Genomic DNA, 71,797 nt, shown 5'->3' on the forward strand with positions numbered 1-71,797 from the left:
ATGCACTCACCCTCCAAGCCTCTTTCAAACCACAGGCCAGAAAAGCTGTAAACCTGGAATAAGACCAGGAAGGGCAATAATTCAGGCTGCTGAGGGACAGTGATGGAGAGGGTGGGAAGCAGGAAAGACAGAGTCTCCATGTGAAATCACTTGAAGCTCCATGCCATCATCTGAGGCCATGTGCCCCGGCCACCTGAGTGCTGGAATTAAAGGTGGAGACCTGGCTCTTCAAAACACCCTTTAAAATTTTATTATTACTGTCATTATCATTATTATTACAAGACAACTTCTCTTCGGTTACTTACAGGCTACCCTCAAACTCACCATGTAACCAAGAATGACCCTGAACTGATCCTCCTGCCTCTATCTCTCAGTTGCTAAAATTACGGGCATGTACCACCATGCCTTGTTTTATGTGGTGCTGGGCACCAAACCTAGAGCTTGTATATACTAGGCAAGTACTGTACCAACTGGGCCAGGAGTTTCCCACAAAGGACACACAGGGACCCAAAGTCCTGGCAGTGAGCAGGACATCTCATTAACTCGGCAACTTACCGGAAAGTTCCCAAGTCTGGTGGAGTCACCAGAATATGTAACCAGGATACTCTAGCTGGTGGTACCACTCTTCAATGAGCAAAGGCAGGAACTGAGTCTTCAGGTTTTGATTTATGCAGAGAACCAGCAATCTGTGAAGACATTGGGGTTAACACTCCCCTAAGACACCACAAAACAGCTTCCATCTAATTCATCTCCAGCCAACAGTGGGGACAGAAAGGAAACAGGCCATCCATCATTTCAGAGCCAGTCTTCCTTTGGTCAGGTGCTCAGCCACATTTCTGAGACCTGTGATATCCATGCATCTCTCTTTCTTATCACTTGCATTTTTTTCTTGAGACTGGGTTTCTCTGTGTAGCTTTTGGAGCCTAACCTGGAACTAGCTCTGTAGACCAGGCTGGCCTTGAACTCAGAGATCTACCTGCCTCTGCTGGGGTTAAAGGCGTGCACCAGCACAGCCCAGCTTTTTTTTTTTTTTTTTTTTTTTTAAAGTTCAGGTCTCCTTATGCAGCCTTGGCCTGGAGCTCTTCAGATCAGGCTGGTCCCAAACTTATGGAATCCACATGCTCCTCCTCCTGAGTATTGGGATTAAAAGTGTAGGCCACTATACCTGGCTCTTTAAAACATTAAAAAAATATTTATATTTATATTATTATTGTTTTAAGATAAGGTCACTTGGGTTCCATGCTGGCCTCAAACTCACCATGTAGCCAAGGACAACCCTGAACTTCTGATCCTCCTGCCTCTACCTCCCAATGGCTCAAATTATAGGCATGTGCCACCATGCCTGGTTTTATGTGGGACTGGGGACCAAACCTAGGGCTGTGTATGCTAGGCAAGTATGCCCACGCCGCCTCCCCTGCTCCCTTATTATTTTAGAGCACATTCCTTCTTTATACAAAGGTTGCCAGATGCAGCAGCCTACACCTGTAAATTCTAGCACTCCACAGTCTGAGGGAGCTCATGAGTTTGGGGCAAGTTTGGTTACACAGAGAGACCCTGCCTCAAAACAAAACAACAAAAACAGCTGGCTGTAAACCAGCTCCAGGGGCTCAGCCACCCTCTTCTGTCCCCTGCAAGCACCCACAGCGAGCACAGACAGACATACGTGCAGGCAAAACACTAACGTACATAAAATTAAAAAAATAAATAAATAAATAAAGCTTTAAAAAAGGTAAATGTAAAACGGACTGTGTGTTGTGCAAGCCTGGTGCAGACTGCATTGGTTGTGACAGGAAGTTATTCCAGCTGGGTGTGGCACAACTTTAACCCCAGCACTCTGGAGGCAGAGGCAGAAGGATTCCTATGAGTTTGAACTGAGCCTGGTCTACATATGAAGTTCCAAGACAGCCAGAGCTACAAAAAGACCATAAGGGAGGGAGGGAGGAAGGGAGAAAGGGAGGGAAGGGAGGAGGGAAAGGAGGGGAAAAGGCAAGCAGGCAGGCAGGCCAGGCATGGTGTCACACACCCTTAATCCTGGTACTCAGTAGGCAGGGCAAGTGGATTGCTATGAGTTCAAGGCCAGCCTGGTAGTTCCAGGACAGCCAGGGCTACACAATGAGACCTTGACTCAAAACCAAATAAACGAATAAAAATAAAAATAATTAGTTAATCTAATTAAATTAAAAACAACAACAAAACAAAAACAGAAGCCTGGAAGAGTTGGGCAAAGTGGCACACACCTTTAATCTCAACAGAGGCAGGAAGATCTCCGGCCTGCCAGAGATACAGAGAGACCCTGTCTCAAAAACAAAAAAAAAAAAAAAAAAAAAAAAAGAATTAACCAAACAAAAAAAGGAACCAGGTAGTTCGGCAGTGGTTGGCCTACACCAATTCTTTAGGTTTGTGTAAATGCCTTCTGTAAAGTTTGCTTGAGGTCTGTGACCCACGTCTCAGGATGCACACCCTATCCTTAAGCGACCCCAGACTATTCCGGGTCTGCCAGAAAGATAGGAACCCCTTACTCCTCTACTCTGGAGAGTCGTGCCTGCTTTTGAATGGTCATAAATACCTGCAATGAAGTCTCTGTGCTGAACTCCAGAGGCCAGGGTTCTTCTACAGAAACAAGCAAACCTCCATTGTACTGCACTTCCTGGACCAGGGGCGACTGAGCTGTCTCCGCCTCTTCCTCGCCTCCGTCCTAGCCCCTCCCCTTTCCCCACCTCCCCTCATTCCCTAAGAACAGGCCTGTGAAAGGCTGCGTGCTACTGTCTCGAGCCCGAGGGCTTTCCGGGCTTAGGGGTCAATTCAAAGACACAAATGTTCTAAAGTGTCCAATTGTAACCAATCCTCTGAAGAAAACTAAGGCCTTTTTCTGTGGAAAGGAACAGTCAGAGCCACTTCAGGTCCAGGTGTCCCATTACTGGGTTAGCGCAGGAGTCAACAGCTTTACTTTTTGAATTTTGTTGAGAAAGGGTCTCATAGAGCCCAGGCTGGCCTCAAACTCACTATGTAACCAGTAGCCTTAACTCCAGATTCTTCTGCTTTTCACCTCAATACTGGGATTACAAGTGTGCGTCACTGTGTCTGGTTTATAAAGTGCTGGGAATTGAATTCACATGGGGATAGGGTGGAGGGGAATGTCTCTGAAAACACCATGCCAGCAGAACGTGGATCCCAGATCCCTGAAAGGCAAGAAGGAAGTCCAGTTCAACAGGACTCAGTAGCTCAGTAGTCTGATTCAAACTTTGACACCCGGTAGTTTTTTTAAGACTATTTAAACAGCACAATTTGGAAAATGTTTCCTCGTGATAATTACCACACTACTGTGTGCACAATAAAGTTTAAGGCATGACTACATCAAAACTCTCTGTAAAGTACATGTGACATCATCCATAACATGTGACATCTGAAGGGTCTGGGGGAAGATCTGGGGTGGTCTTACCATACAGATAGGTTTCCAGCCTATTAACCACCCCCACCCCACCCCCACCCACTGCTCCAAGCCGTCTGGGCAGAAAACAGGTTATTCTTCTTTCACCTTGAAGAGACAACCCTGCCTGTTTAACATTCCTGGTTTCCCTAGTGCTTACCTGTGAGCATAAGAACTGTGCTTTCCACATCCACAGCCTTGTTAATGCTAGTCCAGCGCTCTATCACAGAGTTATATTGCTTCAGAGGGAACTTGACTTGCAACTTGAGTGCCCTGGGCAGCACTGGGGAGGCCTGGTGAGCAACTTGACTGATATTCTGCATAGATAGAGGAATAAAACCTTCTCCCCAGTGGGAGGATTCCTGGAGCGAGCAAAGGGTGAGAAGACCCCTCCTCCAGTGGAGGGGTAGACTTGGTGACTTGGGTTTCCATAGCACAAGCTGCCAAGTTTTGCCTGCGTGGAGACCCTGGAAGTCCCAGTCTTGTTGAAATCAATACCTAGCAGGCAGGTGGGACTAGGAGTCACTGGGGTCCGGGCTTCTACTCTATGTTTTAGGGACCTCTGAGATACCTCCTTTCCAAGATAAAACTGAGGTATAGCGGACATGACTGCAAGTCCGTGGCCTTGTGGGCTGACAAGGACTTGCCTCAATTTATGCGTGGATTTCCCCAGTAACAGTACATCTAAGTTCACCACCAGCCACACATACCATCCAAGAGCAAAACAATCACTGAGGTGGGGTGAGGCTGAGAGTTAGGTTGTGATTCTTTTTTCTTCCAATATTTAGTTAGTTTTTCTTTTGTTTGTTTTATTTGATATGGTCTCTTGTAACTCATGCTGGCCTCAAAATAGCAATGTAACCAAGGATGACCTTAGACTGAGTCCTGATCCTCTTGCCTCTTGGTCCTGAGTGTTCCACTAAGCTTGGTTTAGCTTTGAATTATTCACACCTGTTTTCTAGCATTAATAGAGGCAGAGAGAGATCGAGTCAAAAACCAGGCAGCTGGTAAACTGGTGTCTAGAGGGCCGCCAAGGGTGGGAGTGCAAGCGGACCCTAGGATTTTCCTCCCGCCTCCTACAGCCTGATTCCCAAGGACATTTCTAGTGCTGGGTTCTGTAGCCAAGATACCACTGAACCCTGGCAGAGGGAACTGTACCTGTGAAGGTTCCTCCATCTTGCCTCAGCTGAAACCATCTTTGGTTTCTACCCCTTGCCCTGAAAAGTCTCCTGGAAAAGTGGGGAGGAATCCAACCCTGTTCTAGAACTCAGGGCAGAGATGCCCCATCAAACATTGTCTTCTTGGATCTTGTTAAATTGCTTCCCCTGCAACTGCCAACCAGGATATAGTTTTTCTGTGTTCTTTGTCTTTAAGAACTCCCTGAAATATGCCTTGGGGCTGCTCTGTGAGAAGTATTTCTCTCCAGGCAGTCACAGGCCAGCTTAATACAGACTCTCAATTAGAATTTTGGTCTTGGTTTTTGGGTCTTTACCCCATAACAGGAGCAGCTGCTTGTGAGTGGATTCTGTCTTAGGCCTGGGTCATCTTTCATGCCCTGGCTGTTTTCTGTCCCCTAACCCTTAAAAAAAAAAAAAAAAAAAAAAAAACAGAAAAAAAAAAAAAAAAAAAAAAAACAGGCTCTAAGTAACTCTGGCTGACCTGAAATTTATGTAGATTAGGCTTGGCCATGAACTCTCTGAGATCCACCTGTCTCTCTCTGCCTGGGAATGCTAGGGCTAAAAGGTATATGCCACTCCCACCCAGGCTGTTTTCTCTTCCTTCCTTCCTTCCTTCCTTCTTCCTTCCTTCTTCTTCCTTCCTCCTTCCTTCCTTCCTTCCTTCCTTCCCCCTCCCCCTCTCTCTCTCTTTTTTTTATTTTTGTTTTTGTTTTGTTTTTTGAAACAGGGTTTCTCTGTGTAGCCCTGGAACTCACTATGTAGACCAGGCTGGGGTGAAATCTATCTACCAAGTTAAAGGTTTTCTTTCCTATGACTATAGTCTTTCCATATCAGACATTAGCAGCTACTACCCACAGGGATTAGCAGCGGCCAGCCTTGGGTTCTGTTTTAATTACATTGTGCCTTGCTGTGATAGAAACATCTAAAACAAAACTTTTGGGGTTTTGTTTTGTTTTGTTAAGACAGGGTTTTTCTGTGTATCTTTGGCTGTCCTGGAACTCACTCTGTAGACCAGGCTGGCCTCGAACTCAGAGATCCACCTGCCTCTGCCTCCCGAGAGCTGGGAAATAAAGGCGTGCACCACCACGCCTGACTCCAAAACAACTTTTTTGTTTGTTTGGTTTTTTTTTTTTTGTTTTTCGAGACAGGGTTTCTCTGTGTAGCTTTGCGCCTCTCCTGGAACTCACTTGGTAGCCCAGGCTGGCCTCGAACTCACAGAGATCCACCTGGCTCTGCCTCCCAAGTGCTGGGATTAAAGGCGTGCGCCACCACCGCCCGGCTCCAAAACAACTTTTAAAAAAAGGAAATTCAGTTAACCCAGTCTGGAGACTACACAGCCATGCTTACAACTGTGTCTCTAGGTGAATTAGATCCTGTCAAGCTGACAATTTGATATTAACCACCACAGGCTCAGTATTGTTATCTGAGTAAGAAATTACTGCATAACTATTTAATAAATGAAGACAAATTCAGCAGTAACATTGTAGAGTATGGTCTGTTACCGCTGGGGAAGCCTTCAAGGATATCTGGTTTAGTGATATACATATACGTGTGTGTGTGTGTGTGTGTGTGTGTGTGTGTGTGTATTTTTTTTTCCTGTGATTGGGTGTCATTGTGACAGAGCAAGACAATGCAAAGTTCCCTCCATCTTGTATTCTTACTGAGGCTGTTTCAAGTTTAACTAGAATTTGATCTTCTTGATGGAGAATTCCATGGAAAATTATCCAACTCTGTTCTAGGAACCAAAGGTCAGGTAGCTAACTTGTTTCAGCTTCTGTTAAACTGCCCATTTGTGTGGAATCCCCTCCAGCTAACTGATTATTTTAGCTCCCATGAAAACTGCTTGATTCCAACTGCTTACTTCTACAAAGCCCCCAGTGTAGCTGTGAAAGGACCCAGCAGACGCTGTAAAAGGCTGTCAGTCTTCTCTCAGAGATCAGGCCTCAATCTCAGTTTCCTGAGACTCGAGCAGGCAGTTTCTGGGAGGGCCATGACCTAGTCCTTGCAGTCGCTCCCTTTCTGCACGTACTCTGACTGCGCAAGGTTCAGCCAGTTGATTACTGTCTGGGACCTCTCACCAACTTAGAGCTACGTGCATGGGTCAAGGGGAACGTGCCAGGCCAGCCAGCCTCCATGGCAGCTTAAGGACAAAGCCTGGGACTTGTCCAGGCCTGCCCAAAAATGATAAGTGTAAGCCCCAATCAGTAAATTCAAAGGTTACACACCCTCACCCAGTCGTATGACAGAAAGGCTTGTACCACCCTACTTGCGTTTTTCCCTTTAAAAACCCCTCACCCTGAGAGCTCAGGGCCGTCCTCCTCCACCCACTTAGCTGGAGTATTGGACACTAGACTTGTTATCAATAAACCTCTGTGTGTTTTGTATTGGATATCGGCTCTGTGGTGGTCTTGTTTGGGGGGCCTCGAGACATGGGCACAACAGCTGCAGAGCAAGATATCAAGATGTGGTTTCTGCCTTTAAAAACTAGGCTCTAAACTATGTCTGAGTGGTCATCTCTGGTGGGCTACCAATAGCATCATGCAGCCCAGGCTGGCCTCAAACTCACGGTGCAGAGATGACCTGCTGTCTTAGCACCACTGGCTGGGTGCTAAGACTGCTGCTGTACACCATCCCGGTCGGTTTATGCTGCACTGGGGATGGGACCCAGAGTTCCACCTGTGTGCTCTACCAGCTGAACTCCATCTTCAGTCCTTGTTCTTTTCACTGCGGAATCCATTGTTGCAGAGACAGGAATTATTTATATAAACAGAAGAAAAACTGGCCTCTGGGAGTGATTCCAAACTGGAGCAGCAGTAGCAGCCTCGGGAAGATTTGTTAGGACAGCAGTGGCAGTGACTCACCTTTATCCTTCAGATCTGGATGGGCCAGGGACACACACACACACACACACACACACACACACACACACACACTGCCCAGGGCATTCTGATGATGGCCAAAGTAGAGCCTGGGAGTACAGGAGGAAGGGCCCCCTGAAGGAAGGTTAGATCCCACCCTGGTCAACCAGATCACAGACTGTTTGAGACAGAGTCTTACTACATAGCCCTGGCTGGCCAGGAACTTGCTATGTAGGTCTGACTGTACTCACAGAGAGCCTCCTGCCTCCAGCATGTGCCTTGCATCAAGTTATATTATCCCTGGCTTGTTTGACTTTCTTAAAATGTATTGTGTGCACATGTGTTGGCTAGTTTTATGTCAACTTGACACAGGCTGAAGCCATTGAAAGGAACTTCAAATAAGAAAATAACCTCCAGCCTGGCAGTAGTGGCACACGCCTTTAATCTCAGCACTCAGAGGCAGAGGCAGGTGAATCACTGCATTTGAAGCCAGCCTGGTCTACAGAGTTCCAGGACAGCCCAGGATATACAGAAGAAAACACCCTCTGAAGATCAGGTGGTGGGCAAACCTGTAGGGCATTTTCTTAATTAGTGATTGATGGTGGAGGACCCAGCCCATGGTGGGTAGTCCCATGCCTGGGCTCACGGTCCTGGGTTCTATAAAAAAGCAGGCTGAGCAAGCCACGAGGAGCAAGCCAGTGAGCAGTACTCCTCTCTGTCCACTGCATCAGTTTCTACCTGTTTTAGTTCTTGTCCTGACTCCCTTCAGTGACGAACAGCAATATGAAAGTGTACGACAAATAAACCCTTTCCTTCCCAAGTTGCTTCTGTTGTGTATTTCACAACAACAGAAACCCTAAGACACTGCACATGTATATGTTAGGCAGCCCTAGTCTCCAGGGGCTAAGGTCAGTTCTTCCTCGCCCAGAACCATCTCAGCCAGCTGGACAGGGCATGGTAGAATAGCCCAGAACAGATAGCAATGGGACTGTGAACTTGTGAACCATGGGTATAGGTGTCTCTGGCCAGGGGTGGTGTGTGGGACACACACACACACACACACACACACACACACACACACACACACACGCACACACGCACACACGCACACACGCACACACGCACACACGCACACACGCACACACGCACATACACACAAAGGGAAGAACTCATCCTGAAACCCCTCAGAAGAAATGTAGCCCTCTAGACCTCTTGTTTTCTAGAAGTGTTTCTCACCTCCATAACTGTAAGAACATAGGTACACATGCCTTTAAGGCCATGGGATGGTTGTGTTTTGTTACCACAGCAACAGCAAATCCATACGGTAGCGTCCTGAGCTTTCCACAGCTGTCAAGCAACCGCCCCTGGCAAGGTGTCCTTACGTGATCTTGCTGTGGCCTGAGCCACCCTCTCCCTTCTCCTCCTACCCATCTCCTCAGCTTTGCCACTTTGACCTAAACATCTTTTCCCCAGGAAAATCTTCCTTGGCCCTACCTGACAGGATGAGATCTCTCTCCATCACGGATGTCATGGCTCCCATTTACTCTGGCACACTGTCATATCTTCCCAAAGTTTCCAGTCCCACAGATCTGTTCTCCAAAGCCTCTGTGACCCGCAGGTATTTACAGATCTCTTCTCCTACTGGACTGAGATTCTGTGAAGCCAGCACCTGATCTGTTATAGCATAGTTTATAGACTGACAGGCTGGGTGTTAGCAAAGAGGAAGGCCAGCTCTGTCTCCTAGAGCTCTCCTGACCTAAGCCTCCCTCATCACCTAATTCCTCCTTCTGTCATCCCTCCATTCCTTTAGTCATTCAACAAACATTTACCAAGCCATTAGTATGTGTCAGTGTCTAACTTCTGGATACATGGAAAAATAAGGAAGGAGCCGGAGTAGGTACAGAGGTTACCCTGGAGCAGACGGCTGGAGGCCGGCAGGCATCCTATGAAAAGGATGTCACAAACTCAGGCTCTAGACTTTGAGTCGTATTATTTGCCTGCAGTGTAAAATCACACATCCAAACAGGCCTGTGAGCCAAGCACTGAGAGGACCCCGGACATCTTGTGGAGGGGCATAAGGAACAAGGGCTCAATGAGCACACTTGTGGCCACTGTCTGGGTTCAATGTCCTGTGCTGGGCTTCAACAACTCTGGAACCTTAGGCCATTCAATGAATTTCATCTGCCTATTCCCTCCTCACCTGTAAAGCAGAAATGGCTCCAGTGATTCTGAACCTTGGAATGTGGTGGTTAGTCAGCTAGAAAATCAGTCCCCCAGGCAGAGGTCATGCTGAATCCTCCACAAATTCTGAGCTCAAGTCTCTTCTCTGTCTGTTGCAAAAATTTAAGAATGGTTTTCTATTTGTTGTTTTTCTGCAAAACAAATAAATAATTGCTGTTTGTTTGGGTGGGAGGCCACATTAGATAATCTAGTGGAGCCTGTTGCACTGACATTGCTGGGATGGATGGATGGATGGATGGATGGACAGAGAGAGATATGGATGGATGGATATATGCATGGATATATGGTTGGAGAAATGTCTGTATTTATAAAGAGATAAGTGAATTGATGGGTGGATAAATGGAGAGAGATGTGTATGTATAAAAGAATGTGTGTATGGATAAATGGATGGAGAGATGTGTGTGTGTGTGGATGAAAAGAGATGGATAAATGAATGGATGGATGAATGGGAATGCTAAGGACAGAGCTACAGTGAGGTATAGTCAGTCCCCTCCTAGATCGGCAGAGGGAGTCCTAAGGAGGCACTTTGCTCTGATGCTATAGTGGGAGCATCTGAGCTCTGGGAAGAACAGGGGCTTCTAGGACTGGGTTAGCTAGTCCTTATGAATTCCACCAAAGGTCCAGCATGACAGAGACTCAAAGGACTAGAGTATTGGTCCAAGAGGAGCCCGCAAAGACAGCAGATTATTCACGCACACTCAGGAAAGCCTCCTCTGTATACAGGGTATTGTGCTCACAGTAGTGGGTGCCCACAACTGGAGTAGGGATAGGGGCACATAGCAAAGAAAGGCTTTTCAGAGAAAAACTGTGCTATGGATTTCGCTCTGTATGCTGTGAATGTGTTGCTCTGATTGGTTAATAAATAAAGTGCTGATTGGCCAGTAGCCAGGCGGGAAGTATAGACGGGACAAAGAGAAAGGAGAATTCTGGGAAGAGGAAGGCTGAGTCAGGAGTCACCAGCCAGACATAGTGGAAGCAAGATGTAAAGATACCGGTAAGCCACGAGCCACATGGCAAGGTATAGATTTATAGAAATGGGTTAAGATGTAAGAGCTAGTCAATAGTTAGCCTGAGCTAATGGCCGAGCAATTATAATTAATATGAGCTTCTGAGTGATTATTTTGTAAGTGGGCTGCAGAACTGTGGGGCTTGGAAGACCCAGAGAGAAACTATAAGACTGGGCTGTAACTATTCTGCCAAGCCTGATGACCTGAATTCAATCCCTGAAACCCACACGGTAGAAGGAGAAAACTGACTCCTATAAATTGTCCTCTGATCACATACACTGTGGTGCACACATGATCACCACCCCCAATAAAAATACAGTAAAAAGGTGCTAAATTAGAAGCATATTCTTAGCTTGTGACTGGTCCCCATGGCAGGTGGATCCCTGTTCTGGGTAAGAACAAAACTATATTATTTTCTCAAGAAACCCACTCTTTTTTTTGGGCGGGTAAGATTTATTTTTATGTGCATTGGTGTTTTGCCTACATGTATGTCTGTGCAAGGGTGCCAGATCCCCTGAAACTGGAGTTACAGACAGTTGTGAGCTGCCATGTGGGTGCTGGGAATTGAACCCAGGTTCTCTGGAAGAACAGCCAATACTATTAACCACTGAGCCATCTCTCCAACTGCAGGAAATCCACTCTTATTCCAACCTCCTTAAAGCCCTCTTCTGAGAACCCAGAGGCAGAGGACAATGTCCAGTGACATCCCCTTTGTACCCGCACACCTCTCCTATAACCTCAGCAACATCAGTGAGACTCCTTCCTTACCACCTGCTGTTCTGACACTGTCCTCAGGATGCTGTCTCTATTCTCTGCAGTTTCCTCCTGGGTCTCAGACCAAAGTCTGCTTTTCACCATTAGAACTGACATTCCTTGAAAATACATACCAATGTGCAAAAATCTGAGGGAGTCTAAGGCCTTTTTGTGCCTCAGTTTTTTCTTCTGTGGAACATGGGTGTAAGACAAATTGCTAAACGGTCTTATTAATTTAAAAACAAACAAACAAACCTGGAGCCAGATATTGGGGTGAAAGCCAAGAGATCAGAGGAATAGAACAAGCCACAGCCACAAGTTCTTACCCTGGGAAATCCTCAGCCCAAGAGAGAGCTACTTCCTGTAATATCCACGCCTTTCTGTCCCTGCCCTCTCACTTCCTCTCTCCGCCCAGTTACATCACTTCCTCTTTCTGTCCAGCTCTGTCACTTCCTGTCTGTCTGTACAGACCTCCAGACCTTTATGGTTAACTAGTGTTGGAATTTAAAGGCGTGTGATACCATGCTTGGCTCTGTTCCCAGTGTGGCCTTGAACTCACAGAGATCAGATGAATCTCTGCCTCCCGAATGCTAGGATTAAAGGCGTGTGCTGCCATTGCCTGACTTCTATGTTTAATATAGTGTCTGGCTTTTTCCTCTGATCCTCAAATAAGCTTTATTGGGGTGCACAAATAAAACATCACTACATATGGGAAATCAAACTTAGGGACTTGTGACTGGGACAGATGAGGTGGTTCAGTGGGTATGGGCACTTGCTGATTAAGCTTGACAATCTGAGTTCAAGTCCCAGGACCTATGTGGTAGAAGGAAAGAACCAACTCCCAAAAGTTGTCCTCTGATCTCCACATGCAGGCATGCACAAACATGAATAGGTAAAATTTTAAAGAGCAATGCAGTGGTGAATATTGGTTGTCAACTTGGCAAGCTCTAGACTCACCTAAGAGACAAGCCTTGGTCATGCCTGTGGGCGATGAGCTAAATTGAGTTCACTGTAGGTGGCGCCATTCCATGGACTGGGATTCTGAGACAAAAAGAGGTGAGCTATTGAACCCACCTGATTCTTGACTCCTGATTCTGGATGCAAGGGGACCAGCTTCCTCCAGCTTCTGTCACCTTGTCTTCCAAAGCACATGGGCTGGCTGTAGCCCTGGAACTGTGAGCCGGAACAGACCTTCCTCCCTTAAGGTATTGTCTGTCAGATGTTTGGTCACAGTGACCAGAAACAGTCAATGAGGTCAAGACTTTTGTTTTTCTCCTACAGTGTCTGTTTGGCCTCTGTACACACTTGGTTTTTGCAGTTTTGTAAAGGAGCTTTAATTATGGGGTGGAAACAAAAACAATTTATGAGTTTAGAGAGAAGGTACCACAAAATACAGATCATGATTCCAAGACACACACACACACACACACACACACACACACACACACACACACAGCAACGGTCCATAATTAATCCTTGGGCTACATCTGCCGATGCTTGCTGTCTGACAAGTCCAGTGAGGCCGTGGGTCTCCTGCTGGCTCTGGCCGGACTGCAAATGGAGTGGTTAGTTCTCAGAAGTGTGGGGTGGGGTGCAGTCGAGGGGGAGGGACCGGGATGGCATGCTCCCTCCTGGACATCGCACACGCCGGCAGCCTGGGGTAGGATGTAGTATAAATGCTTTCCCTCGGGCTGGTCTTGGACACAAGCCACTTCTGTTTCAGCTGCTCCAACAGTCCATAGTTTGTGGGGGGCGCTGCAAGAGAAAGCAGGTCTGGGTGAGGGTGACACAGGCCTTCCAGGACTCTTATACACAATGGCTATGAGAACGCGCATGGCACTCACATCACCCATCGGCAGGACAGCCATCTGGTTCTGGAATGGCCCAGAGTTGCCTACCATACCACTGCTGTGCTAATGGAGACAGCACCTCTAGGAGCTGCTGGGACGAGATGCAAGGGCCAGCAGACAGGAGACACAATTGTCTCACACTCCCGCCACGTTTTCCAGGCCGTTATATACAGAACCAAGGCTGACAGGGTGAGCGGGGGCTGGAGACACATGAAAAGTCCTCACAATCCTCAAAGCAGGGCAGCGGTGGGCCACGCCTTTAATCCCAGTGCTTGGGAGGCAGAGGCAGGTGGATCTCTGTGAGTTTGAGGCCAGTCTGGTCTGAAGAGCTAGTTCCAGGACAGGCAGGGCAAGACAAAGAAACCCTGTCTCAAAACACGAATAAATAAAAGAAGTTCTCAAATACTCTGCCCCTTACCTGGTTTTTGTTTTTGTTTGTTGTTTTTGGGTTGTTGTTTTATAGTACACACCCCTATCTGAATCTTTACTCAGTCTTCTTTATTAATAAGTCTGTCTCCTTCTTGGATTATCAATTCCCTGAGGACAGAAGCATTCTGTGCTTGTCAGCCACTATGTCCCCCAGGAACCCCAAGGAACATTCACTCACTGTGCCTAGAGGGAATGCCTGGCATGGGAGTAGAGAGTGTGTTGCTTTCAGCCATGTCTGGTCCTCGTTAGAGGTGAGGCCTTCATTACAGGATTATCCCTGATGTCAAGGGGAGAAGGCAGGTGTAGTCCTGAGCAACAAGCAGGGTTCATTTTCCTGTGACCTCACCCCACTGCTCCTGTAGGTCTTTGTAATGTGAGCACACCTCAGCCCTGTGCCTTTGTGGTCCCCCTTATAGACCAACACAGGGAAAATCTCCAATTATAAAAGTACCGAGAAGGGGAAAGTCAGACTTCTCTGGCAGCCACAGCAATTTCTGTCCGTTCCAGGTACGCAGGGCAGGCACCCCGGGGTTATAATTGTGTCGATTGTAGTGGTCATCATAGGTGCTGATCAGGTACCGATGAGAGGGCTCCTGGTGGTGGGTGATGAGGTGCTTGTATGGGAGACCCTGGAAGGACAAACAGTGGTCACATTACCCATCGGAGCAAGGAGTCCCTTCCAGCCCAGGATGCTGGCAGTAATCACCTCTCACGGAGCTGAGATGCCAGTGAAGAAGAGGAAGCCCCCACTGGTCACCAGAGACCCCCCAAGGGCCACAGAGCTGTCTGTCCCACTGGGACACATTGCTCTTTCAGTTATATACTCCAGCTAGCCACTTTCAGGTCTCTGGCCAAGTCCATTCGTCCCCAGGGTGAGCTACCATGGTAAATTAAAATTAAAGTCAAGATGTTCAACTGAATGGAAGCTGCCAGCGCCGCTCAGGGTGCAGCTTTGGGATCTGACATTGCACTCTTTGGTTAGGTCTTGCCTTGCTTCCCCAAACTGCCCATTTCCAAGGTAAGGGACATTTGGGCTTCATATTTCCTTCAGTTACGGTGGGGAGAGCTAGAGAAGTCTCTGTAAATCACCTTCCCCCAGGAAGGATTTATGGCCCCCTCAGCTGCAAAGCAAGGAGCTGTTTCTTTGATGAGGAGTTATTTACCAGGAAGGAGAAAGCTGTGTTTTTCTGTCTGGGATGCCTGTCTGAAATCGGGGTTTTCCTAAGGAAGAAGGGAATTCTAGAGAGCCGGACTAATTGAAAGGAGGTCGGTTCATCATGGACCGTAGACACCCTGCACCCCAGGCTTCTAAGAGTCGCTCCATAAATAAGTCAGAGCACAATGCCATAGAGACACGAAGGATTTGGGCTGGAATGCAATGCACAGTTCCCAAGATCGGCACCACCAGGGGCCAGGAGTCCCTTTCTAAACCAGCTAGTAAGCTGGTGCTTTTCCCTGGGCGGCAGACCTGCAGGAGAGGGCCCAACGGGGGTTTTATTGGCATTTCTTTGGGTTCTGCATATCTCAAAAAATGATACCGTGGTAAAGCACAGACTTAGAACTTCCCTGAGCTTTCATGAGGAAGGGGAATGCAATACCACATATGGCCACACGAGGGAGCAGAGCCCCAGCAAGGGACAGCTGTTACTTGAGACAGGGATGGGGTTTGGTGAATGAAGCCTTAGGAACAGAAAGAATCTTGAGGAAGAGATTTCTGTTTGTTTCAGTGTGTGTGGTGGTGGTGATGGTGGTGGTGGTGGTGGTGGTGGTGGTGTGTCAGGAAAACTTTTTTTTTTTTGAGACAGGGTTTCTCTGTGTAGTTTTGGGTCCTGTCCTGGATCTCGCTCTCTAGACCAGGCTAGCCTCGAACTCACAGAGATCCGCCTGGCTCTGCCTCCAGAGTGCTGGGATTAAAGGCATGCGCCACCACCGCCTGGCTTGTCAGGGAAACTTTTTTTTTTTTTTGGTTTTTTGAGACAGGGTTTCTCTGTGTAGCTTTGAGCCTTTCCTGGAACTCACTTGGTAGCCCAGGCTGGCCTCGAACTCACAGAGATCCGCCTGGCTCTGCCTCCCAAGTGCTGGGATTAAAGGCGTGCGCCACCACCGCCCGGCTGATACAGGGAAACTTTTAAGGGCAGATTTATTCTATTTTTATTTATATGTATATGTGTGTTGAGGGTTGGGAGGAGGATGCCCATGCTGGCCAGAAGAAGAAGTCAATATTTCTCACCCGCAGCTGGAGTGACAGAGGGCCGTGTGTCGACAGACATGGGTGCTAGGAATTAAACTCAAGTCCTCTGTAAGAGCAGCAAGGGCTCTTCACTACTGAGCCATCTCTCGGCCCCTGGAACTAATTAATTTTAACCATATTGAACCATGAATTGGGGTCAGGGTTTGCAATGAGTCCAAAGGTCTCTTTAAAAGATTGCCTAGTGCTCTGTACTTATCATAGCCAAAGGCCAAGAAGCTGTGGGGTAATGACCTCTTATGGAAGAGCAGGGATAACAGGATGTGGTTGGGAACTAGGAGCCTCAGGCTGTGGGTTTTTATTCTGACTTCCTTCAGTTAAAGCACCTTTGTGTCTTCCGTGTGGAAAGCTGTGGTGAAGTTCAAGAATCCAAGAGCGTGCCCTGGAGATGCTGCATGGTCCCGGGACAGACACCAACACAGCTAGGAATGGCAGTGTGGACTAGAGATGCGTGCATGGTCTGGGGATGTCAGTGTCCTTGTGTCTCAGGGATGTCAACAGAGAGTCTGACACCACTTATTATGATGTGACTTTCCCCAAGGCAGAAGACAGTCGTCTCTGGCAGTGTCAAGGCAAAACCCAGCTCTCATCTCAAAGGAAATAAAAGATAGTTTATTCTTTTTTTTTTTTAAGATTTATTTATTTATTTATTATGTATACAGTGCTCTGCCTGCACACATCCCTGCAGGCCAGAAGAGGGCGCCAGATCTCATTACAGATGGTTGTGAGCCACCATGTGGTTGCTGGGAATTGAACTCAGGACCTTTGGAAGAGCAGCCAGTGCTCTTAGCTATCTCCAGCCCCAAGATAGTTTATTCTTGAACCAAATATGAGTGATCAGGGCTTGGGAGCACAAATTCAGGTCACCAAGAATAATAGTAGGTTGTATATAGAAACAATTTCATGATTTTTAAAAAAGAATCCATATTATTAATCTTTTCTTGCATTTATGTGAAAAAGCCTAACGTTTGTGTACAGGCACGCATGCACGCAAGTGTGTGTGTGTGTGTGTGTGTGTGTGTGTGTGTGTGTGTGTGTGTGTGTGTGTGTGTAAGCGTCTATGGAGATCTGAGGACAATCTGCAGAAATTGGTTTTCTCCTTCCAGCAAAGGGAATTCCAGACACCAAATTCAGGTTGTCAGACTTGATGACATGAGCCTCTTGCTTACTGTACTCTCTCGCCAGCTGGCCCTCATGAAGGTTTTGTTTTGTTTTGTCGTTGGGGTTTGTTTGTTTTTATTTTTTGAGACCAGATCTCACTGTGTAGCCCCGGCTGGTCTGGAACTTCCTATGTAGACAATGCTGCCCTAAAATTCACAGAGCTCCAGCTGCCTCTTGTGTCCTGAGTGCTGCGATTAAAGGTATATACCACCACACCTAGAATCTTGTGAAGTTTTCTTATAGGTACAAAATAAAGTCATAAAGCATTTTCCAAATGCATTAGTAGGAGCATCAGGTAGGTGTGTTATAGCAAAGGGAAGAAGTCTCTGCCCAAGTCCCGGATGCTGTCTGATGACATGCTCAGCTTGGGTAGGTGGAAGTTAAGTTAATACATTTCGAAAATTTTTACCAGATAGCAACAAGGATGTTAGGTCAAACACAAGGGCAATGAATAGCTACTAAGAGGACTAAAGATAGCCTCGAATAATTTGGCTCTTGATCTGCAACATTCCAACCCATTATAATTAGGAAGTTCTGACCAGTCAGCCAGGCTGGTAGAATCTTTAATGTAGGTGTGGCCTCCCCCTGACCCCCAGGAACTTCAGTTTATACTGAAATAAGAATTTTAGTCTGTGACGGAATAAAATCCTTTGATTCAGGCCTCAAGGCTGGAGGATGGCTCAGCCAGCAGAGCTGCTTGCTGCCAAGTTGAGGACTTGAGGGCGATCCATTTTCAACAAACCGTCCTCTGACTCCACACATGCACAGATGGCTCCCACAGGAAATGGACAAATTAGTGTTCTATGAAAACTTAAAAGAAGCCTGATAGTGCTGGTATCAGTGGTGGCACACACCTTTAATCCCAGCACCCGGGAGGCAGAGGCAGGCAGACCTCTGAGTTAAGACCAGCCTGGTCTACAGAATGAGTTCCAGGACAAGAAACCATGTCTTGAAAAGCAAACAAACAAAAACAAATCATAACAAAACAAAAAACAACAACAAAAAACACCCCAAAGTTTAAAAGAAAGGGTTGGGGATTTAGCTCAGTGGTAGAGGGCTTGCCTAGCAAGTGCAAGGTTCTGGGTTAGGTCCTCAGCTCTGAAATAAATAAATAAATAAATAAATAAATAAATAAATAAATAAATAAATAAATAAATAAATAATAAAATAAAAAAAATAAAAGAAAAAGACACATTCATTGTCTCTGATTTATAGAAAAGCCATCTGCTTGTTCCCTTTCCATCAAAGCCACACAAAGGATTCGTTTCCTGCCTTTGGATTCTGAGCAGCTGGTCTCTTGGGGGCCCTTCCCACACTAAAATGCTCTGATTCTCACAAATCACACCTCACTCCTTCCTGCCACTGGCCTGAGTTTAAAGAGATGTTGGGGCACATAGGATGAGATGATGACAGGCTGGCAAAACAAAACACTCAGGACGCTCACTTGGGATTCTCAGAGTGTGGTGGCACAGAGCACAGCTGTGCCCTATGGATGATGGTGACAAGCTTGCTATCCCCACTGCAAGCCTGGAGGGAGCCATCCAGAGGAACTTGTGTAGGAGGTGGTCCTACCCTGCTGTACCTGGAGGTGCTAGGATCGCAGAGCCTCTGGCACAATCCCAGCGGATAATAAATGTCACTTACCTCCACTCTCCTTTTCCCGTACCACCTGGATATATGGTCTGGTCTGTGGCCTGGGAAGGGGACATATTCCTTCCTGTAAATGCACTGCGGGGTGCGGTCAGTGGCTTTGGTGAACTGGAAAAGAACGCATAGGAGTGAGACTGTCTGAGAGGCTGCCTCTCTTCCCCCTGCTGTGTTCCCCAGCCACCACACCAGAACAGACTGAATAAGAGCCCAGGACACCCAAAAACACAGCAAGGACATGAGCTAAGGGGCTCAGAGCCTGCTCCAGACTTCCTTGGTGACTTTCTTCTGTCCTTTCTTTTTTTTTTCAAAATTTATTTTTATATTTTTGGTTGTGAGCCTAGCCTTTAACGGCTGAGCCATCTCTCCAGCCCTCAAAATTTATTTTGATTTTAAGCGCATTAGTGTTTTGCCTGTATGTATGTCTGTATGAGGATGTCGGGTCCCCTGGAACTGGAGCTATGGACGGTTGTGAGCTGCCATGTGGAAGCTGGGAATTAAGCCCATGCTCTCAACTACTAAGCCATCTCTCCAGCCCACTTTTGTCCTCTCTTGCTCTCAGAATTCCTCTAAGCCAGAGGTTCTCAAGCCTTCCTGATGCTTCGACTTTTAATACAGTTCCTCATGTTGTGGTGACCCCCGAGCATAAAATTATTTTCATTGCTACTTCATAACTATTATTTTCTACTGTTATGAGTCATAATGTAAACCTCTGATATGCAGGGTGTCTGATATGTGACCCCTGTGAAAGGGTCATTTGACACCCAGGTTGAGAATCAATGCTCTAGACTGTAAGTCTTTTGCTTCTCCTTTCTCTTTTGAGTTTTCCATTCACAATCTTCTTTTATTTTCTTTTTTCTTTTTTTCCTTTGGTTTTTCAAGACATGGTTTCTCTGTGCAGCCCTAACTGTCCTGGAACTCATTCTGTAGACCAGGCTGGCCTCGAACTCACAGAGATCCACCTGCCTCTGCCTTCCAAGTGCTGGGATTAAAGGGGTGCACCACCATCCTTATTTTTCGTGATGTTGTGTTTTCTGATTGCTTTCTTAAGTATATACTAGTTTGACTGTTTTGTTTGTGTGCTTGTTTTCTGTCTAGACACAGTTTCAAAATATAGCCAAGTCTGGCCTTGAAGTCATGGTCTTCCCTCCTCATTCTCTCCCCATGTGCCAGGGTTACAGGAATGCAGAGGTCCAGGAATTTTAGTCCATTTTATTTTATTTTGTATTTTGAGATAGGGGTTCTCTATGTAGTCCTGGTTGTCCATAGGAGCTTGCTAAGTCAATCAGGCTGGGATCAAACCCACAGAGATCTCCTGCCTCTGCCTCCTGAGTGCTGGGATTAAAGTTGTGCATCACCTCTGCCCAGCTCCGTTTTAGTCATTTTTAAGTGTACAGTGCAATGACATTAAGCACATTCCCATTGTTGCTCAGCCACCCCCAGTATCTAGAAGGTCTACATCCCAAACACCAGGCTCCCTTGGCCATGCTGCTTCCAGTTTCTATGAATGGACATACCCGAGGCACCCGGAAGAAGTGGTCCCACAATGTTTGTCCTATTACAGCTGACTCCTTTCACTCATGTCTTCAACATTCATTCATGTGGGAGGATGTCCAGAATTTCCTTCCTCATAGAGACTGTGTGACCTAGCATATCTTGTTTATCCATCCATCGACGGGTGAGTATTGTCACCTGCATTGTGCCTCCTCTTGGACTAAATGTGAATAACGTTGCTCAGAAATATCTTTCTGAACCTGAGTTTTCATTCTTTTCAGGTTACATTCAGAAGAACTGGTAGGTCATATGGTTGTGTTGTGTCCAATTCTTTCTATTCCTCCCCTTTTGCTTTTAGGAAATTAATTTTTTAAAAATTTTATTCTCATTATTTTAATTTTTTTATACATATGGGTGTTTTGCCTGCCTGTATGTGTGTGTGCAGTGCCCCTCAGAGTCCAGAAGAGGGCACCAGATTCCCCTGGAACTGGAATTTCAGGTGGTTGTGACCTGACGTGTGTGCTGGGAACTGAACCTGTGTTTTCTGGAAGGGCAACCAGTGGTCTCAACCACTGAGTCATCTTTCCAGCCCCTTTGTTGTAGAATATTCCTTTACACTGTGTGAAGATGTGTCACCATGATTAGTGTAATAAAAAGTTAAACAGCCTATAGCGAGGCTGGAGGTATAGGTGAGATTTCTGGACAGAGAGAGCTCTGGGAAGAAGAAAAGCAAAGTGGCCAGGCAGACACAGAGGAAGCAAGACATACAGGAGAAGGGGTAAAAGTAAGTCACATGGCAACATGTAGATGAATAAAAATAGGTTAATTTAAGTTATAATAGCTAGTGGGACAAGCTTAAGCTAAAGGCTGAGCTTTTATAATTAATAATAATGTGTGTGTGTGTGTGTGTGTGTGAGAGAGAGAGAGAGAGAGAGAGAGAGAGAGAGAGAGAGAGAGAGAGAGAGAGAGAGAGAGAGAGAGAGAGTTGGCCGCCCAAAGAAAAATGTGTCTACATATGACTTCCAATGTGGGGCCTCGAATATCCAAACATAGGGCCTGAGAAAGCTAGGGAAAGTTCTGGACAAGAGCCTGATGTGGATTCCTAGTTCCTGTAAGGCGCCCTTACAGGTTTTTTTTTTTTAATGTTTGATAAAGTTTCCCAGTGAGTTCATCCGTCTTGGTTTTTTCTTCTAGTTTTGTTTTTTTTTCCAACAAATCCAATTTTCTGATAATTATGTATCGATTTGGCATTTCTGTTTATTTAGAATTCAGTCTGATAGAGTGTATGTTTCTGGGAATTTTTTTATTTCATACAGATTATGCAGTTTTCTGGAGGCTGGAGAGACGGCTCAGTGCCTAAGAGCATTTGTTACATTGGCAGAAGAAAGGAGCCCCCAGCACCCAATCTCCTGTGGCTCCAGTTCCAAGGCATTCCCTCTTCTGGTCTCCACAGCACTGCATGCATGTAGCATATGCTTACATATGCAGAAATAAAAACCAAACAAGTCTTGGAAAATAATGTTTAGTGTACAGTTGTTTGTACAATTCTCTGAATCTTTTATTTTGTGGAAATTGATAATGATTCCCCACTTATATTTCATTATTTGAAGTTTTTTTTCCTTTGCATATCTAACAGATTGTGAGTTTTGTCCAACTTTTCTTTTTTCAAATATTTATTAGTACTTGTGAGTATGCACAGTGTGTGTGGAGTGTATGGTGTTTATAGTGTGGTGCATGTATGTGTGTGAAATGTATGATGTGTGTGGAGGGTATATGATGTGTGTAATATATATGGAGTATTTACATAGTATGTGTGTGCAGTGTATATGGTATGTATAGTGTGTGGAGTTTTTATGGTTTGTGTAGTGTGTATGGTTTGTGTAGGCTGTGTGTGTGTTTTGTATAGTGTATGGTGTAAATGGTGTGTGTGATGTGTGTTGCATATGGTGTGCATAGTGTATGTGTTGTATATGGTGTGTGTGTTGCATATGGTGTGTATGTGTGTTGCATATGGTGTGTGTGTTGTATATGGTGTGTGTTTTGTATATGGTGTATGTGTATGTGTGTTGTATATGGTGTGTGTGTTGTATATGGTGTGTGTGTTGTATATGGTGTGTGTGTGTGTTGTATATGGTGTGTGTGTGTTTTGTATATGGTGTGTGTGTGTTGTATATGGTGTGTGTGTATGTGTTGCATATGGTGTGTGTGTGTGGTATATGGTGTGTGTGTGTGTGTGTGTGTGTGTGTCGTATATGGTGTGTGTGTGTTGTATATGGTGTGTGTGTTGCACATGGTGTGTATGTGTTGTATATGGTGTGTGTGTGGTGTGTGACATGTGTTGTCCCATGTTTGCATACTGTGCATGTGGTGACCAGAGGACATTTGGTGTCGTTCTTTGCCTTCCCCCTGTTTGAAGAGGGTCTCTTGTTGCTGGCCACTGAACTGCACAGGCTGGTCTGGCCTGCAAGCTTCAGAGGATGCTTGTCTCTTTCCCTCCTTTTGCTGCAGGTGCTGGGATCACACATTTGCCAGCACAGCCAGCTTCGACATGGATTCCTGGGATCTGAACTCAGGTCTTTAGTCTTACATGATGTGCTAGTTAGATTTTTGTCAGCTGGGCACTGAGCTAGAATCATCTGGGAAGAGGAAATTTAATTGAGGAAATGCCTCCATCAGATTGGCCTGTAGACCAGTCTACGGGAACGTTTTCTTGATTAATTATGGTTGTGGGAGGACGTGTTACTGCGGGCAATGCCAGCCTTGGGAAGGTGGTCCTGGGTTATGAAAGAAAGCAGGCTGAGCAAGCCATGGGGAGCAAGCCAGTGAGCAGCACTCCTCCCTGTGTTCCTGCTTGGGTTCCTGCCCTGCCTTGTCTGTGGTTGGGGCATGCCAATCAAATAACCTTTTCTCCCTAAGCTGTTTTTGGTCATGATATTTGTCACAACAACAGGAAGCAAGCTATAACACAAGGCAAGCAAACATTTTCCCTTGATGAGCTATCTCTCCAACCCCTTGTCAATATTTACAATTAGCCAAGTCTTGTCTTCATGGTTTTCCTGTCCCATCCTTTAAGAAATAAAAAGGGCCACAATATGTAGCTCAGGCTGGTCTCAGACTCACTATATTACAGTATATCCTTGTTTTGTCAGGTGGAATGACACATTAATACATTAGGTCTAGACCATCTCTGGTGTTGTCTAAGCCCTTTGTTTCCACATTGACCTTCCGTCTGATTGTTATACCCAATATTAAATGTGCAACATTGAGACACTCCCCTCCATCCCCCCCCCCGGTTTTTTTGAGACAGGGTTTCTCTGTACAGTCCTGGCTGTGGTGGAACTTGATGTGTAGACGAGGGTAGCCTTGAACTCTGAGATCTGCCTACCTCTGCATCCCAAGTGCTGGAATTAAATTCATGCACCACCACCACTCATCTTGATATACTTTTAAAAAGGGGATTGTATTTATTTTTATTTTATGTGTATGAGTGTTTTGCCTACATGTGTGTATGTGTACTGTGTATGTGTCTGGGGCCTGTGAAGGCTAGAAGTGGGCATCAGATTACAGATGGTTGTGAGCCACTCTGTAGGTGCTGGGAACTGAACCCAGATCCTCTACAAAAGCAGCCAGTGCTCTTAACTGCAGAACTGTCTGCCCAACCCTTGTTTTAATCACTTAGTGAAGATTTATTCCAAGGCCTTCCACAGATTTAGACTAAACAAAATGATATTGTAATTTCTTATCATATTCAAACACTTAATACAAAGTTTCTGAAACCTAGACATTCAAGGCCTGAACAACACACCATATAACTTCCCACAACAATGATATTCAACAAAGTGTAAGCTGACTTTATTAGTGAACTGTCACACACTTAACAAGAATGTAATCAGCAGCAAGAGCCTCAGACTGAACAGACACAGTCTCTTTTGTTTTCCATGTTTGTTTTCACTCTTCCTCTCAAAGCTGTGGGAAAACTGAACCTAATTCAAGTAGGGAATTTCTAACATTTAAAATTACAGGGCAGCCAGGATGGTTCAGCCAGCGAAGGTGCTTTCTATAGCAAGTCTTTCTCTGTGGCTGCCAGCTCCCAAATAACCACACAGAGACTTCTTATTAATTATGAAAGCTCAGCTGATAGCTTAGGCTTGTTTCTAACTAGCTCTTGTAACTTAAATTAACCCATTCCTATTAATTTACTTGCTGCCACATGGCTCATGGCTTGTGACCTCATCTTCTACCTGTTGTACTTCCTCCATGTCTGACTGGCGACTCCCCCCATCTCCGCCCTTCTTCCCAGCATTCTCTCTGCCCCAAAACTCCTGCCTAGATATTGGCAGTTTAACTTTTTATTAAACCAATTCAAGTGACCCTTCTTCACAGTGTACAAAAAGATTATTCCACATTTCCCCCTTTTCGTCTAAAGAAAAAGGTATTGTTTTAACATAATAAAACTAGAAACAATAGGGACAATTATCAGGTAAGAATTACATTTACAATATCTGGTCCATTTGTATTTGGCATATTTAGAGAAAATACTCCATTATTTATTTTATCTTGATGAGTGCAAAGCTCTATACCTATCATAGCTAAGGAAAACTATAACTGTGACTATCTAGTCTTCAACTCCATCAAAGACCCCAGAAGGATATAATATTACTTTAGTAAACAGGAAGTGCAGAGCAAAGCAACTTCCAAAACTAAAAGAAATAACAAATAATTGGCTACCTGGACAGTAACCCAAGGTTCCTATGTAACATGGAGGCATCTATCTTCGGCCTAGAGGCCTAGAATATCTGATAGACTTTTCTGTGAATTTTAGAAGGATTGTCCTACCCTGTCTTGACTAAATTGGCAGTCTGCTTTTCTTTGTGTCCTGCTGGTCCAATTTGGACAGCATACTGTCAGCAGTCAAGACAACAGCAGTTTCTTGCCCAAATGGCTAGTTTTGCCACATTGAAAGCAAACTTCATAAAAAGTTTCTTCAAGGCCTATTGGCTTTCCATGAACTCTGATGACCAGAGTTGGATAACTGGAGCCTACATGGTGGAAAAAGAGAACTGAGTTCCACAAGTTCTCCTCCCATAGTGTCTCAGGGCAAGGGCATCGACCCCAATGTAAATAAATGAATAAATGTAACTTTTGCTTGTTTGTTTGATTGATTGAGACAGGGTTTCTCTGTGTAGCCCTGGCTGTTCTGGAACTCACTCTGTAGACTACACTGGCTTCAAACTCAGAGATCCACTGCCTCTGCCTTCAAAGTGCTGGGATTAAAGACATGCACCACCATGCCCAGCTAAGATTTTAAATTATATTTTTGGAGCTCTAGAAATATAGATCAATGGCAGTGTGCTTGCCTAGCATTCACAAAGCCCTGTGTTCCATTTCCAGCATCAAAGTAAAGCTATCTTTAAAATTTACCTTTTACACATTTCAAGATCTACCTTCCCACCTGCCTCCCTATCAGCAATTGCATTGCTAAAGTAAACAATGATATAGGGATCTATCTGATGGGCATATACAGTCTGTAAGCAAGTTTCCCAATTAATCACAATATCAGTGTTCTGCCAATGTAAACAAAAAACCCAAGAAGCCAAAACCTACAGTTTGTAAGAAGACACATGCACAGTATAAGGATTGTTAAACTATAAACTTCTACCTGTCTCCAGCTACAAGTATTCTTCAGACTCTTACTACATATTATTTGTTTAGCTATGCAGATGGAGCTACAAAAGCTGAGATTTGCTGAAGCAAATGAAAGCAATATTTTAAAAGGTTTATTTCATGATTTAATTGGTTATTAAGTATATTTGTTAAGATGAAACAAAAGTGTGTTTTAAAAATTTATCACGTTTTATTTATTTAAATGCATGGGGGACTAGGCAGAGGGAAGGCAACATGCCATGACACACATGTGGAGCTCACAGGACAATTTGTAGGAGTCATTTCTCTCCTTCCACCCATGTGGGTTCCAGGGATCGAACTCAGGTCACCAGGATTGGTGACAGGCTCCTTTACACACAGAACCATTTTACAAGGGCTGTTTTATTTTATTGCTGTCACAAATTCCACCATTTTGAGTTATGTGCTTATTTGCATAAATCTACAGTTTTTATATATTTTTCTAAATTGTGTAGAAAGTCATAGGTATTTACAAATTTTAAGTTACACAATACTGGTTTTCATCTTTATGTATTTTCACTTAAGTGAGCTAACATTCCTTCATTTCAGCTTGACTGATTACCTCAAAGATGGATCTCTGGATCTCCAGAGCTCTGGGCAGATAAATATTCTAGGCTTTCGCTTGTCTGGAAATGTCTTCATTACTTTCTCATTTTTGAAGGAAAGTTTGTGGGCTATAGAATTCTCAATTGACAGTTCTTACTTTTTGTTATGCTTTGAATATATCACCCCACTGCTTCTAGGTTTTTGCTGAAAAACTCCACTGATAGACTGATAAGTTACTGTACTGTACTGGACAAGTCATTGTCTATGGTTTTTGTTTTCTTTATGTATCTTTCTATCTTTCTTTCTTCTACTGGACAAGTCAATGTTTGTGGGTTTTGTTTTCATTTATTTACCTTTCTTTCTCCTTCTCCTTCTCCTTCGTCTTCTATAGCTCTATTTAGTTCTTGAGTATGAGTGTTTTGACTGCATGTATGTCTGTGTACCACATGCTAGCCTAGTGCCCTTGGAGGTCAGAAAAGGGCATGAGATCCCCTGGAACTGGAGTTGCAGGTGGTGCTGGGAACTGAACCTGGACCCTCTGTAAGAGTAGCAAGTGCTCTGAGCCACCTCTCCTACCCATGCGTCTCATGTTTTTAAGAGTCCCTGTTGTCTTTGATTTCTAATAGTTGATTGCCATGGCTATCACCAATGTGTCTTTCTACATTTATTCTCCTTGGAATTTCTTGAACTTCTTGGATTCACAAAGCTATGTATTCCTTCAAGCAATATTTTCAGCCATTCTTTTTCCTTTCCTTTTTCCTTTGCTTTCATTTCTGTTCCTTTTTCCTTTCCTTTTTCCTTTCCTCTTTTTCCTTCCTTCTTTTCTTTCTTTCTTTCTTTCTTTCTTTCTTTCTTTCTTTCTTTCTTTCTTTCTTTCTTTCTTTCTTTCTTTCTTTCTTTCTCTTTCCTTCTTTCTTTTTGAGACAGGATCTTACTGTATAGACTAGGCTGGCCACACACTCACAGAGATGCACAGACTTACACAGATCTGCCTGCCTCTACCTCCCAAGTGCTGGAATTAAGGGTATATTAATACTCTTTGGTTTTGTTTTGTTTTTTGGTTTTTTTTTGTTTTTTTTTGTTTTGTTTTGTTTTTTGAAAGGTTGCTACTTTGTTTATTCTTTCGGCATGCTTTCCTTTTCCTTTGTATGTCTAATGATTTTTTTATTGCTGAAAAACAACTCTCCCACTCTTTGTTGACCAGATACATGCAAGGGGAGACCTTTTTATTTTTAATTAGCTGGTCTTTAGGGCCAGCCTTCAAGAAGGCTGAATCAATTCTCAAGCCTTTTCTTGGCATACATCCTGCCTGGGCTTTTCTGTAATTTATCATATTCACATACACACTTCCTATTAATTATCTTCATTTCCCTCTAAAATACTATCTCCCTTTTCTTTCTTTTCTTGATAGGGTCTCAATGCATAGCCTATCTTGGCCTTGAACTTACAACCCTGCCCGCCTTTTCAAGTATTGAGATTATAGATATGTGCCACCAAACCCTAGCTTTTTCTTTGGGTATTATATTGGATTCTTCTACTCATTCTCCTCTCTCCTCTCCTCCTCACCCCCAACAAAGTCTTACTATGTAACCTTGGCCTGGAGCTCCCTATATAGCCCAGGCTGGCCTCAACTCATAGAAATCTGTCTACTGCCTCCTGAGTGCTGAGATTAAGGCTATGTACCACCTTTGACCTTCTCTACCCATTATCTCTTGTTTGAGACATTTATAGTCCAGACTCCCTTGTAGCTTCTCCTACAGGCACCATAACTGATTGTTTATAGATTGGAGTCCCTTGCAGCTTTCTCCTATGAGAACCCTAACTGATTGTTCATCTGGTATTTTTTTCCCCTTGGTGCTTCTTTTCCTTACATCAGTCAAGCACAACTACAGTTAATGATGACTCATGCCATGTCTGGTGATGGTTAATGTTCTCCATGGAAACAATCTTTTCTAGTTATCCGAAGTGATGGAACACAGTCAAAAGAATGATGCATGGTGAACAATGCCTTGGAGAACTATGAGAGAGGCTCCAGGAAAAAAAAAAAAAAGTCAGAGGGCTTTTTACCTCAAGTGTATTTTGATCCCTGGAATGTTCTTGGACGTCATTTTATACCTCCTGAGGCAAACATTTACATTCAGTTTATAAGACATGTTTATTCTTGTTGGATGTCAGAACATAGCTATAGAACCCAATCTGGTGAAAGACTATGCTGAGTGCTGTCCTCAGTGTACCCTGAATCTGGATACGGCCTTCTGCCTTGATTTCATGCTTTCCCAAATACAATCTACAGTACATGCCAGACATTGTGTTTAAATTGGTCTGTCCTGAGAAAGGACTGCTCTGCTGATAATTAGTATGTGCTTACTGACATTTATTTACATGTTTTTCTGAACTCAAACAACTTTCCTTAGATCATTGCCTTCTTTGTTTCATTCATGTACAGAAGTACATGAGATTGAAGTAAAGTTGGCTGCAGCATTAGACTGTAGTCTGCCCTATTTTTAAGGTTCTCAAATCCCAGGTCTTATAGACAGGTCTGCTTAGGTCAACATAAAGTACCACCAACTTTCCCCATTCTCCCTATACCAAAGCTGGCAGCTCTGTCTTAACCACGGTTCCTTTCTCATTTTCCAAGACTATCTGAGGATGTCTAGGTATCCTTGAAAAGAAAAAAGAAAGAAAAAATGTATATACACATATACATATAGATACCATATCTATATATCTTTATATGTCATATACCTATACATCGTGTATCTACACACACACACATATATATAATTCTGGCTTTGTACTCAATTTGTTACCAAAAATGACCTTGAAATATAGATCTTTCTGCTACTATCTCCTGAGTTCTGAGAGCTCTGGACTGTGGGTGTGCAACACCTCACCTCCTAGTTTATGCACTTCTGGGAACTGAACCCTGGGTGGGCCTCATGTATGCTAAACAAGTACTATTCCAATTGAACTACTCAATCCCAGTCTCTGCAAAGCTCTAAGTGGCTCATTCTTGCTGGCCACAAAGGAGGAGGGTATTCAGTTTCAAGTGGCCCATCCAGGCGAAGCAACACTAAGCAACTGCTCTGTTTTGAAAGTAGACACTGAACACAGGCAGGGCCGGGCTGTGGAATACGTGCACTTAGCAGCAACATATCCATCGACGTCACTGCAGGACATGCCATGACTGCCTCAGTAGGTGCTATGGTCAGGGAAAGGCCAGGATGAGAAGAGTAGAAAGTCTTCAAATAAAAGTTCTAAGGATGTTGAGCTCAGGAGTGAAGAGTGCTTACTGCTCTTGCAGAGGTCCAAGTTTGGTTCCCATTGCCCACACTGGGCTGTTCACAACTACCCGTAGCTCCAGTCCCAGTGGATAAGACTCCCTCTTATGACTTCTGCAGGCATCTGCATACAAGTGCACACACACACACACACACACACACACACACACACACACAAATAAAATTTATTGTTTTTAAAGATCTATGCATTATTTTAATTGTATGTGTATGAGTGTTTGCTTGCATGTATGTAGGTGAACCATGTTCATACAGCACAAGGAAGCCAAAAGAGAACATTGGATCCCTCGGAGTTGTATGTGAAGTGCTATCCGGGGAGGGGCTGGGAACCAAACTCCAGGCCTCTACAAGAACAGTAAGTGCTCCTAACAGCTCAGCCATGTCTCTAGCCCAGTTAAAAACTTTAAAGAAGTACGAAGGTGGTAGCACAGGCCTTTAATCCAAGCACTTGGGAGGCAGAAGCAGGCAGATCTCTGTGAGTTGGAGGTCAGCTTAAACTAAATAGTGAGTTCTAGGACAGCCAGGAGTATGTGGAAAGACTATCTCAAAAACCAAAAAAACCAAAAACAAACAAACAAAAACAACAACAAAACAAACAATAATAAATGCAATTTAAAAGTGCAAAGAAACTGGGGAATATTCTGATACCATGAAACATTCCAGTTTTAACCGAGTTAGAGGTACAACTATATTAATACCCCTGCTATGGTGTCTTTTCTCTAATATATAAGGGAGGACCTTAATTATTGTGTAAAAGCATCTTTCCTTTGTAGAGCACAAAGACTGTACCTAGCACCATAATCTTAAGATTCGGCCGTGGGCTGTCTCACACTAGAGCACAGCCGTGACTTCACTCCTCTCTCTGAGCTGTTTTCCCACCGGCTCTCCTGTCTTACCTTCCTCCTCTCTTCCACCCAGTTTCCAACGAGCACTCTTGTTGAATACTGCTTTTCAATCTGCCAGCTCGGGGTAGAAAACGTCTGAGGAACCTTTGCAGTTGTAAACATGGTAAGGATCTGTCAGGCGTCCGGTTGACTTGGCAGGTTCAGGGGACAGAGAGGTATTGGGGGGTTGTTCGAGTGTTCATCTCCTTATCTGCCAACACTCTGTCCAGCTCAGGAAATTTAAAACCAAGCCTGGAGAGCTCACTTCCCTCCAGGCAGAGTGATGTGACTTGGATTCTCTTTTGTTGACTGTCTCCATGACGACAGACACGGGCCACAGATCCTCTTCACTAGGAGGCAGTTGATTCTGGAGGAGCAGAGCTGGCCCCACATAAAGGCGTCAAACTGAAAAGCACCACCGTGAAAACAGTAGTGAAAGGCCAGGTGTCTCCCGTTACAAGAGGGGCACCACGCTTGCCGCATTTTTGTAACTGGGGTGAGTTGGACTCTTTCTTGAAGGTAAGTTGTTCTAATACTCCTTAATCCTGATATGTGAGTCCATGCTAAGACACTGACAGACAGCCACTCACAGCGCCCCTTGGTGGCTGGTGCCATAATGGTATCTGCTTTGTACTTGAGGACACTGAAGTACAGAGAGGTTCAGGTGCCTAAAGTCACCCAGCTCCCTGGTGGGACAATCGAGACCTCCATTCATTCTAACTCCAGCTTCAGTCTCTGGTTTCCATCCACTTCCTGTCTGTAACTCTGCCTAAGGGGCTTCCATGAAGAATCCTGCATTGTGTTTGCAGCTAATGCAATATGGTTCATTCATTCAGTCTTCATTCATTCATTCCATAAGCGCTTCACATTCTGTGTCCTGGGTGCTAAGGTGAGGTTGCAATGCATTAATGAATAGATCTCAGTTCAGCTCAGTGGGACAGAGCCCCATTTTTGCTTATTCTCTAGGCCAAAGGATCAGGAGCCATCAAGATATCTATCTACAGAGGGCTGGTTCAATACGGTGGAATCTGTCTATATGATGCAATGTTCTATAACTCTTATGAAAGCCTGGTCTAGGGGAATGTTATGTAACTCAGTGGCAGAGCACTTGCCTAACGTGAAAAGTCCCTTAGTTTAAACCCTAGCCAAGGCAGGAAAGAAGAGGGTGAATAGGAGAGGAAGAGGAAAGAGGCAAAGAGAAAAAAGGGGAGAAAGAACAAAGGAAAAGGATTAACCAAAAAAAGATGCACTAATAAATAGAGGAAACTTTAAAAATTAAGTTTTATTTTTTTTCACGTGTATGAGTGTTTGCTTACATGTGTTCCACATCCATGCCTATTGCCCATGGAGGCCAGAAGAGAATGTTAGATCCTCTGGAACTGGAGTTACAGGCAGTTGTGAGCCTCCTCATGGGTGCTGGGAACTGAACCCAGGACCTCTGCAGCAGCAATTAGTGCTTTTAACCACTGGGCCATCTCTCCAGCCCCACTCAGGACCTCTTTATAAACATTATATTGAGTAGAGCTACAACCAGGCTGTGACCTGCAAGAGCAGCTGTGTCTCCTCCGAATGCTGTGAAATCACAGTAGTTGCTTTAAATCTGTCACAATGGGAATATTTACATCACAGAATTGGCAAATGCTGCTGTGAGGATTCATTTTGGTTGTCAATTTGATTGGATTAGAATCCACTAAGCGATATGCCTCTTGAGGGGTTTGGGCAAGTATTTCTAGGAGGGATTATCTGAGGGGGGAGATTGTTTCCCCCCAGTGGGCAGCACCTTTCAATCCTGGCCCAGAGATAAGGAAATCCGGGAGAAAGACAGGGCCACTCATGCCAGCCTCTACTTCTTGCTGCCGAGTGCATCTACCCACTGCTGTGGCTGCTGTACTTCCATGAGAACCCAGTTTCTATGGGCTTCCAGCCAGTGGCTCTCCAGGAGTCTTCCAGGCATTCAGCACCAGACTGAGGCATCCGGCAACATGGACTGAAGGGCCAACAGGTTCTCAAACTCTTTAGCATGTAGACAGCCATTGTTGGACTATCCAGCCTGCATCACATAAGCCAACCGAATAAATCCCCTTTGTGACACATTTTCATTGCATTGGTTCTGTTCCTCTAGAGAACCCTGGCTAATACAAGCTGTACACTGAGGTATATCGACTGACTTTTGTTTCTCAGACAGCTTCTGATACTTGCCATATTAAAAATTGAAACAGAAATCTTAAATAGGCTTATTACTTATGAAATAAGAAAAGCAAATGACATAATTAACTTTGTTTCCTCAAGCAAAAATGTGTGAGAAGAATGGCATGGTTTTATGCATTCATTTTTTGGCAAGCATGTTTAATGCCTGAGCTTGATAAGAAGCAGTTGAATTCTCACTCATTCTTCTGCATTCATTTGTTGTGATAGTGTTTTGTTCAAAGAAAGGAAGCACACTTCATATCCTTGCATATATACATAGCTAGGAGAGAAGCCCTTACATAACCCTTGCAGCTAACTGCAAGTTCTGTTTGCTTTGAGACTGAGTCTCACTATGTACTTCTGGCTGGCCTGGAACTCAATCCATGGATCAGGCTGGCCTTGAACTCATAGATCCACTTGCTTCCGACTGACTCCTGAGCACTGGGATTAAAGGCTTGCCCCACAGCATCCATCGAGTAGGTATGTACCCCCAGTTCCTGAAACATCCACTCATCGTAAATTCCCTTCGACCAGTTCTGAATTTTGTGCTAGTGAGCTGACTAAGCACACTCCTAGATAGAGTCAGAGCCAGGGGCCAGAGTTTGAAGGCTGAATTAATCACAAGTAGCTAATGATGTTTTCAGCCATTTCTGTATAACACCTGAAAAGCTAGAAGTGGATGGGTTCAGGGAGCTTCTGGGTTGGCAAGCACATCCAGGATACCCCCAAGTCCCCCCTTTCCCTTAGAAACACCTGGACCGGTGGCACTTTTTGGATCTTGCCCACATGCATGATCTGAAGAGTTACAAACAAGGGCCAGTGTGATGGCTTGTTGGTCTGAGGCACTTTCCAGTGACAGCCTGAATTCTGTCCTAGGACTGCTTGGTCTTACGGGCTGCAAGAATGTATTATAGAGATTTAACTGTGTATTAAAGCCATACTTTGACGGGCCAAGGGTCTGTCAAATGGGAAGCCATTTATCATGGAATATTTGGTGTTATACAGCCTTATTATTCCAGCTGTCTTCTGCTATGAAATTCTTGCATGCCCCAATATTCCCAGACCATTTGGCAAACAGTTCAGCTCCTCAGACCTGCTGAAACTTCTAGGTAACTAACTCCCTCCTGCCCCCAGCCTAGGAGCCAAGCAGGCTCCTAGATGCATAGCTTTGTTTCTTGTGCAAATGGAGCTAATACCATCTCCTTCCCTCAGGCCTAGGAACAGGACAGAGAGATTGACTGAGGACAACAGGGCTTTTTGCATAACCAAGTACAGTAAGGACCGGAGTGGAATTCCAGAGGAAGGACAGAACCCAGAGAGAAGAGAGGATGGTAAAGCAGATCTGTGGTAGAGTTTTTCAGGGCCAGGGGTAAGGAAGGATATAGATGGAGGATGAAGGAATAGAGGACGAAGATGAGGTGAAAAGCATAGGAGCTTACTAAAACTATGAGGACAGGAAAACTGGGCACAGAGAGGAGCTGAATGTGAGGACTGAAATGATAAATGATAAATGGCACCGGTGGCAGTGTTGGCTACCACAAGGAAAAGTCACAGTCATGACAGAACCCAGTATTAGTATTAGAGCTTTATTAAGAGGAAGTGGGGTGGGGAGTGGGGGGGACAACAGAACCAGGCCTGGGGAGGGAAGCATGCGCAGAGAGAGGGAAGATGACTGGAGAGAAAGCAGAGCAGAGGAGAGAGAAGGAGAGAGAGAGAGAGAGAGAGAGAGAGAGAGAGAGAGAGAGAGAGAGAGATGGGGCCTGAGTCACGGCCCTTTAAGGCACAGGTGGCCCCACAGAGCTACACCACGCATGCACTGACTGCAAGACCACATCGGAGTCACCAGCGCACACTGATCACGTAAGATGCAAGACCCTTTGCTTAACTCCTGAACTGCACATGTGCGGTCATGCTGCTGGAGCGCAGCAGAATCCTAACAAGGACAGGGCTGAAGCTGTACAAATAGAATTTTGTCATAGAGGAATAAAGTTAACGGACTAAAGAGCATGGTGTACATAGATTCCTCTCCCTCAGATACCCCTCGCCATATGTAGCGTCTTTCCAGGACTCTGGGAGGAATTTTCTCAGGGCAGGAACTTGGGAAAATTCCATTATTCATTAGCTTGGTTGCTGGAGAGACCTGATGGTCTTGGTTTATCCTCTCGTTGCCATACTTTAATTCCCTCCTGCATCTCTGACTTCCCATGTGAAGTCATTTTTCTTTTCTTCTGCAGAATAAGTTTCCTTTTTGATTCAATTCTGATTGCACCAAACTTCCTCTGTTTTTTTTTTTTTTTGTTGTTGTTGTTTGTTTGTTTTGTTTTTTAATCTGGAAACATCCTCTTTGTCTTACTTTGAAGAGCATTTTTATTTAACACAGAATTCTTGTTGATGGTTAATTTTGCTCATACTTTGATAGATCATTCCACCTTTCCTGACTTTTATTGGTATTTCTGAGAAAATAACAATCAAACTACTAATTTTTCTTAAATTTTAAATGTTATTATTTTAGTTTGTGTGTGTGATGTCCATGTTTGAACATGTGTACATCAGTTCTTTCCTTCCACTCTGTGTCCTGAGGATCAAAGTCATGTTTCAGGCTTTTGTGTCAAACATTTAGCCTGATCCTTCCCGTTAATTATTTTAAGGTAGTTGGGTTTTGAGTTGTTTTTTTATATCTGTGTGTGTGTGTGTGTGTGTGTGAGAGAGAGAGAGAGGGGGGGGGAAATATGCACAAGAGAGTGTAGATGCATTTATGCTACAGCAGCATGAGGAGGTTAGAGGGCATCTTTCCGGAGTTCTCTCCTCCCACTTTGCTAAGGCAGAGTCTCTCTTGTTTCTGTCCTGTCCCTTTTTGTACTCCAGGCTAGCTGACCCTCAAGATTCCCAGTGATTCTCGGGTCTTCACCGCCCATCTCACTGAAGGAATACTGGGATTACAGATGTGTGCCACCACATCTGGTTTTTATTTTATTTATGTGTGTAAGTGTTTGTCCTATGTATATGTGTACCATGTGTGTATCTGGTGCCCACAGAAGTCAAAAGAGGGTGTCTGATCCCCTAGAACTGGAGTTACAGAGGGTTGTGAGCCACCATATGGTGATGGGAATCAAACCTGGGTCCCCTGCAAGAGCAGTAAGTGCTCTGAACTGCTGAGCATTCTCTCCAACCTACATCAGGCCTTTCATGTGCAGTCTGAGGATCAAACTCAAGTTGTTAAGCTGATGCTGCAGACACTTTAACCACGGAACCATCTCACCAACCCAGTGGGTGGGTTTTTGTTTTGTTCAATGTTTGTTTATTTATTTATTTTTGGTTTTCGAGGCTGGGTCTCTCTATGTAACTTCTGGAACTCATTCTGTAGACCAGACAAGCCTTGAACTCACAGAGATCCTCCTGCCCCTGCTTCCCAAGTGCTGGGATTAAAGGCGTGCGCCACAAGCCCAACACTTATTTTCAATCTTCTCTCTTTGGTTCTCTGCAGCTTCATTATGGTCTATTTGGGGTGAATTACCTTATACTACTTGTGTACTACTTTGATCTGTGGATAAACATTTTCAATTGTTCAGGAAGCTTTCTGTTCAAGTATCATATCCACCACCCTTCCCCTCCCTTTCTGGGACAGCAATATGCCCCTGTCTTACTTTATCACTGTATCCCCAGGACCCTGTGCCCTCTTCGTTATTTTCTATTCTTCTGTCCCTTCGTGTTGATTCAAACAGTTTTACCTAGAGTCCACCACACACATTGTCTTCTTCAGAGATGTCCAATAGAAAATAAAACCTGTATGCACCCAAGTCTATGGTACAAATCTGTAATTCTCGACATTCAGAAGGCTGAGTCAGGAATATAAGTCTAAGGCAAGCCTGGGCTAAATTTTCCAAAAATAAAATGTGTTTGATTCACACACACACACACACACACACACACACACACACACACACACACACAGAGAGAGAGAGAGAGAGAGAGAGAGAGAGAGAGAGAGAGAGAGAGATTACCATGTTGCTTTTACAGTTTTGATTTTTTAAATATTTTTTTTGCTTTCCAAAAGTTCAAGTTACTGTTTGTAATGTCCTAGCCTGGTTTTCAAATTCAGGTTTTTATCTTCTTGAGCATGCTCAAATCCTCAGCCGACCTGTGAGACAATCATGTATCTTTCTTCTTCCCAACTGCAGGTTTCCCCTCCCTCCATTCCTCCCAGTCCCTCTCTCTACTTCCCCTCTCCCCCAGATCCTCTCTCCCAGATTCATTCCTTTCCCTTGTGTGTGTGTGTGTGTGTGTGTTGGGGAGCACGCCTCCTAGGGGTGTCAACTGAACATGGCATCACAAGACTAGGCACACACCCTCATTTCAAGGCTGGACGAGGCAACTCAGTAGGAGGAAAAGAGTCCCAAGCACAAGCAAAGGAGTCAGAGACACCCCCACACCCACTGTCAGGAGTTCCATCAAAACCCCAAACTGCACAGCCATAATGTATATGCAGAGGATCTAGCAGAGATTCACACAGGGACTGTGTTTTTTAAAAGTTTTAATTTTATTTCACGTGTATGTTTGGGTGCCAGCATGGGTGTGTGAGCACCATGTGCATGCAGTCACTACAAAGACCAGAAGGAGGTGCTAGATCCTGAGTCCCAGAACCCAATTCAGGTCCTCTGCAAGAGCTGTTCAAACTCCTAACTGCTGAGCTGGCTCTCCAGCCCCTTCATCTCCCTCCCTTCATCCCGTTCTTCCTTCCTTTTTCATAATTTCAGCAGATTCTTATTACCAGTGCCCCCCCCACCTTTTTCTCCTCTGCTTGATACTGTAAAAGTTATTCATGAAAGTGATTTAAGGTTGAGAATGACACTATCTTCCTCCAGACTTGATTTTTCAACCACCTGAGAAGTTAGGGGCCACTTTAATTCAAACAAGTTACTGTGTAATCAGAACAACATGTGCTCGGGACTATGGAAGAGGGATTGCAGTGTGTCATGCTCTAGTGCAGAGGCAATTCAGAGAAGATAACATCTACAGCAAGGCCTAAGAGGTGAACACTCCATTGACTTCTCCTTCTGCTCCAAGTGGCCTAGAAAAGAACCCATTCACCCACCAGAGGCTTTGCTGTGAATCTGATAGCCAGCACCTCTCTAACTGAGTCTGATGAAAACATGGACTCTAATCACAGTTCCCACTGAGCGAGTAAGCATTCCTGATATGAACATCAAGGTACACTAGAGATGAGCAAGCCCTTCTGTTGGCAAGCAGGAAAACTAAGAGGTTAAGAGGGCAGGTAAATGACCGTCTGCCTGCTGGGGGGCCTAGCAAACACAGCAAGAGAGGCCAGAACCTGTTCTCACTGCTACCATCTTCTCTTTCCCTTTTGCGTGGCTTAAACTCATTATTTGGGAAGGCTAACCTTGAGCACTGGGACCCCCCTGCCTCTACTTCCTGAATGTTCTACAAGGATTACACGTGTGGACCATTGTGCCCAGTGTTATTTGACCACGAGACTGTGCACACTGGGTAAGTATTCCAGAAACCAAGTCACTTCCCCAGTGCCAGAAAGTGTCCTTCCATTAATGGTTCTGTTGGGGCTGGAGAGATAGATGGCTTAGTAAGTATGTATTGTTCTTGCAGGGGATTTGAGTCCAAGCACTGCCTAAAACTCCAGTCCCAGGCAATCTGAAGCCACTGACCTGCAATGGCACCTGCACTCACATGTACATAAACTCTCCCACACCCACATGCACACAATCAAAAATAATAACAATAAATTTTTAAAGCAACGGCTCTGTAGTGGTGGCATAAGCAGAATATTGTTTCGTTTTAATAGAGACTGCCCCTTGTGTTTTTGTTTGTAGGGTTTGGTTTGGTTTTGTGTGCTGGGGATTGAACCCAGGGCCTTGCTCATGCTAGGCAAGTGCTCTGCCAGTGAAGCAGCTCCCCCTCCCTTCTTTGAGGATTTCTCGAGGACTAGAAATACTTCGAAACTGAATGCTAGGCCCTGTCCTTTCCGGATCCAACCTTGTACAGCAATTTTCAGAACCAGTTGTGGCACTGGAGCTCGGAGTTTGGCCCAGAAAACAGAACAAGCCCTGGCAGCTTGTGCAGGGAGGAGCTGGCTCTCTGACTCCAGGCATCCTTTGCTTTGTAAGATAAAGGCAAGGATGGCAGAGGTAAAATGCTAACTACTGTCTATTGGAGCTAGGGGCTGTGACAACCTTAACTCAGGCTGGTAGGCTTGGCAGCAGCTGCGTTTACCCACTGGGCCATCTCACTAGACCCAATGATTGATCTTGGGTGAGATTTAGAGTAACTATGGAAACAACTATCTGGGCGTGGCTAGGAGAGGATTTCTGGATTAGCATAGTTGAATGAAGGAACACCATTCCATAGATTGGGGATCTAGACTGAAGGAGAAAGAGAAAGGGAGTCAGGGCTGGGGAGGTGGCTCAGTGGTGAAGAGCACTTTCTGCTCTTCCAGAAGACCTAGGTTTGGTTCCTAGCACCCATGTTGAACAGCTCCTAACTCCAGCTCCAGGGGATCCCACTGGCTGGCTTCCTTGGGCACCTGCACTCACGTGTACATATATCTACACACAGATACATCCATATATAATTAAAAAAAATAATAAACAAAACTAAGTAAATCTCTTTACTAAATTAGATTTCTAAGACGAATTGTTGTCTGAAATAGCACATGGACAACATGAAGAGAATAATGTATTTTATGTAATAGTGTTTTCCAAAATCATCTCTCAAAATAATATATATTTTCTATAGGTGCATATGTAAATATGGAGAAGCAGGTTTTAAGGGATTTGCAATATCACATTAAAAAAATCAAAGTAGCTGGGTGGAGGTGGCACAGGCCTTTGATCCTGGCCCTTGGGAAGCAGAGACGTGCAGCCTGGTCTACAGAATGAGTGGCGGCACAGTTACACCCTACACAGAAACACCCTGTCTGGAAAGACAGAAACAAAAACAAATACATAAATAAAAAAAAAAAAATCAAAGCAGGAGCCAGGCACACAGAATCTGTTCCCAACACTCAGGTTGGGCAGTTCACAACTGCCTGTAACTCAGTTCCAGGAGATCTGATGCCCTCTTCTTCGGCCACCCCCAGGCACTGCATATGTGATGCACATACATCATACATGCAGGCAAACCTTCGTACACATAAAAATAAGTAAATCTTATTTTTTTTTAAAGTAAAGGTTAGCCGTATTTCTAATATTTTAAGGTTTGACTTAAAAGGAAGATGTATTCATGTGTCACTAATGTAGCTGGAAAGTGTTTGGTTTTTGGCACCGCACTTAGGGTCTCAAGCATGCTGGACAAGCCCCTACAGCTGAGTCACACCCTCTGCCATCTGGGGTCAGAGAACAGAACAGCCGCTAGATAGACTTAGAGGCCAGAAAATGGTGGCACACACACCTTTAATCCTAGCATTCTGGAGGCAGAGATCCATCTGGATCTCTGTGAGTTCAAAGCCACACTGGAAACAGCCAGGCATGGTGACACGCGCCTTTAATCCCAGGAAGTGATGACAGGAAGCAGAAAGGTATATAAGATGTGAAAACCAGGAACTAGATTCTGTTAAGCTTTTAGGCTTTTGAGCAGCAATTCAGCTGAGATCCATTTGGATAAGGACTCAGAGGCTTCCAGTCTGGGGAAACAGGATCGGCTGAGAAGTTGGCAAGGTGAGGTTAGCTGTGGCTGGTTCTGTCTCTCTGATCTTTCAGAATTTACACCAATACCTAGCTCCCAGGTTTGTTTTTATTAATATGACCTTTTAAGATTCACGTTACAATATACCAAGCTCTAAAATTTTTCCCTGGGGAGGAGTTTGCATCTCTGTCTCACTGAGGTTAGCTTTGGCCATGTGCCTGTTCTGGCCATGTGAGCAGAAGCCATGCACATCCCTCAGAGCAGAAATCTGAATAGATGGATGAGGATTACCATACTTTTTTCCTTTTGCCACAAGACCAAAGATGTTTTGCCTAGAGACTGCCCCTTACCCTACTGGGGGGGGGGCGGTATGGGGGTGGGAGTGAAACTCCTCTTCGACCTATGAAGGTAGTGCAGTGTAAGAAATAGATGATTGCTGTCATAGCCTCGGGAACTGTGTTTGCTAACCTAGGGATAAGATGAGCGAGCAAGCAGTTACTCAGCGCAGAGTTCAAGGGAACAAAGAGATAAGGGCCAGAGAATCTTGTTTGTCACAGACAGTGGAGGCAAAGTGGGATGAAGAGCAACATAGATAAACTTGACTATCTTTAATAGGTTCCAAATTCTTCTATCTCAATTGTCTGCTGACCAAAGAAAGCAACACGGTGGGCTTGGAGTGTGGCTCAGCAGGTCAAGTCTAGCATGCATGAAGCCCTGGGTGTGGTTCCCAGCACTGTATAACTCAGATATGCACGCTTGTAATCTCTGCTCAGATAGGAGAATCAGAAATTCAAGGCCATCCTTGGCTATAGAACAAGTTCAAGGCCAGGTTAGAACACATAAGACCCTGTCTGTGGAGGGGAAAAAAAGCATCTTGGGATCCAGCTCTCTGTCCTTTATCAGATGGTTCTGATCATAAGCTAACAGGCAGGGCTTGCTAGAGACGTATTTGGAATTTACTGAGAAAACACTCTCAACTTGAAGTGTCGGGGCCTAAAAGTATATGGGTTTCCACATTTCCTAAGCACTCTCAGCTGGCCACCTTAGTAGTAATCCAAGGGGGCTCCTATGGTGGCCAAAGCCATCCAGTCTCGGAAAGAGCTATAGTCAAGAAAGCAGAGGACCCACAGAGTAAAAATACTTGATGTTTTCAGGCTAACTCAAGTCAGATAAAATCTGATGCCTGTCTATGAGGAATGACTCAAGATGACAGGCTTGGTGTCTCCTTTATTTTAATGAATAATAGGAAAGAAAAGGACTTCTTTTCTTGGCTAATAGGCCACTGGGTATAACCAAAAGTTTTCCTGTCAGGCTGTGATGTACCGTGCCCACTGGGGGCACCACGTTTAATCAATCGACTGGCTTTGAGTTGCACTGGGAGAAATCAAGAAATTGGTGTTATTAATCTCTCAGAGCCCCAGTTCCCTCATTTTAAAGGTGATTTTGAGAACATTGGATACAATGGTTCATATCTGTAATCTCAGCAATGGGGAGGCTGAGGAAGAAGGATCAGTGTGAGTTCAAGATCAGCTTGGATTGCATAGTAAGTTTTAGGCCAGTCTATGCTATAGGGTATGAGTCTGTCTCTCCAAAATAATACTTACTTTGAAGCCAAGCATGAAGCAAAAGGATCATCACAAATGGTGAGACCCTGTCTGAAATTAAAATGGAAACAAAGAGAGAAAGGAAGGAAGGGAGGGAGAGAGAGAGAGAGAGAGAGAGAGAGAGAGAGAGAGAGAGAGAGAGAGAGAGAGAGAGAGAGAGAGAGAGAGAAAGAGAGAGAGAGAGGAGTACTCACTTTGTAGAACTGGTGTAAGGAACAAAGAAGTTGAATACTCTGCACACAGGAGGTGGCCCTCATGAATGCGTTGCAATGATGACAGAAATGAATGGCTTAGCAGAAAGGTGTACAGGTTTGCTACTAGGGTCCTCAGCCACCTACTAAGGTAAAAGTCCTTTGTCTTTCTCTTGATCTACAGAAGGAAGACATTGTAGAAATGCACCCTCAGCCCTGAGATGTCACCAGCCATTTCTACTGGCCAGTCTTCCAGCAGCTTATCAATTTTACCTCCTCCCAATAGAAGAGACAAGCTCCCATCTACCTGGAAGGCCAATCCATACTCCGTGTGCCTCCAGTGACTGGAGTAACACAGCACAAAAGCCACTCCAGTCTGAAGACCTATTCAGTCTCAACTCAAAGGACTGTCTCAGGGAGGACCGTGCTCCCAGGATTTCATTGCTTCCTACAATATCTGTTTTCAGTGGCTAGTTCCTATTTTTCTCCAAAGCCAGCCACCTGCTACCCAGTTATGAATAGCTCAACAAGTCACCCATGAGAATTCCTTTCTGACCATATTTAAGCACAATGAACTGAAAGCAAGTTAAGGCATGCCTGGATTCCATTGTGAGTGGACTTGGATGCTGGCCTTTGAAAGGTGCTGGTCAACAAGGGCAAATCTTCCTAAAGATAGGAGGACCACGTGGTCATCTCCTTCAAAGGAATTTTTACTTCCAAGGGGCAGTTGATCATCTTATCTCTGGCACCTATTGCCACTTCCATGAACTTAATTCATTGGGCCTCTATTCACTTCCACAGTAGAGTGAATACTAATATCCACCCAATAACCATCTAGCTTTCCGCTAGGAAAGCACTCATTGCTTCCCCACCCTCATCTGTGACTCAGTCCAAGTACCAGGGGAGGTTGTTTCATATTTGTTGTGGAATATTATTTTAAGATTTATGCTGGAACATTTGTTTAATGCAAAGATGTGTTGCATTCTTTTATGCTGCATTTGTCTAACTCTGTGAAGTTGTGTTACTTTGCCTGTCTAAAACACCTGATGGTCTAATAAAGAACCAAATGGCCAATAGCAGGGCAGAGAAAGATTAGGCCAGGCTGGCAGGCAGAGAGAATAAATAGGAGGAGAATCTGAGATAGAAGATGGAGTGAGAAAAGAAGGGGTCAGCCACACAGCTGCACAGCCAGACACAGAATAATAAGGGGAAAAAAGATATACAGAAATAGAGAAAGGTAAAAGGCCAGAGGCAAAAAGTAGACAGAATAATTTAAGAAAAGTTGGCAAGAAACAAGCCAAACTAATGCCAGGCACTTATAAGAAAGAATAAGCTTCTGTGTGTGATTTATTTGGGAGCTGGGTGGTAGGCCCTTCAAAGAACCAAAGAGTACAAATCAACCAACTATACATACTCTACTCCAAGGATAGCATAGACCTAGTACTGAACAGTCAGAAATTTCTATTCCCTTGTTTGTAACCACCACACACAACTCAGAAAAACACAAGAAACAGTAAATTGCTATGACATTTTTGTTGAGACTGTTGAGGAAAAAAGGATATACCCATAAAAATGAACATAACTCTTAGCAGGGTATTGTTAAGGGCCACCATATAGAGAGATGAAAACATCAGCGAGGAGCAGAGAAGGGCAGAGATAAGAGAGGGCAAGCTAGTGCTCTTATCTTAGAGCCCCTACATCAGGCCCCACCTGATTTATACCTGACACTCACAGCTACATATGCCAATCCATTTTACATCTACTTGGGGCAATATGCATTAATTCTTTGTCTTAGAACAAATAGTCTGCACTATCATATCTGTTCCCTTGGCTCTCTTTAGAATTCCCACTTGAATTCAAGTGGTCTGAGTTTGGTTGCACTCAAGCTTCCCTCCCACTCTGGTCTTTTAATATTTATAATGTTACTTTAGGGTTGTTTGTTGGGAATTCAACCCCGATACCCAGAACTTCCAAGTTCCCATAGGCACACAATTCTGGCAGTTTTTATTCATCTTATCTAGGAGTCCTGTACCATGGGGAATCTGTTCGCTGTCTCATAGCTTTCAGCTTAAGCAAGCTGGGCACCCAGAGATTGTCATCACCACCCACCACCCAACAAACTTGGGCATCACAGTTCTACATTCTGAGCCACACTGGCAGAGCCTAATGAGACTATACACAACACACCTGTTTTCTTCAAGGTCAAGTCAACCAGATACACCTATCATACAGTCTCAATCAGCCTAGACAGCCTGACTTCTAGCTAAGAGGATTATGGAAAGCTTCATGTATAAATTCAGTCTCTCAACCAGATGCTGAAGATGGTCAGCTCAGATTTTCCCCAAAGAGTGAACAAGGACATAGAGCCTCACTCCATTCTCTTCAGCCTGTCTCCTCTCTACTCATCATAAAGAGCATACATTGTATTCTTCTAGGACCCAGACTAGGTTGATGGAGCCACCACAGGAAGGAATGAGGGTCACAACTTTCTAATAAACTGGGTAACCACATCCATAATTCTTGAAGAGCAAGGGAAGCTCAAGAAGCCAAAGTCAAGGGTATTAAGCACTCCATGGAAACCATCCTCCATATGATACCACGTCACAGGCACCCCCAGATCTTCCAGCCTCTTCTTGTATAGGAGTGAATGGTCCGGAGAAGGTCATACTCACAGCTCACAATGCAGGTTTCTGGGAGCTGAGATACTATATCATCTTCTGCAATGAGGGGTGAGCATGTTGTGTTCAGTATGACATTTACCTCCTGGTAAGCATCTTCATTCACAGGCCCTGGGGGTATGCATTGGTAGCCTCGCTTCTTAAACCTCTCTGGGATGTTTTCTGAGCCCAACCACTTTCTGTATTTCTCCCAGATTTCCAGAGGCAAATGGGCGCGGTTCTTGATGACGCTTTTCCAGGAAGTCTTCACGTCTAGGTGACAACAGTAACAGTAGAAGGCCATATTCCAAGAGAGCAGTGGGATGTTGGCATTCTGTTGGTAAGAAGGGCCCCCAAAGTCGATGGTTTGCAGTGAGGAGTAGATCAAAACCTGAGCCCGGATCCGAGGAAGATCTGCCTGGTTCACAAATGTTTGACAAACCACAGTGGCTGCATTCCCTCCTACGCTGTCACCGCAGACCACTACCCGAGCTGGGTCCACTCCATACACATGCAATGATTTCAGAAACTGGGTGGTGGCTGCCACGCAGTCCTCTTTCATTACTGGGTACTTGTACTGGGGAGACTTTCGGTATCTAAAGAGGAATGAAGGACCATAGATTATGCTCAATGCTTACTCAAACCCAAAGAACCCTTGTCTAACGTCTTATATCTCAAATCCCTTTTTGAAGCCTGAATAGGAGGAGATAGGCAAGGACCCAAACACATAGTAGACATAAAGCCTTCTTGCTTGCCATTTAGCTCAGAGGAAGCAATTGCCATCCACTGAGAATGGATGGGATGTTGTTTAGATGTTTCAGTGGCACTGTAGGCTTTAGGCAGAGGAGATGTTACCTGTCTGCACGGACAGGGCTGTTAGACCTAAGGAATTCTTCCAAACAAAATCAAAGTGCCACCCTCATTCCCATCAGCTCCAAAAGACAGGGTTAAATGATGCCTTTATCCACAAATATTTCATGCACTAAGGAAGGGGGTCTAGTCCACTATCCCTCTCTCCTCCATTCCTTGCTTCTCCTTAGTGGGTTCTCACAGCCCAGCCCTCCCCCATTCTCCTCACCAAATCCATCTGCTTCAGGTTCAACCTTCAGACCCCATCACTACAAATCAGGGCTATCTGCCTATGTGCTCCCATTGTCCCCTTCCTTACCCGACTGCCACAACAACAGAGTCACAGTCCTTGGACAAACGTAAGCATATGCTATGGTGGGTTCCTAGAAAACAAAATCAAACATCACATTTACTAGGACATTTTCCTTCAGCCTTCATGGCCATTCTCCTATTGTAAATAGAGTGCCCGAGTTAGCTGAGAAGGTCATAAAGTAGCTTCTGACTGTTGAGTAAATATCCTTCCAACTTCTTACTGTTTTGCTTCTGTGAGCTACAAGGACAATGTTCTCCAAGATGCCCATGACCTGATGTACTCTACCACTTATCAAAAACATCCAAAAGTGAATCGATTGCAGTGGCTCAGTGTGTGATAGTGGTATTCTCATATCAATTTAAGAACAGGCCAGACCATTGCATAATATGCCACCAAAGTGATCTGTGCCTACTCATGGCCCTGGGCTTTCTTGGTCATAACAGTAGACTGTCTACCAGGGAGAATGACCATCCTTATTTTAAGACTTACTTTATTTTTACTTGTGTGTATGTGTTGTGCACACATGTGTGAAGGTGTCCATGGACACCAGAAGAAGGAGCTAGATCACTTGGAGCTAGAGTTACAGGCTAGAGTTGTATGATGCCCCAGATGAGTACTAGGAACTAAACTTGGGTCCTCTGGAAGAGCAGAAAGTGTTCTTAACTACAGAGCCATCTCTCCAATTACCACAAAATGACCATTCTTTCAAGCCCATTTATCAGGGTGACAGGGGGCTTGAAGAAGCCAGAAGAAAGGCTTTCTTACTCAAGCTCCCCAGGATGGTTCCACCACCATGGAAGAAGATGATGCCAGGCCTAAGGGTAGAGGAGGATTCCTTGGGCTGATATAGTTTCACAGGGATTGTCCCAAAGCGAAGATCTGTGACCACAACATCAGGATCTCTCTTGAGTGGCTTCAGATCATGCACAAAACTGGCAAACTGGGGTGCATAACACAGTCCCAGCTTCTCAAAAATCATCCCCTGTCAGAGAGAGAAGAGGCAATGGGTTGAGAAGGATTATGAATCAGTCATTTTACATGCAGCCTGAAGCCTGTCAGACACGTTACCCTCCCCAGGTGCCAAGAAGAAGCTTGGGAAATATTGATCAGACTCGACCACAGACCTCCTGCATTTCCTCCCTCTCTGAACATGCTCATGAGGCACCTGCAGTTAAATCCACACCTACCTAGGCCATGTGGCTCCATCACCAGACCCACTCCTCCCAATCATACTCTTCCTAGACACTTAACATGCCAAACATGACAAACCAGGCTTCTGGCCAACCCTTTTGAAGACACCTGCTCTACCTGGCATATGGACATGGTCTTCTCTCCAGGGAAGACACCCTGAGTCTCCCAAATATTGATTGCTATGGAGGTGATGTTTTTGAAGAGGGAAAGAGGGGTGTTTTCTTATTTTTCTATGGCATCTACTGAAATATTTTTCGAAAATATGTGATGTGAAAGGTGTTTCTTTTTAGGAAAATTAAGAATGAAGGGGGAAGTCAGAAGGTGTACGTGTTTGACTGGGGTCAGCGATATCAATGTTGATTGTTGCAAATGAGGCTTCTTCAGGTTATTGTGTTATCTTTGAGATCTAGCTAAAGGTTTTAAAAATAAATATAAATGTTAATAAACAACAACATCCTTCTATATCCATAGCCTCACTCAGCCATCATCAGAGATGCTTCCTCCTGCAGGAGATGGGAATGAATACAGAGACCCACAACTGGGAAATGTGCAGAAAGCAAGAGACCTTGGATGGGATGTCTCCATCAAAACCCTCCCCTGAGGGCTCAGGAGGAAGGGGAGACAGAAAGACTGTAACAGCCAGTGGGGATAGTCATATCTTCCAGGCAGAACAGGACCAGCGTACATACAAACTCACATAGACTGTGCACAGCAGCATGCACAAGGCCTACACATATCCGTGCTAGATAGGGTCCCGGTGCTCAGAGGGGAAATAAACACAAGCCCCATCCCTAACCAAGACACCATCTACAATTGACAACCACTCCAAAAGGAAAAATGAGTTGTCTCCATTGGAGTCTCAATGGGTATACAAGCCACACTTTAGGGCAGTTCCACACCCAGAAGTGGATGGGCAACACAAAATAAACTCAATGATGTTTTTGGAGATGTTTTGTTTCATAATACTTTGGCCTTTTGTTATTAACCTTGCTTGTATTTCGATTATCTATTATGGTTTCCAATTTTGTGTTTTTATGGTGTGTGTGTGTGTGTGTGTGTGTGTGTGTGTCTGTGTGTGTGTGTCTGTGTCTGTGTATGTCTGTGTTTGTGTGTGTGCTTTTCCTGCTTTTTCTTTGTTTTTACCCCCTTCCCGTTTTTCTTTTCCTTCCTTCCTTCCTCCCTCCCTCCCTCCCTCCCTCCTCCCTCCCTCCCTCTTTCCCTCCTTCCCTCCCTCTCTCCTCCTCCTCCTCCTCCTTCTTCTTCTTTCTCTCTCTCTCTCTCTCTCTCTCTCTCTCTCTCTCTCTCTCTCTCTCCCTTTATTTTTTTTTCAGGATAGGGTTTCTCTGTATAGTAGCCTTGGCTGTCCTGGAACTTGCTCTGTAGACCAGCTGGCCTCGAACTCAGAGATCCACCTGCCTCTGCCTCTCAAGTGGTGGGATTTAAGGGGTGCATCACCTCTGCCTGGCTTCCCTCTGTTTTTCTGTTTGTTTTGCTTTATTCTTGTTTGTTTGTTCTTCATTGGCCTGTTTGTTCTCTAAAGATAGAGAGAAAGGAGGCATGGAGTCTAATGAGTGGGGAAACAGGGAAAATCTGAGAGATGAGGGAGAGAAAGCCATGATCAGAATATACTGTATGAAAAAAACATTCAAATAAATAAGTGGGCATTCCCTGGATCTTTCCAGTAGTTTCTAGTCCTCAACCACAATCATTTGGGCTCTGATTGAAGCCTGTGGACTCACCTCAGAACATTTTTTTGTGTGTATAGTGTGTTGGGTGTGTGTGGTGTATGTACTTATTAATGTAGGTGTATGCATATCTGTGTGTGTATGAGGAGATCAGAGGTCAACACTGGGTGTCTTTCCTTGATTGTGTCATGTTTATTTATTCAGTAATTTATTATTTTAGTGCATTTATTTATTTGTGGATATGTATGGGTATGCATGGGCCACAGCACATGTGCAGAGGTCAGAGGATAACTTGGCGGAGTCTGATCTGTCATCCCACCATGTGGGGCCCAGGGATAGAACTTGGGTAACAACTGACATTAGCCACTGTGCCATTTCACAGACCTGTCTAGTTTATTTTTTGAGAAAGTGTCCCTTACTGAACCTGAAATGTATCTCATCAATTGGACTTGGTTGGCTGGCCAATGAACTTTAAGGACTCACTTGTCTCTGTGCCTCCCTCCCTCTGTCCCCCAGGCACAGGCTCACACCATCATTCTCAGTTCTATGCTTCGCTCCAGGATCTGAAGTTCCCATGCGTGAGCAGTAGGCCCTTTATGGACTGAACTATCTTTCAAGCACCATAGAACATTCTTTAAAATACATAATAAATACACGAAATCCATCCAGGAAGGCAGTTTCATATGCATATAGCCATCAGACAAATGACATGTATGACGTAACGATTGCACATGCCTGAACAAAACAAGCAACGGCTGCTTTCAGCACCCTGGTCTCAGATGAGTTAAGGCCACCACTTCCCATGTGTGCAGCACATGAAATAATCCTTCAGTCAAAACATCTGTGACTCCTCTCTTGGGAGAGTTACAGTTCTGCCCTGGGGACTGTGTTCTGCAGATCCACAAGTTCCTGACCCCCAGTGGCAGTAGACACTACAATCAGCAGTTAGCAGTGAAAAATAGGGTAATTTGTATCCTTTTCATCAAAGATATGGGTCTCTTGCATTCTAACCCTTGAGTAAGCAAGCTTATGTCTCCCTCTCTGCCTTGCTATGCTTTTCTCCTGGGCCTGGCCCCTGTATGAAGCTCTCTGTAGCTGGAGTCCTATTGAACTTCCTTAACACTGGCTAGCCTCTGCTCTCTGCTATCTTGGCTGCAAGCTCCCTGGAGGCAGACTCCTCCTTCCTTCCTTCCTTCCTTCCTTCCTTCCTTCCTTCCTTCCTTCCTTCCTTCCTTCCTTCCTTTTCTTCTTCCTTCCTCCTTCTTCTTCTTCTTCTTCCTCCTCCTCCTTCTTCTTTTTCACCTATACCTGAACTCAGATCCTGGACTGGGACAGACAGTGGTTGCATAATACACCATTACAAGAAGAATCAACAGTAACAATGTATGATGTATAAGGAGGCCTTACCCTAGCCCAGATGTTGCAATCTGCCCTCTGGATAGTTCAACTCAACTCTGGGATCCTTGAGAAATGCTATGCAGTAGGGGCTGCTATGATTCCCTATTTAGCACACAGGGAAACTGAGTCATGTAACTAGGAACCTGGACTGTAGAATGCAAAAAAAAAAAACAAAACAAATAAACAAACAAACAAACAAACAAAAACCACCAGAGGGAAAACCATGGATTCTAGTCTGGCCATTTGCAGAAGCAGGCCCTGGGAACTATTTTATTTCTGGTACATTTCACTGGACATAATGATCCCCAGTTCCATCAATTTTCTAAAAATACTCTCCTCTTTTAATGGTTGAGTAAAATTCCATTGTCTCTGGGTGTGATGGTGCACACCTTTAATCCCAACACTCAAGACACAGACATAGGTAGATCTCTGTAGCTGGAAGTTTTTCTGTGTCCCACCCAGCCATGCCATCCTTCACCTGCATATAAAATAATCATCCAGAAGCTTATATTAATTATAACTGCTGGCCATTAGCTCAAGTTTATTACTGACTAGGTTTTATACTTAAATTAATCCATAATTTTTATTTATGTTAGCCATGTGGCTTGGTACCTCTTCTCGGTTCTGCCTTCACATCTTGCTTCCTCTGTGTCTGGCTGGTGACTCCTGATTCAGCCTTCCTATTCCCAGCATTCTCCTTGTCTACTTATCCTGCCAATACTTCCTGCCTAGCTACTGACCAATCAGTATTTTATTTATCAACCAATCAGAGCAACACATATCCACAGCATACAGAACATCCCATAGTAGATCTCTCCTGAGTTTAAGGCAAGCCTGGTCTATAGAATGAGACCTTGTCTCATTTTTTTCTTTGTGTGTTTCCTATTATGTATTTCCTTCATCCATTCATCTGTTGATGGATGTCTAGACTGGTTTCATTTCCTGGCTATCGTGAATAGAGCAGCAGTGAACATGGATGCATAAATGTCTGTGTGTTAGGATGTAGAATCCTTGGGATGTTATAGTGAGGTGACCCAGATTCAGAAAGACAAAAAACATGTTCTCTCTAATATCTAGATCCTATCTTATTTTTATGTGTGTGTGTAAAAGTCATGAGTGTGAAATAGGAAGGAGACCATGAGAAGGAGAAGAGGGGTTAAAATGGGAGGCAGAGCAATAGGACCCATGGGATTTGAAGGTGGACAGGAGGTTATGAGGGTGGAAAGGCATAAGAGAGAGGAAGTTAGGGGGAGAATCTACAAAAACAAATTTTATTTGCAAATGATGTTATGAAATCCAATACTTTTTATAACAGTTGTTTAAAAATTAGGTATTTTTATCTTTTTTTTTTTTTGAGACAGAGTTTCTCTTTTTATCCATGGCTATCTTGGGGTTCACTATGTAGACCACGATGGCTTCAAACTCACAGAGATCTATCCTCTTCTACCTCCCAAGTGCTGGGTTCAAAAGCATGTGCCACCACCATGCCTGGACTTAAAAATAGGTTTTTAAAAGGCAACAAAGGATTTGTTAAAGTTATGTTCTATGGAGCTCAGCAGTTTAGAGTGGTAGTTTCTCTTTCAGAGGACCCAGGTTCAATTCCCAGCACATATGTGGTAGCTCACAACCATCTGTAACTCTAGACCCTCTTCTGGTCTCTGCAGGTACTGCACACATATGGTACAAAGACATGAACGTAGGCAAAAAAACCCTACCTGTACCCATAACATAAATACATTTTAATGTTTTTTAAAAGGTGTGTTCTATATGGTTCTGAAAATATCTTGAACTAATTTATTAATTTGCTTTCTGTTTTCTTAATTTTGTTGTTTGCTGACTCTAGCTAGCAAGTCTGTAGTCACTGGAGCTCAAAAATTCATCCCTACCTTCAGAGCTTTGCAAAGTACTGAGGGCTAACAAGAAATGAGATTGGTCTTTCTCCTCTGTGTTAACTGGTACCATAGTTTGCACAATTCTGTGTTCCCCAGAAGCACATGTGGAAAAGGCCCCAGGGTGATGCTATTATAGGTGGTAGAGGCTATAGGAAGAAGGCTTAGTGTGAGGTCCTTAGGTCACTGGGGATATAGGACACTAAGGGAAAATAAAGGACAAGATCAAAGTCTAAGCTAGGCGTTGGTGGCACACTCAGGAGGCAGAGGCAGGCAGATCTTTGAGTTTGAGGCCAGCCTTGTCTACAGAGCGAGTTTCAGGACAGCCAAGGTCACACAGAGAAACCCAGTCTCAAAAAAAAAAAAAAAAGTCTAATGACACATGTACTCTAAAATACACCTTGGAGCCCATTCCTTCATATGACAAATACAAGATGAATTTAAAAGAAAAGGCACTGTGGGACCTCAATCCTTCTTCTTTTGTTATGTGGGACATAAGCAGTTTTCCTCAGCCACATGCTGCTACTGGATATGCTCCCTTTCCACAGGCCCAACACAATGAAGCCAATATCACGTTACAACCTCAAAAAACATGAACCTAAGTAAACCTTTATGCTTTGTAAATCCTTTGTCTCAGGTATTTTGATAAGTAATGGGAGGTTGACTGTGACATCGAGAAAGCAAAATTCTTTGAATTGTGTGTAGTACTGAAGGATCCAGTATCTGATTTTTCCTTACATCTATCCTCAGCCCTCAGGCAAAGGAGACAAGCAAAACATAAACTCACCCATGTCATTGACAGACGTAAAAGGCAACTGAGGATTCGCAGCCTCACAGGATGAGTGATGCCTTCGGGGATGTGCTCTGTCCAAAGTTGTATGCAGATCACCCACAGCAGAACTCCTAGCGAGAACGCAGCAGCAGCAGCTGCTATGAGGAGTGTCAGGGCCAGAGCCACCATGCTGCATCTACCTCAGAGGAAGCCAAGTGTCATTTGTGCCTGCCACAGGCTATGGGAGACGCAGTGCAGGCCAGCAGGCCTCTTATACATCACCAGATTCCCTCTCCGCCTCCCCGCTTCCTGTAAACACTGGGCCAGCCCAGACAAGGAGTCACCGACACAGGGGAAGGTGTGGTTCTAGACCAGGGCACACGTAGAGGAGAAAGTGGCTCCTATAGATTCATTCATTCAGCTGGAAAGAAATCTCAAGAGCTCTTATTTAAATCTTGGCATCACTGCTAGATACGGCATTGGGTAAGCCACAGAGTTACTGAAGTCATTAGACAATTGCCCTCAAATGTCATCGCCCACACCCTAATTCTAGTCTTGCCACACTTACTATTCCTTACCTAGATGAGGAGGCGCTAGGGATTTTGCAGTTGCTGTTTCTCTGTGCAACAACCCCCCCCCGCCCCCGACACACACACACACACACACACACACACACACACACACACACACACACACACGATGCCAACTGGGCTCTATTCTTCCTATCCTGCCTATGGCTGTTCAAATGTCACCTTCTGTCTAGCTAGCTATTTAAAGTTGTAATACTTCACTACCAACAGCCCCATGACCCTTTGGCATCACTCTGCTTAATTCTCATCTGTGGCTTTTATTATCACCCAGGATGCCAGTCCCTTGTCGGTAGAACATATATTTTAATACAGAATTATTTATGTTACTGTTGTTATATGACTTATTTATTTTTATTTTATGTTGTGAGTATCTTGCCTGAATGTATGTCTGTGCACCATGCTTGCCTGGTGTCCTGGGTGCCATAAGAAGGTGTTATATCCACAAGAATAGAGTTACAGATGGTTGTGAGCTACCGTGTGGGTGCTGGAAATTTGAATCCAGGTCTTCTTCATGAGCAACCAATGCTCTTAACCACTGAGCCTTCTCTCTAGGCCCCAACTTTATGGTTTTGTGCCTACAGGCTGGATCTCTGTCAGGACTATGCAAAGGTGCACCAAATGGAGGGATTGATGAACAGTTTTTTTTCCTCTCCATTGTAAAACAGAGAAGCTTAAGTATGCTTGCTTTCTAGGTCAGGTCAGATGCTAAGGCAGTTTTCACAACCTTTCCCAGCAAGGAGGTTCTATATAATCATAGTAATGGGGACATGGGCCCTGTCTCCTGTCTCCCTGTGATAGTTGGCTTTAATTGTCAAACTAACAGAACCTAGAATCAACTGGGAAGAAAGTCTCCATGAAGGATTGCCCACATTAGACTGGCCTGTGGGCATGCCTGCGGGGAGTTGTCTTAAATAAATTACTCTATGTGAGGAAGACCCAGACCACTGTGGGCAGCATCATTCCCTAGGCCAGGGTCCTGAACTGTGTAAGAGCAGAGAAATGGAGATGAGCACATGTAAGTAAGCAGATGAGTATGCATGTATTAATTTTTCTCTCTTCTCTTGCCTGTGGGCATGATGTGACTAGCTGTTTGAAGTTTCTGCCTTGATTTCCCCATAATGATGGACTGTAACATGGGATTGTGAGCTGAAGTAATCACTTTTCTCCCCTAAGTTGCTTTTCATTGGGGTATTTTATTACAGCCACAGAAATGAACTAGAACATTCTCCAACCTGGTGATGGAGCAGAAGCTTTCAAACAAAGGGATTTTACCTCTCAGGAGACAACGGGACAATGCCTAGAGATATTGTGGGTGACAGATGAGCTGGGTATTAGCATCTCTAATGCTAATGAGACAGATGCCAGAGATGTGCTAAGCATCTCTATACTTAAATTGGCTCCTGCAACACAGAAGTATCTGGTCTAACAAATCAACACAGCTGAGGTCAAGAAAACCTGTATCAGTGTCACTTGGATTTGAGTGTTGGGTCTGCTCAATGCCAAGCATTCTAATAAGAAGCAAGTTACTGACAGTTTCTAAATATTTCCTCAGGGGGTGGTTGAGTGCACCAAAACACATCATCAAATACAAAGTATTAGTATGTGTGTGTCATGCCACACACTCAACAGATGGCAGCAATAGAAACAATGACTGACACACTTCCTCCATATTCTTCAGACACATTCATGTCCCTTGTGGACCCACAAGATTGCAATGCTCTGGCCCCTGCTGTAAGGGGATGGGAGCTTGGGATGCATCCTGGCCAGTGGTGTGTGAGTGGGGATGCTGGAGGCCCTACCTGGCCATGGAGGGTCTACATAGTCCTCCAATGCCTGGCTAAAGAGCATCCACAGAGACCATTGTGCTCTTTCTCTCTGGAAAGGAAGTGTTCCTGATAGTGAGTCTTATCAGGTCACATCCCTGTTGCAAGCTTGGAGGGGAGTGACATGGGGTGGGATGGGAAGGACACTGCCAGAGGCATTTATGCAAGATGTAGGAACATTGTATGGAGGTGCAGAGATACAAGGCTGCTTGTTCTGGTAGCCACCTTTCAGGGTGGCTATTTTAATAACAATTGGCTTCAGTGGTGCTAGATTCTAAATCTAGTTTGACTATAGGACACTTTTGCAGATTTCTTTCTGATTTTGTCCCTTGTGTAAATTGTGTACTGGATTCTGCCCAAAGCTGCTGGTTCTGATGGATAACCTGTAAGTACCCCCACGCTACCCCATCCCCAGCCATAGAGTGTGAGAAGAGCTGATGTGAACCAGAAGTTCAATGCTGTTGTCTCCCAGCTTCGGCATGGAAAACAGCTCTGGGAAGATGGCAATCTTCTCTCTGTTGGTCTTTCTTTCTGTCTGTCTCTTTGTCTCTGTCTCCCCCAGTTTTTAATCATCTATAAAGCAAAGCCTGAGGTTTGGTTTGGTTTTTCCTCTATGGCAAGCCTTGGACCAAATCCTTTGCATATGTTAAGGTGTGACAGTGAGTTCCCACAAATTCAGGTTTAACTTGTTAGTACGTAAATCAGGGCTCAGCCACCCTTGACATTGTTTCAAGGCTCTGTTGCTTCTAGTTCACTGGCATTAAGCTGAATATTGATCTTTTGTGAATTCACCTGTGTTGGCTAGTCTTTTGCCAGCTTGACACAAACTCATTTGGGAAGAGGGACTCTCAACTGAGGAAATGCCACCCTAAAATTTGCCTGTAGGCAAGTCTGTGGTGCTTTTTCTAGATTAATGATTGGTGTTGGAGGGCCCAGTCCACTGTGTACCACCCACCCCTGGGCAGGTAGCTCTGAGTTATATAAGAAAGCAAAGTGAGCAAGTCAGGAGGATCAGGCCAATAAGCATTAGTCTTCCATGGCTTCTGCTTCAGTTCCTGCACCCAGGTTCCTGCCTCGAGTTTCTAGATCAACTTCCCCCAACGATGGAGTGTGACCTGAGAGTTGTAAGCTGAAATAGACCCTTTCCTCCTCAAATTGTTTTTGGGCACAGTTTTTTAGGACAGCAATTGTAGCTGGAGTTTTCTCCAGTCCTGCCTGGTCCACAGTCAGGACAAATCTCTCTCACCCACCAGTCCCACAGCCACTTTGACCCAACCGAGTAAACACATAGAGATTTATATTGTTTAAACTGTTTGGCCTAATGGCTCAGGCTTCTAGCTATCCAGTTCTTACATTTTAAATTAATCCATAAATCTATACCTCGCCACATGGCTTGTGGCTTACCGGCATCTTCACATGCTGCTTGTCATGGTGGCGGCTGGCAGTGACTCTCTTCCCTTCTTGTTTCCTCAAATCTCCCCTGTTAGTCCCGCCTATACTTCCTGCCTGGCCACTGGCCAATCAGTGTTTTATTTATTGACCAATCAGAGCAATTTGACATACAGACCTTCCCACAGTAAGCAATAGAAACCCTAAGAACTCCCTTCTGTGGAACAACTAGTCCTAACACCCCTGTCTCACTCTACTGACCTCCACACCCAACATGGGCTTCATAGAAAGGCTGCAGTGGCCACTTGAACCTTGTGTGGCCTACATATAGACTCATATAGACTCATACCTACATATCTAACCCACCACTTAGAACTCCCTTCTGGAAGGCTGGAAAGACAGCTCAGTCCACAGAATGTTTTCATGCAAGGGTGGGCACCTGAGTTTGGATTCCCAACACCCATGTTAAAAGCCAGGCAGAGCAGCACACACCTGTAATCCTCAGTGTTGGAGTGTCATAGACAGGGGGACTCCTGAAGCTTGCTTATGGTGATATTTTATTTGTGCCGAAATGTGGTGATATTTTATTTGTGCCGAAATGTGGTGATATTTTATTTGTGCTTTAATAAATAAAGCTTCCCTGGAGATCAGAGGAAAAAGCCAGCCACAACACAGAAGTCATGCAGTGTTAGCACCTGACTTGGCAGGCAGGATCTCTGTGTGTTCAAGACCACACTGGAAACAGAGCCAGGTGTGGTTGTGGCACACACCTTAAATTCCAAAACTAGTTAACCATGGAGGTCTGGAGGTCTGTACCAACAGACAGGAAGTGATAGAGCTGTGTAGGAAGAGGAAGTGATGTAGCTGAATGGAGAGAACAAATCAGGTGGCAGAAGAGCAAGGCGTATAGACATGGGTAAACAGGAAGTAACTCGAATTTGGAAGCTGCAGAGCTGCTAAAGTAAGGTTGGCTGGTGGCTTTCCCTAGTTTCCTGATCTCTCCCAGGGTTTCACCCATATATCTGGCTCTATGTTTTTTTTTTTTTAATAAGACCATTTAGAAATTTGTCAACACTTGCTGGCTTGCTAGTCTGGCTGAATAGGCAAAAGACCAGGTTCCATGAAAGACTCATCTCAAAAAATAAGATGGAGATCTGTCAGGACAGCTCAGTGGGTAAGAGTTTGCCACCAAGCCTGATAACCTGAGTTTGACCCCTGAGACCCAGATTGTGGCAGGAGAAAACTAACTTCCACAAGTTGTCCTGTGATCTCCACAGGTATGCTCACACACACACACGTGTGTACACACACACACACACACACACACACACACACACACACACACTAACTGATTTAAAATTGGCTAGAGTGATGGCTCAGTCATTAAAGAGTGTGTATTGCTGTTGCAGAAGATCCAAGTTCAGTACTCAGCACCTACGTGGAGCAGTTCACAATCACTTGCAACTCCAACTCCTGGGACTCTGACCTCCTCTTCTGGCATCTGCAAGGTACACACACACACACACACACACACACACACACACACACGGACAACATGGATGTATGCACAAAAATAAATGTCAAAAAAAATTAGAAAAATATAAGATGGAGAAGTGATTGAAGAAGACACCCAACATTAACCTCTGATGCCCCGCCCACCCCCACCCCCCACACACATACAGGCACACATGTAGGCATGCAGTAATTCAGTGATTGAATAATTCATGTATGAATAATGTTCTGGATTTGAACAAGGGTTTTCATTTAAATTTTACTTATTATTGTGTGTGTGTGTGTGAGAGAGAGAGAGACAGAGACAGAGACAGAGACAGAGACAGAGACAGAGAGAATATGGCAGGTAGGCATGTGGAGTCAGAGGACAACTCTTTGAGAGTCACTTCTCTCCTTCTACCATGCGTTTTGTGGATCCAATCAGCCTTGTGTAGCAAGCCTTAGGACCATCCATCTCACTGGCCCCCAGTAAGCACTCTGACCCACAGGCACTCTTCTCCCAACGGACTCCAGCTGTGGCCTGCCTTCTTCTGATATCTCTGCCAGGCATGTCACCATCCTCTTTGGAACCTGTGTGCAATACTGTGACTCTGCTACCGAGTGTGTGTGTTCCACTGAGTCACCTTCACGTGTCTCTTGTTAACGGCATCCTTAGCCTGGCCTTCTGCCTGGCCGGGACTCTCCCAGCAAGTGTCTGTCCTGATAAAGATGAGCCAGACACAAACCAGACAATAATGGCAAAGGCTACCTGACCAAAGTTTCCTGCTCCAGGTCAGATCCTCAGGCAGGAGTCTTCACAAGATGAAGGCGGATGCCATGGAAAACATTGTGTCCATGATGACAAGTTCTCATGAGGATAGGGCTAGAGGCCATGCCCTGTTCCAGACTCCCCAAGACCAGTTAGAAGAGAAACCACAACACATACACAGTTCCCCTGTCTGTGTTTCAAGAGATTCAAGTCTTGTGCCCACTTAATGGATAGAAAACTGAGCCTTGATAAAGTTGAGCAGTCTTCAGAAAATTAGAGAATCTCCTAATAACTGTCACAGGGGACTTCACAGACAAGGGCAGCTCCTGTTGTGCTTCCTTATTTTATGCATTGACAAAATTTCAGTTAATAAAACTCTCAGTGACCACACAGGCTTAGCCATCTGCCATTTAGCTCCAAGGAGGAGCATGAGTAATCAGGACAAGATCTAAGCAGCAACTGCAAATGGGTTGCTCAACAGGCAGCTAGTTGCAAATCTATGTTAGGCCAAAGCCTGTTACACAACAGAAAAAAATTATTCTCTTATCTATGCAGAAATACTGATGTAAAAATTATTCTGAGGCGCTCAGCAAATAAAGGCACACACTGTGCAAGTCAAATATCCTGAGTTCATTTCTGGAACCCATGGAGGAAGGAAAGAACCACTCCAGAAGTTATCCTCTGACCTTCACACAGAAGTCGTGGTGTGTGCACACTCATGTTCACACAAACATATTACTAACAAATAAAAATTATCTGTGTGTGGCATTGGGGTGTGTGGCACTGAGGACCAACTCTAGGGCTTACTATGCAAGTACTTTACCACTGAGACACACCCACAGTCCCTAGAGTATTTTTATTTATTAGTTTACTTATTTTTTTTTTAATATGGTGTCTTTCTATGTAGACTTGGCTGTTCTGAAACTCAATAGTAGACCAGGCTGGCCTTGAACTCACAGAGATCCACCTGCCTCTGCTTCCAGAGGGATGGGATTAAAAGACAAAACAAACAAAAATCAATACTGGAAAAAGAAATAAAAATAATAAAAGAATGGAAGCTGGGCACGATACTCAAACCTGAAATTCCAGCACCTGAGAAGTTGAGACAAGAGGCTCACAAATTCAAGACTATCCTAAGGTCCATAGCAAGATAAAACCTCAAGAAACAAAAAGGTTAAAAAAAAAAAAAAGGAAGAAAGAAGCCAGTGTTAAGAGTGGAGACTCACACTGGTGATGCTGTTGTTGTTAATTATTATTATTTTGAGATGAGGTCTCACAACAGTAGCTCAGACTGGCCCGTAACTCACTATGTGACCCAGTCCAGACTGGCTTCACTTGTGGCTATCCTTCTTCTTTAGCCACAAAGTGTTATGATCACAGAGAAGTGCCATGATTCTTCACTCACTTTTGAATCTAAATCAGATTCACAACTTTATATTTTTTTCTTAAATAAAAACCTCAAAATTTTATGAGCTCAAACCAAACCAAACCTAGAAGTACACAAGCTTGTGTGTGTGTGTGTGTGTGTGTGTGTGTGTGTGTGTACATGCGTGCACGCGCAGGCACATGCAGATGCACATGTATTTATATGGGACATTATAACCTACTCTTGTCCTTTTCATACCAATTAATTTATTTATATAATTTTCATTGTCTACAAAATACTCATTACATTGTTTGTACTTGCCATAATTGATTCAATCAACTATTGTTAGACATCTAGATTGTTTCTGATTTTTTTCCCTCAATCTTGTGGTAATAGTTATCTCAGTAGGAGAAAAAAAAACCCAAGTGAGGATTGTTAAGTTTAAAAAAGAGAGAACACTTTCATATTTTTGATGCATAGAGATGTTACCCCTCAGATCAGCTGTGTTAGTTTAAACCTCAATCCAGACTAGACCAGAAGCGATCACTCTTGTACTCTCAACACACTGAACAGCATCATTATTCTTTGATTTATCCATCAACTCATTGCATAGTGAGGATGGCCTCGAACTCCTGATCTTGCTCCACCACCCATTTGCTGGGATTGCAGCACCATGTTCAGCTCAGTTGGCTTGATTCAAACTTTTCTCTATTTTTCATGTTATGAATATGGGTGTTTTGCCTGTACATGTATCTGTGCTCCATGAAAATGCAGCACTCACAGAGGCCAGAAGAGGTTGTGGATCTCAAGAATTGGAGTTACAGATGGTTGTGAGGCACCAAGTGAGTGATGGAAATTGAACATGGACCCTCTGCAAGAACAATTACTCAATTCCTGAGAAAAAACACTGGAAGCTGTGGGTAAAATGACTCATCCTGTCTTCAGGCTGTTCGTGTGCTTCTTCTCATCTGCTGCCAGGGAAAAACAGCTTCCACTTCTAGATCACCTCTGTACTTTGTAGGAAAGTATCCAACAGGGCGAAAGTCAAACCCAGAGAGATGCTGGTGTGGATGTTGTCAGGATCAAAATGGAGTCCTTTGCATCAACATTAATAAAATAAATAAAACCAGGAGATGATAGAGGATGGCATTGCACACATTGTTGCAGATTACCTGATGGGCTAACTTTTGGGACCCTATTCCTCACACTGGGTTGCCTTGCCGAGCCTTAATACACGGTCAAGGTACTTAGTCTTACTATAATTTGATAAGCCGTGTTTTGTCGATATCCATGGGAGGCCTGCCCTTTTCTGGATAGAGAGGGAGGAGGAGTGGAGGGGGCCTCGGTGGAGGCGGAGAAGAGGTGGGAGAAGAGACTAGAAGGAGGGGAGGGAGGGGAATTGTGGTGGAGATATAAAATAAACAAACAAATAAAAATTCTCCCAGAACCTCAACCTTGCTCAAAGGTCACCAAAACTTGACACACACACACACACACACACACACACACACACACACACACACACACACACCAAAAAACAAACAAACAAAAAAAAGAAAACTTCCCTGCAAGGATAACTGCCCAGTAACTACCTTTAAACTTTGAACTGACATCACCCTTTATATTGTCAAATTGTTGCTTGAAAGTGTTCTTTGTAATTTTGCAGATTTGAGCTTTTAAAAATGCTTCCCTGCCTCTTCAAATAATTTCCTGTGCTTTATTTCCCCTCTTCAGTGCTTTTCTTAAATAAATAAAATCAGTATTCTTTGGAGAATGAATTTCTCTCTCTCTTTCTCTCTCTCTCTCTAATGAAAGAAAGAAAGAAAGAAAGAAAGAAAGAGAAAGAAAGAAAGAAAGAAAGAAAGAAAGAAAGAAAGAAAGAAAGAAAGAAAGAAAGAAAGAAAGAAAGAAGGGAAAGAAGAAAGAAAAAGAAATCTGGGAACATTATGCTACTCTCCCATGTTTCTCCCTATGCACAGAAAAGACAAGTCAGTCTTAAGTGCCAGGGTGTGGCATATGGAACACATACTAATTTGACCATGGTATTTGGTAACTTTGAGGCTCAACCATGGCCTGAGGTCAAGTGTTTCTGCCTCACAGATCCTCGTAGTGCATCTCAATGAACTTGTTTCATGGAGTCTCCCTGAAATTCTAATCATATTATCTCTTGTGCATTGTGTTGCTGTGTTCATCAAGCGTTTACCGATTTATCACCACAGGTGTGTTTAATAGTCTTTACTCAGACTGCCGTAGAACACTGGCTGAGAGGATTAAACAGCACAGCCTTAGTCTCTGCCACTTCAGGGAGGCTGGAAATGCCAAATCAAGGTGACAGTAAGATTGCCTCCTTCTGGGTGCTACAAGGGACAGATCCATGGCTGCCCTCTTGGCTTAGAGATGGTTGTTCTTACCCTTTGTCTTCCACTCCTTCATTTCTCTGTTTGTGTTTGTGTCCAAAATCCCCCTTTGGATAGGTAGGCTAGTCACAGTTGACAGGCTTGGAACAATCTTGCTAAGACCCCATCTTCAAATAATGTCTCCTTGTAAGGTATTGGGGGTTAGGACTTTAGACACAGAGATCTAGGGGATTTAGGGATCAGGGGACAAGATTCATCCCACAGCAGTATCCTTCATCACTGATACTAAATAGTTCTTCTCTTGTGATGTAATACTTCTGGCTTTGCACTCTACGTGTGAAAAGTCAGAGGCTAGGAAGTATTTAAGGTGAAGACTCCCCCAGTAAAAAGCTCTCTCGAAGAAGGGATTCCGGACTCTCTCCATTTCTGCTCTAACTGTTCTGCAGGGGAGAAGCAGCTTCTCCCAGTGCGATCATGAAGGAAATATTCAAGCATGTGCAGGTGTCTGGGGGAACAGCCTGCCCGTTCCTCATAGCCACAGGTGGAAGTGGACAGTGTCCAGAGCCACTTGGCACCAGTTCCTGATGTCAGCCAACAAGCCTATGCCCACACTTGAGCTACACATTCTTCTCATAGTCTGAATCAGAAAGAAAGGTGATGTTCCAGTCACATGATCAGAGCCTGAGTGGGAAACAGATGGACACTCAGGTAGGATACTCTGAAAAGAGCTTCATAAGGAACTATGCAGACACACCAGGGATAGATAGTTCAGCTGGTGACTGCAGGGTTCCACCACAGTCCTGAAAGTGGATCCCAGACTTATGTGAAGAGAGCTTCTAGCTGGATCTGAGTATAATACATTAATCTCTAGTCCAAGATGCCATTGGATCATTCAACAAGGCAATCCTACTGGACTGAATAACCAAGATCAGCATCCCTCATTAGTCTCCTTAAATGCCCTGCTGCTGCTGCTGCTGCTGCTGTACTCCTCACTGCCAAGACCTTTCAGGATGATGGAGGATAAAGAGACTTACAAATGTATCTAAGCAGTTTCCAAAGTTGCAGAGAAGACAGAGGACAGCAGAGGGTACACCCTGGGAACTGAGGGACAATATTGAGCACTGAGATGGTTTAATTAACAGCTCTTTATGTTTTATGATGCATCTCAGTTAATAAGCTCATGTAGAAGGAGAATGGGGATGAACTATATTAGTTCCCTCTAGCTGCTGTAATAAATTATCACGAACTTAGCAGCTTAATTCTTTTCCCATTTTGGAGGTAGAAGTCCAGAATCACAGTGTGGAAGGGATGGTATCCCTGGATATTCATATTCAGATCCTTTTCTAGCTTCAAGAGGCCATCTTTGTTCCTCATCTCATGATCCCTACCCTTAATCACTCTGTCACGTGCTTTGGTCATTACCTCTGGCCCTCCCATTGCCCTCCTATAAGGACCTTTATAATTATATCAGTCACTTGGAGAATCCAAGATAATGTACTCATCTAATGTATGGCTTTCTCCCTCTAGCCACTGCCATCTTGGACTAGAGATTGCCTGATCACATAAAGGTGGTGAGGACTATAGTAAAGATAATGAGGCTATTGATGCACACAAGTAGGAGAAAAGTGGGATTCACAGTACCCCCCCCCCTTGGTATTGTACCCACTGCTCCCTCATTCCTTTCTTGCTGCAAGCCACAGGAGAATGTAATGGAACCCTGCAGCTGCAAAGTTTTCTGTGTCCCGCCCAGTATGTAGCCACTCAGACCCAAGGAAACACACAGAGGCTTATATTAATTAAAACTGCTCAGCCATTAGCTCAGGCTTATGACTGACTAGCTCTTGCACTTAAACTCAGCTCATTTCTATATGTCATCATGTGTTCTGTGGCTTTACCTGTGTGCCACTACATGCCGCTCCCTGGACGGCATGGGGGCTGGCGTCTCCTGACTTGGCCTTCCTCTTCCCTGAATTCTCCTTCAGTCTGCTTGCCCCGCCTATACTTCCTGCCTGGTTACTGGCCAAGCAGTGTTTTATTTATCAACCAATCAGAGCAACACATTCACAGCATCCAGAACATCCCACAGCAGAATCCAGCCACTATGACAAAAGCTGCTACCTGGAAGGAGAAGGGACAGAGAGGAGCTGAGTGTGAGAATAAAACTGAAGCTGTATAGATAGAATCTTTTTTTTTTTTTTTTAAAAAAGATTTATTTATTTATTATGTATACAGCATGTATGCCTGCAGGCCAGAAGAGGGCACCAGATCTCATTACAGATGGTTGTGAGCCATGATGTGGTTCTGGGAATTGAACTCAAGACCTCTGGAAGAACAGTCAGTGCTCTTAACCTCTGAGCCATCTCTCCAGCCTAGATAGAATCTTGACTCAGAAAAATAAAGTGAATGGACTAAAGAGTTTCATGTATATAGATTCATTTAATATTGTCAAAGATTAGATTCTTCCTGGACCCTGGGAGGGGGCTATTGAGGGGCTGGACTCCCATAGACCTCAATACTTTCTCTAGCTTCAAGTGATCTTGGGAGACATTACAGTATATAAGAAACATGTTAACTGAAGATAGACTTCCATGACAGCTTTCATGAGGTTACCATGATGGAGAAGGATGTGGTGATATAGATATTTTGGGGTGACCCATACTTCTGTAGCAACTTCTTACCCATGCTGTGTAAATAAGCAAAAGCAAAACAAAACAAAACAAAACAAAAAAAAAACAAAACAAAAAAAACCCTCATTAATCTGCCAATTTAACTTTGGTGGAATTATTATTTTGTCTATCATTGGTGTTAGGGTTTGAGGGTTCAAAGACAAAAAAGGGGAGCTGGAGAGAGAAGCATGAAGTTGAATTATCCTTCAGGCAAGAGCTGTAGGTGCTGACAGTGTTGTGGGGGTCTGAAGTAGAGAGCTTCAGGAGAAGAGGGTGTGATTTTCTTCTAAAGCCCTTTGGGAGAAAGTAAGGAGGAAGAGATGTTGTACCAGAAAGAAATGGATCCAAGTTCAGCTGATATCACTAAACTAGGCTAACAGACATTGTTTTTTCTTGTATTTCTGGCCAAGACAGATGTTAAAGGGTCCCAAGGGCCCTTCTCCATAAAGAGTTCCAGGACTAACAAAGGGCCTAGTTAGTATGTGATCCAGTAGTGGTCACTTGCCCTGCCTGTGGCTCTTCTCCATTCCAGGCTTTGTTATCTGAAAGGGGTCCTTGCCAGGGGCAGGCTCCCCACCTATGGTCTCTGACAGCATGTATCCTATCTGGGGCAATCAGATGTTTCTTCAGCCTCCCCAGGAAGTTTTATGCAACAGCATCTCAGACGATTTACTTGTTTGTTCCAAGTCCCTTTTGTCTTCAAGCTCCAAGGGAAACAGGGTTCACGATCTTCATTACCCACAAGCTGCTTAGCACTTGACATGTTAGGTGCCTGCCTGAGTTGCTTTCTCCCTTGCTGTGACAAGAACCTGACTGAACCAACATCAGGGAGAGGTTTCTTTGGGCTCCCAATTCAGAACCACAGTTCATCATGCCAGGGGAAGGCACGGCAACCAAAGTGGCTAGTTCAATGGTGGCAGGACCTTGTACTGTAGTTTGTTACATCTTGGTGGATCAGGAAACAGAGAGCTCACATTGGGAGCCCAGCTAGCCTAGAATCCCCAAGCTCTACCAGTGGCTCTATTTCTCTCAGTTAGACCCCATATCCAAATGTCCCAGAGTTTCACCAGACAATGTGACCAGGTGGGAACCAAGTACTCAAACACATGACCTCATGAAGATATTTCATATTCATAGCATTCTGTCCCTGACCCCCACAAGCACATGATATCTCATCATGTAAAGTGGAGACACTTCATATTCAAACAATAGCATCTTGTCCCTGACCCTCATAAGCACATGACATCTCATCATGTAAAATGCACTCAGCCTAACTTCAAAAGTCCCTGTAACCTACAATCCCAGCAAAAGTCCAAAGTTTCTTCTAAGATTCAAAGTAGTCCCTTAGCCATTATTCCTTATATCTATATCATTCCTATCATGTGTCATCTATGTCTACGTACTTCTAAATTACAATGCTATAATGTAAACATCACCATTCCAAAAGGGAAGAACTTGAAAATAGTAAGGAAATACCAGACCAAAGCCAAAAAAGGAGAACAGTGGAACAGCTCAAGAGTAAAAATATTGTTCTCTCGATAATGGAAGGAGAGTGAATTGTTCGAGTAAAACCCTTGTGCCCTTGAGAACATCTAGAAGGAGAAACTCTTTCTAGCAGAGGCTACTGTCATTTATACATTATCCCATTGTATAAAAACACCCATGGTGGGAATAAGAACTCAGAAGCTTGTCCATGGAGAAAAAGCTCTACTCTGCCTGGAAATCACTCAATCTGATATGCCATACTGTTTCAGCAGAGTTTTCTAGTCATTTATTCTGGATATTGTAAGTACCAGAATTGATAATGTGACTATTGCTTGCTTTCCCCATCAGCCTGTTCCAGTTGTTTCTGCTGGATGGTATAAGCATCTTATTTGATGATGTTTTGTGATCTGATAGCTACCCACTTGCTATCTGTTCTTCTTGAAGGGTTCAGGAATATAGAAATACAAAATTATAAACTTAAGGAATAAAAACTGACAGCCATCAGCTTGGCTAGCAAAATAAATTAAATAAATAAATTAAATAAATAAATAGATTAACCTTTAACTGGCTCCCTCTGTTTTTTACAATGGGCAGCTCTGTCAGCAACCCTAACGTTAGTTTTCTTTTACTAAAAATTGCTCTTTGCAGCCCTGGAGTTAGCTAGTCCTTGATAACCCCCTACCACTCACTACTGAAACCAAAGTTAACTTTTAATGAGTTTCACATGACAACCAGCCTTGCATTGTTTTGTATACCCTCTATGGGAACCCATTTATGTCAGGAGAAGTTGCAGGTTTGAACAAACATCAATGAACTGAGTCAGGAAGGGCTGCAGGGATATGCAAATATTGTTTAACTAAAACCTTGTGAATAGAAAATTGTAAAAACCTGAAGCCAGTTGTCTCCAAAAGCTTAGCTTCAAAATTGTAAAAATCCATTTGTCTATGTCTCATGCTTACCCCTTACTATAAAAAGAAGCTATAGCCACCCCCTTCCAGGTGCCACAGCCCCAGAATTCCAACATTGGCTGCGGTCTCAGCTAGCTGATAAGCTTTTGTGCCCTGCAGTGTTTTATTATTTCTTTAGTTTTTTTTTTTTCTTTTTTTTTTTTGGTTTTTCGAGACAGGGTTTCTCTATGTAGCTTTGCGCCTTTCCTGGAACTCACTCGGTAGCCCAGGCTGGCCTCGAACACACAGAGATCCACCTGCCTCTGCCTCCCAAGTGCTGGGATTAAAGGCGTGCACCACCACCGCCCAGACAAAGACTCCGAGGGGGTACCCGGATTAGTTTTTTTTTTTTTTTTTTTTTTTTGGTTTTTCGAGACAGGGTTTCTCTGTGTAGCTTTGTGCCTTTCCTGGAACTCACTTGGTAGCCCAGCTGGCCTCGAACTCACAGAGATCCGCCTGGCTCTGCCTCCCGAGTGCTGGGATTAAAGGCGTGCGCCACCACCGCCCGGCCCGGATTAGTTTTTTAATTTTTATTTTTCTGGAATAAAGTTTGCTTCTGGTTTAATAGACTTTGGTGGTCTGTCCCCCACTATTGTGAGACCCGGGACCCAACACTTCTAATGCTTGCTACATGCTTAATAAACACAACTTTATCTGGTAAGAAACAGACTTCACTGCTAAAGACATCAACAGACTGAGAGTCAGACTATAAAAGCCCATCAAGGGAGAGATGGCTCAGTGGTTAAGAGCACTGGCTACTCCTCCAGAGGACTGGGATCAAATTTCCAGCACCCTTATGGTAGTTCCCAACTCTGTAACTCCAGTTCCAGAGGATCCGATGCCCTCTTCTGGCTTTTGCAGGCATTGCATGCATGTGGTGCATATACATATGTGCAGGCAAAACTTCATACACATATTTGAAAATAAAACAAATATTTAAAAACAATAAATGGATCATTTAAGAAAGCTCAGAATAAGATGGAGTTACTGACAAGTCATGCTATGACTTTAAAGAAGAGTTAATGTCAAAAATCCTCAAATCATTCCATGAAACAGAAACAAGAATACCACCCAGTCTTTTTACAAAGGCAGCAACATCCCATACCAAAACCAGATAAAGAAATAATAGTAGCAACAACAACAAAAATCCCTAGAAGCCAGTCTCCTTGATGACCATAGCACTGAGCTCTGTACATGGGTAGGGGTGTCTTCATATTTTCAAGATTTTCTAAGTATTAATCACCATGATGGGGAATGCAGTGGGCCCAGGGCTATCACACACCAAGTTATTCCCAGTTGGCGATATTTACTCCTTGTAATCAGAGGCAAGACTATCTTCCCCTCTAAATGACATTGCTCTACCTGTGACCCCTGGCCACCTGTACTTAGGGCTCATCACTGTTTGTCCCTCCCAGTTTTCTAAATCTACCTCTCATAGTTGTCTCCTATGACTTTGGCAGATTACATTCAGGCTCCCTGCCCACCAATTGTCCCCCAGTCTTGGGCCCTCAGTGTATTTCAGTATCAAACAGGTTGTTTCTCAAAAGGGCACCAGAGCCGCGTGCGCTGAGTCCCATAGAGTGACAAAATGTGACCACCCTGCAATGCTGATCGCACTGCCAGAGGCGCCACTGTCTCATCAAAACCCTCAACCAGTCTTGAGGCTTGTGAGGACTGTTGGCTGGTCCCAAGGAAGGACCTCCAGGGCTGCCTGATCTATTGGAGGAGCTTCTGCTTCCTCTCCGCCTGCTGGGGAGCCGCATGCAACTGTGTTGGGCTTGGCTTCTTCTCTGTGTGCCACTTGGTTTTTCTCTCCATACTCTTCGGGTTACTCTTGTGAATTTCTGAGGTTCTTCCTTGCTTTCTTTCTTTGGGACAAAGTTTACGTTTTTCTTATTCTGATGCTCTGTCACCTGGTGGTCACACGGAGGCTGCCTCTAGTCTGCTATCTTGCTTAGAAGCAAAACCACATTTACAAAGTAGTCTGGCCACATCCAGCCAGTTGGCAAGAGGCTGCAGCACTGAGACTGGAATCCCATCCAATTCAAATTCACTTTGATTTAAATCCAATTCTGTTCAAATCTGACTCCAAGGCCAAGTTCCTCATCTTACAGCAAATGATCACAGTTACATACTGTAAAGCTTCTGTCAATTACTAAATACCTGTTATTTCACATCTCCCAACCCACTCATGTTTAATGGTTTTTCTGTCTCACATTTCTTAGAAAGATCTGGAAGTACATTCTATGAGACAGATTGGGCAAAATTTTTTTGTTCTCATCAGGTGGTGGTGACGTATGCCTTTAATCCCAGCACTCAATAGACAGAGTTCTCCATGAGTTCAAGGCCAGTGTAGTCTACAGAGCAAGTTCCAGGACAGCCAGGGCTACACAGAGACACTCTGTCTCGAAAAATAAACAAACAAACAAACAAAATTTGCTCTCTGGAAAGATGAGAAAACAGAAGGCTGAAATAATGAGTATTTGTCTTATTGCTTAAGAATATTAATTCTGGTGCCTGGAGAGATGACTCAGCAGTTAAGAGTCACTGGCTGCTCCTGCAGAGGACCAGGCTCCATTCCCAGACCACACACAGTGGCTCACAACCGTCTATAACTGCAGTTACAGGGGATCATACACCCTCTTCTGGCCTCTGCAGACACTGGGCTTGTACATAGTATACAGACATATGAACAGGCAAAAACATCCATACACAAAAATAAAAACATGTAAAGAATATTTGATTCTGATCTTCAAGAGAAGAAAAAGGGTAGATGAAATAGAAAAGTTAAGTACAGACATAAGAATAAGCTTGTAGCTTGAAAAACAAAATATCTAGGGAGTGATATCTCTAGGCAGTAAATCAAGAAGTACCCTGGTGACACAAAAAATCATGTGACATTTTCAATATAGACAGTAAGTGAGGTAGCAGCCACTTACTAAAGATATTAGTGTATTACATAAACATATATGGGTATAACAATAATTAATGAAAAAGTATATAAATTTGAAAGAGAGCAAGAAGGGATATATAGGAGGTTTGGAGGGAGGAAGGGGAAGGGATAATAACGTAATCATATTGTAATCTCAAAAATAAAAGAAAAATATGATAATTTAAAAGAGATGTTAGCATGGATATATACAAAAACAAATAAGATCTATGTAAAAAAGGCACTGAATGATTAAGTCCTGGGCCATGAGCATGACATGTCTGACTGATTGCCCATTATGTAATAGCCAGTATGGCTCATTATGTCTCTGTACATCATTTCCAAAAGGATGCAGATAAAACTCACAGGAATTTCCCAGATGAGTAGACGAGGGCTTTACCGCTATGACAGCAGGATTGCCTCTCTGTGTCTCCAGTGCAGACGGCCTCACCATCTGTTAGACTGACTCACTCATCTTATACACACCAATGTAAAGAAAGGCAGAGGCAGAAGGCATGTGAACATTGTGTAACCATGACATCGTGGGTGTGAGTTCTTACCCCCAGCATCCCATGCTACACAGGATAGTTTTATCTCCTGACCCTTGCTTATCTCTGTACATGGATTTTGTGACTAGACTGTATCATTGTAAGTTGCTCTGTGATCATTTTCTCCAGCAACAAGCAGAATTTCATGCCTGATAATATTTGGAACTACTGTTGCCTTAAGATAATTTCCTGCAGGGCTGGAGAGATGGTTCAGGAGTTAAGAACACACACTGCTCTTACAGAGGACCTGAGTTTGGCTGCCAGCACCTACCCATACTGGGAGGTTCACAGATGCTTAAAACTCCTCAGACACATCTGGCTTCTTTGGGCATCTATACTTACAT

The 71,797-nt window shown here is 44.2% G+C and overlaps 3 protein-coding genes and 1 long non-coding RNA gene across 4 annotated transcripts in view; 1 reads left to right on the forward strand and 3 right to left on the reverse strand.

Moving 5' to 3' along the window:
* The window catches only part of LOC114686377 (PRAME family member 12-like), an 8,532-nt gene extending 5,881 nt beyond the window's left edge, over positions 1–2,651 (reverse strand). The window contains exons 1-2 of the mRNA XM_028861057.2: positions 2,567–2,651; positions 556–686 (exon numbers count right to left, since the gene is read on the reverse strand). The gene's annotated coding sequence lies outside the window, so the exon portion shown is untranslated. The remainder of the gene's footprint in view (positions 1–555; positions 687–2,566) is intronic.
* A 10,122-nt stretch (positions 2,652–12,773) lies between these two features.
* On the reverse strand, positions 12,774–30,999 carry C2H1orf158 (chromosome 2 C1orf158 homolog). Its single transcript, XM_028861062.2, has 4 exons — positions 30,717–30,999; positions 18,797–18,910; positions 14,195–14,372; positions 12,774–13,219 (listed from the first exon to the last, which is right to left on the reverse strand). The coding sequence occupies exons 1-4, from the start codon at positions 30,825–30,827 to the stop codon at positions 13,038–13,040; spliced, it is 585 nt and encodes a 194-aa protein (XP_028716895.1). The 5' UTR covers positions 30,828–30,999; the 3' UTR covers positions 12,774–13,037.
* A 48-nt stretch (positions 31,000–31,047) lies between these two features.
* LOC119087478 lies at positions 31,048–48,295 on the forward strand. The gene is made up of 3 exons (XR_005090954.1): positions 31,048–31,223; positions 42,524–42,948; positions 45,212–48,295. It is a non-coding gene; the product is annotated as an uncharacterized LOC119087478 (long non-coding RNA).
* On the reverse strand, positions 44,327–53,416 carry Aadacl3 (arylacetamide deacetylase like 3). Its single transcript, XM_028861061.2, is given in 5 exon segments — positions 44,327–44,994; positions 44,997–45,592; positions 46,165–46,228; positions 46,924–47,140; positions 53,109–53,416. Coding segments are annotated over 5 exon segments (1,227 nt in total). The 5' UTR covers positions 53,283–53,416; the 3' UTR covers positions 44,327–44,818.
* Between the last annotated feature and the right edge of the window lie 18,381 nt (positions 53,417–71,797).

Source organism: Peromyscus leucopus, chromosome 2 (assembly GCF_004664715.2).
Source record: "Peromyscus leucopus breed LL Stock chromosome 2, UCI_PerLeu_2.1, whole genome shotgun sequence".
NCBI lineage: Eukaryota > Metazoa > Chordata > Mammalia > Rodentia > Cricetidae > Peromyscus > Peromyscus leucopus.

Coding starts and splice junctions, on each gene's coding strand:
- C2H1orf158 (XM_028861062.2), bottom strand. CDS start 30,827: ATGTTTACAACTGCAAAGGTTCCTCAGACGTTTTCTACCCCGAGCTGG. Junction 18,911..30,716: donor GGGTGGAAGAGAGGAGGAAG/GTAAGACAGGAG, acceptor GTTCTTTTCCAG/TTCACCAAAGCCACTGACCG. Junction 14,373..18,796: donor ACGGGAAAAGGAGAGTGGAG/GTAAGTGACATT, acceptor TTGTCCTTCCAG/GGTCTCCCATACAAGCACCT.